This window comes from Suncus etruscus, chromosome 2 (assembly GCF_024139225.1).
Source record: "Suncus etruscus isolate mSunEtr1 chromosome 2, mSunEtr1.pri.cur, whole genome shotgun sequence".
In the NCBI taxonomy this organism is placed as follows: domain Eukaryota; kingdom Metazoa; phylum Chordata; class Mammalia; order Eulipotyphla; family Soricidae; genus Suncus; species Suncus etruscus.
In genome coordinates, this window is record NC_064849.1 from 1,122,869 (window position 1) to 1,191,318 (window position 68,450).

The following is a 68,450-nucleotide window of genomic DNA, read 5'->3' on the forward strand; positions in this document are numbered from 1 at the left end:
CACTGCATATCAAGAGGTCCTGGTTCATATCTGGGTGTCTTCTTCTATGTCCACAGGGTCGGAACCACAGCATAGCGGTATGGCATTGGCCTTGCACGCAGTCTATCCAAGACGAATAGTGGTTCAAATCCCAGCGTCCCATATGGTCCCCTGAGCCTGCCAGGAGCGATTTCTGAGGGGAGAGCCAGGAGTAACCCCTGAGCGCTGCCGGTTGTGGATCCCCCCCCAAAAAAAAACAAAAATTAGTTGATTTTGTTTTTTGGGGCTAGGCCAACAGTACTCAGGGCTGACTCCTGGCTCAGAACTCAGGGATTTCTCCTGGCCATGCTCGAGGAGACCATCTGGGGTGCCTGCAGCTACAGAATGCTCAGCAGCCATGTGCAAATCAAATACTCTACCCCCGAACTATTTCCCTAGCCCCCCAAAGTCAGCTCATCTTAAGTGTAAAGATTTATTTCTAGAACCGTAATATGATTTTATTGGTTTATATTATATCCTACTGTAGCACCATATAATCTGGTGAATTTGACTGAATTGAAGCTGTACAAGTTGATCAAATAAGGGAAGGCTCAGTGTTAGAACTTCCCTGCCTTGCCAAAACACTCTTTTAATTTTTTGTTTGTTTGTTTTTAGGGCACACCTGGTGGCACTCAGGGGTTACTTCTGGCTCTGTGCTCAGAAATCACTCCTGGCAGGCTCGGAGGGCCATATGGGCTGCTTGGGGTCTAACTCGGGTTCGTCTTGGATTGGCAACGTACAAGGCAAATGCTCTACCACTGTGCTATCATTCAGGCCTCAATACTCTCAAATTTTCTGTGTGTGTGTGTGTGTGTGTGTGTGTGTGTGTGTGTGTGTGTGTGTGTGTGTGTGTAGACACTCTGCAGTGCTCAGGGCTTATTCCTGACTCTGAGCTCCTGGATGACTCTTGGAGGTGCTCAGGAGTTGCTCGGGATCCAAGCAGAACTGGCCCAGCATAAAACAAGCGCCTTAACTGGCTCTCCAGCCCCAGGAATATTTTGCTTCTGGGTCAAGTGGTCTTAAAATCTGGCCAGTCACCTGCTGATTCAACCTGACGTTTAGGAAGAAGGGGAAAAAGGGCAGAGAGAAAATGAGGGCAAAAATTAAAAGGATGGGTGGGGTGAGAGAGAGGCTCTGAAACCGACCGACTGTCCATCCGTGTTTGGCTCCTAATCAGCTTACAAACAATTTCCCCCTTTCCTGCACGGACAAGGAATGAGATGTTCTGGGTAATCCTGGGATTTGCGTGGGTCCCGCATTTTCAGAGAATGAAAGCACAGTGAAATAGTCTCGCTACGAAAACCACAGGGACTGTAATTTAATCTGTAATTTGGTTGTTGTCATTCTGGAAGCCTCTTCAGTCTGTTTTAGGGCAGTAATTCTTCAACAGGGGGCCATGGATATCGGATAGAGAGGGGCTTGCTGAAAAATGCAGGCCTCGGGCTGGAGCCACGGAACAAGTAGAGCACTTGCCTTGCATGCAGTTGACCCGGCTTTAATCCCCAGCACCCCCATTTGCTCCCCCAGCACCCCCTGGCCAACCCCCACTCCACTTATTCCTTCCCAGCATTGCCATTGGGTCTAAAAATCTAAATAACTAAAATAATTGTTTTTGGGTTTTGGGGCCACATCTGGAGGTGCTCAGGGTTTACTCCTGGCTCTCAGTTTAGAAATGACTCCTGGAAAAAAAATAAAAATAAAGAAATGATTCCTGGCAGGCTCAGGAGTAATGCCAGGGGTCGAACCTGGGTCAGCCACAGGCAAGGCAAATGCCCCCTCTGTTGTGCTGTCACTCCAGCTTCCTAAAATCACTGATTTCAATGTCCTCACTCACCTTGCATAAACTAAACAAATCATAAGGAGATTTTGCTAAAGTCCACTCACATTAGAAAACCACTGTTTTTGGGCCCGGAGAGATAGCACAGTGGTGTTTGCCTTGCAAGCAGCCGATCCAGGACCTAAGGTGGTTGGTTCGAATCCCGGTGTCCCATAGGGTCCCCCGTGCCTGCCAGGAGCTATTTCTGAGCAGACAGCCAGGAGTAATCCCTGAGCACCGTCGGGTGTGGCCCAAAAACCAAAAAAACCCACTGTTTTGGGGCCGAGTGATAGGGCGTTTGCCTTGCACTCGGCAGATCCAGGGCAGACCCGGGTTTGATCCCTAACATCCCATATGGTCCCTTGAGCCTGCCAGATGCGATTTCTAAGTGCAGACTGGAGTAACCCCTGAGCGCCGCCAAGTATGGCCCAAAAACAAAATGAACAACAAAAACAAAAAAAAAACCACTGTTTTATAGAGCAGTAAAAATTAACTTTGCTATCAGTTACCGTTGTGCTCCAGAGAGGCCCCCATTTCTGCTTCAAAGAGAGTTCTAGAAAATGCAGATGAATACGCCTCACTTCTTGTAAATCTTTAGGAAGGCATCCGCTTGCCTCTGAAAACTTTCCTGATTTAAAATTGCGTATTGCTGACTTCCCCGTGCCTCTTGCTTTCCTATTGCCCTTCCTCTGCTACTGTACTTACCATTAGATGTACCAACATCTAATTATTATTTATCTTCTACCCATCCAATCGTTTATTTTGGTTTTTGGGGTCACACCGGCGGTGCTCAGGGCTTATTCCTGCCTCGGTGTTTAGAAATCACTCCTGGCAGTGCTTGGAGAACTCTAGGTGGTGCTGGGTTCGATCCAACCCATGTCAGCCGCCTGCAAGGCAAGCCTTGTCCCTAATGTCCTATCGTTCCAGCCCTGTGACCATGTATTCATTGTCCAACCCTTATAGGCACCTTCAAAAGGTAAGTGTAGGAAGACAGTCCCCAAGACAGGGTCTCACGGGTGGGCGTCACTCAGTCAATATTTTTTTTTTTTGGTTTTTTGGGCCACATCCATTTGATGCTCAGGGGTTACTCTTGGCTAAGCGCTCAGAAATCGCCCCTGGCTTGGGGGGGACCATATGGGACACTGGGGAATCGAACCATGGTCCTCCCTTGGCTAGCACTTGCAAGGCAGACACCTCACCTCTAGCGCCACCTCACCGGCCCATCACTGGGTCAATATTTGAGGAAGAAAAGGATGCAACCGAGTGAGTGAACGTCGGCGACCCTCTGCCTTTCTCCCAGGGTTGTTTTACTTTTTTCTCTTTTTCAAGCTAAAAAGCAAATTATTCTTTAATTCTCTGAGAGGTGCTCAGGGTGTATAGCACCAGAGAGAGAAAGGCCTGGAACCGCATCCTCTTAATCTCCTAATTCTGGAGTCTGGGCCGGTTGCTCTAAAGATAATTTTTCCTTAATACCGCCGAGATCCTCAATTTACTAGGAGGATCATGCATTTACCGCTGCCGTGTCCTGCACAGGCCACCCCAATGATTGGGCGCCCCGACGGTGAACAAAGTGGACGGAAGTGAAGAGGATGAGATGGACCTCCTGTGGGATGGGAGTTGTGTTCAGCACCCCCAATACACAAACACAAACACTCCTTGTGTGTTTCTCCTCCAATCCATCTGCCCAGCAGCACAAGCACTGATGGAGATTTGGGGTTCCTCCTCTTTGCTCCCTCTGAGCCTCCTTCCCCTAAGCTGGGAGTCCCTGGGTGCTGGTCCTCCAGGCCCTGAGGTTCCTGGGTGCTCCTCCTCCCCCGTGTGTGAAACAATTGCCCAGGGTGAGGTGCTGCTGACAAGATGGTGGTGGAGGAGGAGGGTGATAAAAGCAGGGGGAGAACTGGAGGGTTTCTAATGTTTTGCACCGAGGGTGGCAGGAAATTCCTGTTCCCAGAAGTTCCCCAAGGAAACTGGGAGTCGCTGGAGACTTTTCTCTGTCTGTGTGTGTGTAGGTGGGTGGGTGAGGAAAGGTGTAGTGGGGGTGTAGTGGTCCAGGGGGGTCAGGCTATGGTGCCTAGAAGCTGCTGCTCCAATTCACCGCTGGGTGGAGGTCAAGGGGAGCTGCCCCGGGGACTCCTCAGGGCCCGGCACAGGCAGACTTGGGCAGGGAGGGAAGGGTGGAGAGATCTCTTCCGTGGCCTGACCCTCCGCGAGAATGGGTGCCGCTGGGAGCCTGTCTGAGGGTCCTGCTTGGACTGGGGGCATATGGGCAGGCATAGGCTCTGGGAGTGAAGACGGCTGTGGAGGGGGTCAGAGCTACCTGGGCCACGAGGGACCTTCTTGGAGGCGTCAGGGAGGGATGTGCCCGTGGTGGTGTTGATAGTGATGGCGGGGCGTGTGCAGGGCCTGTCTGGAGCCTGGTGAAAGACAGTACTGGGGGGACCTCACAGACCCAGAGGGTAGGCTGTGTGGAGAGAAGAAGGACCTCCATCCGTGGAGGTCAGCCCCCCCTCAACGCAGCGGGCAGGCAGCGTGGGTTTCCCACGCGGATGGGGGGAGTGACCCGAAGAAGTTTGTGCAAGAAGGGGGTCAGTCCACGACTCGACTCGGGAAGCGCTGGGTCCGGGGGAGACTCAGCCGTGGTGGTGGAGGGGAGAGGAAAGAGGTGAAGGTCTGCAAGCGGGGGTTCCTGAGTGGGAGAGCTGGAGGGTGGGTGGGTGTGAGAGGACCCCGGGTGGGGTGAGGGTGGACCAGGCTGGCTCCTCTGCACTGACCCGAGACCTGCCCTGTGGAAAGCAAGAACTGCGGGGTGGCAAAGAGGGAGTGGGGGGACTTGAGCCCAGAGCTGAAAGGAGAGGCTGAAGGGGGTGTCTCCAGGGGTGCTGATGGGAGCCCCCCTCTCCGGCCCGCTGGGCACTGCCAGGGCTTCCCCAAGCAGCCCTGGGGCCGGGGGCCACCTCGAGGTCCGGAGGCGACCCAGAGGTGCGGAGGGGGCCCCTGGGTCCGGCCGGCCGGGTGGGGGGAGAGCGGGGCGCGCGCCCCGGGGCCGTGTCGTGCCGCGCCGCGCCGTGTCCCCGGCGCCCCTCGCCTTCGGGATCGCCCTGGGTGGGGAGGGGTGGGCGGGGGTCCCCGGCCCGGGGCCCGGCGGGCTCCATCCCGGGCGCGCGGGGCGCGGGGCCGGGCCGGGCCGGGCGCGCGGGCTTTATGCGCGCGGGGCGGCGGGGGAGGAGCCGGCAGGTCGGTCCCCGGCGGGCCCTCCCCTCCCCGGCCGTCCCCGCCCGAGCGGGGTCGGGGGAGGGGGCAGCATGGCCTGTCCGTCCGGCCCCCTTCGCCGCGCTCCATCTGCCCCGCCGCCGCCGACGCCAGCGCCGCCGCCGCCCGCTGCCCGCCCGCCCGCGGCCCGATGGACACCGACGCGCCCCAGCCCGGCCTCGCGCCCCCCGACTCGCCGCACGACCCCTGGTACGCCCGCGCCCCGCGATCGCCGCCGGCCCGGCGCGGCCCGGCCCGGCCCCCGCGGCGTGGCCGCCGGGGAAGGGCCGCGCCGCGCCGGGCGGGCAGGACCGGGCAGGGCCGCGGAGGACGGGCAGGGCCGGGCCGGGCCTCCCCTCCCGGGCGCGGGCTCCATCGGTGCCCGCCGCGCCCCGCGCTCACGCGGCCCCTTTGTGTCTGTCCCTGCCCTCCCGCAGCAAGATGTTCGTCGGGGGACTCAGCTGGCAGACCACGCAGGGTAGGCGAGCCCCGCAGCCCGGTCCGCGCGCCCCGAGCGCGCCCCAGAGCGCCCGGAGGAGCGAGCGCGCACGGCCCGGGGAGGCCGGGGCCGGAGGCGGGGGGCGCGCGGGGCAGCCCCGGGGAGCGGCCCGCGGCGGGACCCCGGACCCCCGGACCCCGCCGGCCGCCGCCGCGCCAACTCCGCTCGCACCTGCGGCTCAAACTTTTGCGGGGCGCCCGCCACCCGGGGAGCGGCGGGGCGCGCGGGAAGCGGGCCGGGGCGCCCCCGCTCCGTGCCACCCGCCCCAGGGACCCCCCCTCCTGGGCCGCCGGGCCCGCCGACTCCCGGGGAGCCCCCCGGGGCCTTTGGAGAGGCTGCGCCCCGGCCCCGGGGAGCGCGCGAGGCGGCGGGGTGCGTGGCGAGGGTGGGCGCGGGGAAGGGAAGAGCGCGCGGGCACCCTGGCTCCGGGGTGCGGGGAGGCGCCTGGGCCGCGCTGGGGGTCGCCCCGGGGCCGAGGGGCACGGATCTGGGTGCGGGGCAGGGCGCAGGGCGCAGGGCCCGGGCCGGTCCGAAGGCGGGTGCGTGTGGTTGCAGAAGGGCTGCGCGAGTACTTCGGCCAGTTCGGGGAGGTGAAGGAGTGTCTGGTGATGCGGGACCCCCCTGACCAAGAGATCCAGGTGAGCCCCCTCCCCAAACGCACCCCCGCGCGCCCCACGCCACCGCCGCCTCTCAACCCAACCATCTCCCTGCCTCTCTCTCCTTCCCTCCCCACGCACGGCACAACACGGCACGGCGCGCAGGGGGTTCGGCTTCGTCACTTTCCTGGACCAGGCGGGAGTGGACAAAGTGCTGGCCCAGTCGCGGCACGAGCTGGACTCCAAAACCGTGAGTGGCCCCCGAAGGGCCCGGGGGTGCCGGGGCTGGCGCGAGAGGGGAGGCTGCGCCGGGAGAGAGGGTCAGGCCTCTTCTTTCCTCGGCGGCCTGGCATGAAGGCAAGGACCAGTCTCCTGGAGCCACACTGGAAAACTTTGTCAGGAGAGTTGAGGGGACAGAGGGGGCAGAAATGTGCCTGCCTGCTTGCTTGCTTGCTTGCACAGGGATGCAGCACCCCCGTAACACTCAGCCCTTCAGGATGGGCGCCTTGTCCACACACACACACACACACACACACACACTCTCCCTAAGTACTACTCTGGAAGTCTCCAGAGGAGCTTGGGGTGGGGCTGGGTCCTTCCTCGAGCCCCAAGGGGGTGAGTCAGGGCCTCGGGGTACCCATCCGGTGACTTCTGGTAAATACCAACTAGCAGGCTACGAGATTTTGCAGATCCTGCTCTTACACCCCAAAGCAGCCCCGAATCCCACCCAGCCGCCTCCCTCTGACTTCCCACCCAGGTCCAGACGCTTCTCGCTTTGTGTCTAAGGCGCAAACCTGATTTATGAGAAGGGAACTAAGTCGCTGGCCTTTCTGAGGGTGAAGGATTTGGGGAAGTGGGGACAGCAAGGCTGCAGGCTTGACAACCCAAACTCCTGGAAAGAACCTTTTGGGCTTTTCCTTCCCCCCTGTTCCCCCCCCCCCCGTGTCCAGATCCCTGCAGGGGGCGCTGGCCACGACCCAGCCCTGGCCCCATCCCTGGCCCCAGCCCCAAGGAAGAGAGAGAAGGAGAGAGAAAAAGTCAGAGCGAGGGGTTCCCGAGATGCCCGTGGGGCGACCCGCTTTCAGGGCGCTGAGGACACTGAAATCTCTCTCCACACCCCCCACGCTCCCCCTAGCCCTGCCCTGGGCCTCCCTGCTCGGGCCAGTCCCGGGCTCTTGTTTACCTGCAACAATAGTTGGTTGTGGCCCAGAATTTGTCAAATTACCGCCTGTCCTGGGTTCCTGTTATCTCTGCCCGCCCGGTGGCTCCTACTTCGGGCTTTGCGGTAATGAGCGCATAAGGCCGGGCCTCAACTTTGCCCAGTTCTGACAGAGTGACCCAGCCTGGGAAGGAACAGACAGTGGCCTATTGTTTGGGGTGATTATCTGCCATCAGGCTGCCTTTTCTCCTACCATCCCCTGTCCTCAGAGTGCACTGCACTGCTGGCTTCTGTGGAGCACAGGAAGCTGGATCCAGGGGGACAGGGTAGGGGAGAGCCGGGGTGGGGGGCACCGCAGACGGATAAGAGCAATTGAGAGGCAGACGAGAGGCCCGACTGGCAGTTGGGCATCCTTCTGAGGTTCTGGAATGCCCGAAGGGCAAGGGCTTGCTTTGTATTTTGGTCTTCCCCGGGCTGAGGAAGTGTGGGGTGTGGGGGTGGGAGGGAGGTTTATTGTGGGGAGTCTATTTTGGGTCCTGAGTTTCACCTTTTATTTACTTGTTGGGTTTTATTTATGTTGCCAGCTATGAGTCAGCGTGGAGGTGGGGTGTGGCAGGGATGGGGCAAGCGTGGGTCTGTGAGGCCACGGTTTGGGTACCATCTGCCTTTCGGGGTACGGGTGGGGGGGGCTGTGGTGAGGTGTGGTCTGGTGGCCGCCGAGCGATCGCTTCTGGGAATCTGGCAAGGAAGAGTGTCTGGGAGAGAGAAGAAGTCGCACCAGAGCAAGCAAGCTGCTCTAATTTTTAGTTTTTCAAACCTCCCCCCCCCCACAGTTCCCAGGGGGACCTGGGGAGAGAGTAAACATGTCACCCCAGTGTGGCCTGGGGAGGGAGGTGGTCTGTGGGCAGGTTCTGCCGGAGGACGGAGGGGAGGTTGGTTCTTGCCACTCTGGCAGAGAAAGCCAGAGCAAATTGCCTAGAACGAGGCTGAGTTTTACACAGAAGGAACTTTGGGAAAAGCCAGTTCTTCCCTGTGATTGGTTGGGGAACTTGCTGGCGATGGCCAGAAACTGGGATCTGACGGGGGGCCTGATTCTCGCCGAGACACAGAGCACAGGGACTCCAATGCTTTGCTGCCTGTGTCAGCCTGGGGACATCGCCCTGGAGTCGGTCCCACGGGCCCTCTCTCACTCCTTCCTTTCTGGGTGTTCGCAGCCAAGGGCAAAGGTGACACTCTGGTCCTTGCACCTGTGTTTGTGCAATACTGGGCCTTTCAGAAAGGGCCGGTTTTTTACACCCGTGTGGCCTCATTTGATTTCCCACAACTACCCCTGGGAAAAGTGGGTGTGGCTGTCCCCACTTCTCGGATGAGGGAATTGAAGCTAGGAGAAGGTCACACAAAGGACTGAAGCAATAGCACGCGGCAGGAAGGCACTTGTTTGCCTTGTACAGGCTGCCTCGGGTTCAACCCCTGGTACCCCCATATGGTCGCCTGAACCCCAGCAGGGATGATCCTGGAGTAGCAGCAGGTGTGGCCTAAAAAACAACAACGAAAAAGAGGGCCAAGCAAGTTATTGAAGCCATGGGGGCCCAAAGTTCCTGAGCCTCAGCCCCCATCCCGCCCTCCCTCCGCACTTAGGCCTGTCCTGGTGCATCCCCAAAGCCTGTGTCCGGCCTTCCTCCCAGCCCGGCTGCTTGGCCTGAGATCTGGTTGCTCGTGGCGCTTGGTTTGCTCTTTCTGTTTCTCAAAGGAGTTCTGTTTTCCAAGCTTCTAGTTCTGAGAGTCAGCCTCCCTGACTGGCCCAGCTAGTGACCTCCCTGGGAGGTCACCCAGTGGGGAAACCCCCCCCACACACACACCTGATGCACGAAGCCCTAAGACTTGGCTTCCCACTTTCTGGCTCTTGCTGGCAGCAAGACACCATACCAAATGCTTTTGAAGTTGGGGCCTCAAAGAATCCACAGACAGACCCCATGATGGAGAGTTTTATGGGCTGGTTTTGAGGAGACCCTGAGGTTCAGGGAGCCCGAGATGCTTGGCCCAGGTCTCGGGCACAGCCCAGGAAGGCCCAGAAGGAGGATTTTGGACCCAGCAACCATTTCTCAGGAGCCCAAATACTTCAGCAGGACACTTTGCTGTTGGAGGCCAGAGAGAGTGTCTGTCACCTCCATGTCACCTCTAGGGCCAGAGAGAGTCTACGGTGCTTCACCCCACCCTGGGGTGCTCAGTGGCCTCACCAGGCCTCTTCTCCCCTCCCTTCTCTTGCAGATCGACCCCAAGGTGGCCTTTCCCCGGCGAGCACAACCTAAGGTAGGTGCCTGCGGCTGGAAGTAGTTGTTTCCTTACTGTGAGCACTGATTTTCCCAGCATGCCCTTCTGCGGAAGATGCTTCCTCTGGATCTTCTGGGGTGTGTGTGTGTGTGTGTGTGTGGTGTGTGTGTGTGTGTGTGTGTGTGTGTGTGTGTGTACGATGTGTTTCTTGATGTCCTTGTGGAGAAGACACCATGGGCTCTGCTCTAGGGAGGAGGAGGGTTGCCATTATTGGCAGAAGGGAGCACTCCTCAGCCTTCATCCTTGGTCCTGTCCCTGAAGCCAGAATGATTCGACCCTGAGTCTTAATCTCAATCTCGGGCATTCCCATCTCTGTGTTCAGGGCCTCTGGGGTCAACTCCAGGACTGGATGTGACTATTCCCTCCACCAGTGAAGAACCCCAAGTGTTCCCTCCACTGAGGTTTCCAGAAGGGGGTGGGGCTGTGAAGTTTGTTGTTACGTGTTGTCTTTTTTGGCTTGTGTGACTTGTTGCCCTTCCCAAGACTTTCTTCCCCCATGCTCCCTCGAGCAAATGTGTAAGAGTGGGGTGTGTGTGTGTGTGTTTGTGTTTCTGGACAGTTAAGCACTAATGCCCACAAAATTTTGGGTGCCAGCCAGGGGATTCTATCAAAGATCCTATTTGGGCCCAAGACAACTAGCCATATCTTCACGTAGAACTGCCACAAGTTCAGGGGGACAGTATAGGGAGCCGGCCCACCCCCACCCCTAGCTGGCTCCCCTCTCCTGTGTCCCACGACTTGTCTCTTCTGGGTCTGTTTCCTCCTCGGCAGAGGGCTTGGTGGGCGCTACCACGGAGGGCCCCTCACATGCCCAGCTCCGGCCGCAGCAAGGGAAGAAGGGGGTGCGTTTCAGGAGACAGGAAGGGGCGTCCCGGGCAGGGTCCAGCAGAGGGCCTGAAAGCAATTACGGTGCAGGTATTGGGAGGAAGCCGCACCAGGGAGCACATGGTCGGAATTGGGTTAATTCCATTAAGCGGTTTGGTGACAGAAGGTGCTTTAGTGTTAGGATGGGGCTGGGAATTGCCCTGGATTAGCCATGCGCTCCTGGGGTAATTAGGACCATGTGTTCTTCCTAAAACGGGGCTGCCGAGGTGGCGTTTGGGGAGGTTTATGAAGAAAACGTCACTGGCGATGTTGAGTTCCGGGCCGCTGCAGCGGGGCGGGGTGGGGCGGGGTGGGATGGGGTGGGATGGGGACCCCTGGAACGGGCCTTGGGAGGCCTGGTGGAGTCTTCAAGGCAGGCTGCAGGCCTGGGCTCAATCTCCCGGGCACCTTTCTGAAGGAGGATCCTTTAGAAAAGTCTTTCCTGGACCCACCCCCTCAGGGTCCAGGAGGGAGGCCGGAGGGAGCGGAGCCAGCCAGGATGTGGGGGTACACAGCTGCCTCCCCATGTGACAGGGCACACGAGGCAGGGGTGCAAGGTGGAGCGGGGCGGGGGGGCTTTCTGAGTGGCTGGGACCATAGAGAGCTTGTCAGCTGGTGCCCTGGCAGGAGGGGCTGGGGCCCTGCGGTGGTCTGTGGGGGGGCGGGCGGGCCACGTGCCTCAGATGCCCACCTTTCCCGCTCCCTGCCCGAACAGATGGTGACTCGAACGAAGAAAATCTTCGTGGGGGGCTTGTCCGTGAACACCACAGTGGACGATGTGAAGCAATACTTTGAGCAGTTCGGAAAGGTGGGTGAATGCGGGGCGCCGGCAGAGGCCTAGCTGAGGCCAGCCGGGACAGAAGCAGCAGCGGGGTGGGGGAGAGGGAGGGTGCCCGGCTGTCAGGTCACTCATTCTTTCAGTTCCTGCAGAAGGTGAAAAAGGGAGCCGGGCCCCCAGAGAATAAATAAAGCTCTGTCCGGGGCTCCTCGGTCCGCTCTGTGGGCCTCAGACTGACCACGTCCCTCCAGGGACAGCGGACACACTCTGCTCTCAGTGGCTGTCCCTGTTGTCATCTGGCCCTGCTGTTTTTCTCCTGCTTATCTTCCCTCTCCCAAGGGAGGCCTGGCTCCCACAGCCAGTTCAACCCTGTCCCCCGGGGCCTCTTAGAGTTTGCACCTGTCCAGGCCACGGGGCGTTGTGCCTTCCCCCCTCCTTGCTTGCGAGGACGATAAGGAGCAATAAATATGACTCCCGAATGCACTCAGCACCCCGCTTGCATGGGTAGACGCAGGGTGTGTGTGTGTGTGGGGGGGAACGGGTGTGCAGTGGCTGCTGACCGCCTCACGGAAGGGCTAAAGGGAGGTAGCCTGCTCCCCAAAATCCTCCTCATGGGGTTTACAGAGATGCTCGCCATTGAAATAATTGTGAGGGTCCATCCAGGGACACCATGGCGGGGTCCCCAGAGAGGTGAGCGCCGGCCAGAGAGGGGCCCACAGTCTAGGCCGGTGGGTGAGCATGGAGGTGGGTTGGCACCCTGGGCCCAGCTCTCTGGGGTGCCCAGGTGGGCCGGCCTGGAGCGACGGGCACCTAGGTGCCCTGCAGGCTGGATGGGTTTCCAGCAGCCCCCAGGTGCCTTCCAAGGAAGGGGCTGTGGGTGGAGAGGGCCCCCCCAGGAGGGTCTCCTGGCAGGGGTGTGTGTGTGTGGGTGACTGGGCGGGCGGGGAAGGGGCCGCCCGGAGGCCTGGCCTCCCAGGGGGGGCCCCGGGGTGCGGGATGCGGCCGGTCGGGCCGGCCCCCGGGGAAGGGCGCCCCTGGGAAGCAGCCGGCCGCTCGGGCTCCGGCGGGGTGTCTTTGTGTCTGAGCGCCGAGCCTCGAGCTGCTCTAATCTGATCCAGCAGCTGTGATTGGAGGGCCGCTGCCCCCGGGGCCGGCGTTGCCAGGGCGACCGGGCCCCAGGAGAAGCCGGCAGGGCCCGTCTTTTGTTCGGGCCTAAATCGGCGTTGGCATGTGAAACCGGCCGGGAGGCCAGGGGGAGGCAGAATGGGGCTGCCAGGCCAGGGGACAGCCGGAATGCCAGGGGCCGGGGGTGGGACCCCCGAGCCAGAGGGGCCGAGGGGCCGAGGGGGACCGAGGGGGACAATGGTCAGCCGACGTGGCTGCCACTCAGGCTTAGGCCAAACGTGGCGGTGGCGGCTCCCACTGGTCAGCGGCCGGCCGCCTCCTGTCCCCTCCTCTCCTCTGCTCCCTCTCCCCTCCCCAGCCCCCTGCACCGGGTTCCCATGGAGACCAAAGCCTATTAAGGACACTGGGCCGCAGGCTTCCCTCTCCTCAGCTGGCCCCAGGGGGAGGGACACTGGGGTGGGGGGTCCCCGCCAAGCCCCTGGGCCTCCATCCTGGCCCAGACCTGCTAGGGGCCCAGGTGGGAAGAGCTGGGGCGCTCCTTCCTGATTGTACGGTGTGCTGGTGCCAGGCACGGTGGCCTCTCGAGGTCGGGGTTGGGGTGCAGGCCCAGAGAAGGGCTCTGGGGTTTGGGCTGACTGGTTTGCGGGTCAGGTAGGGATTTGCGGTCCTTCCTTCAGGAAGGCCTCAGCTATGAATGTATTCCTTCCTTCCTTCCTTCCTTCAGGAAGGCCTCAGATTCATTCATTCAGAAAGGCCTCAGAGAGGAAAGAATTGGTCCAGAAAGGCCTCAGGCATACGGATTCATTCATTCCTTCAGGAAGGCCTCAGAGGGAGGGATTCATTCATTCATTCATTCATTCATTCATTCAAAAAGGCCTCAGAAGTAGGGACTCATTCAGTTCTTCAGAAAGGCCGCAGAGGGAGGGATTCATTCATTCTTTCCTTCAGAAAGGCCTCAGAAAGAGCAGGCCAGGCACTTCATGCATGGGCTTGGTCCTAGTGGGTGTGGGCGAGGCCACTGGTTTTACAGAATCTTCTGGGGCTCCCAGAGTGGCCACTGCGTCCCCTGTGACTGGAACAGCACTTCATGGGGAAAACAAGTAGCAAATACTGTGTGTGTGTTGTGTCTGAGTGCGCACGTGCGTGAGGTTCTGGGCACTGACAGTTGGAGTCGCCGCCTCTTGGCCTCACGGTATCCAGATGCTGGTTCTGTGAAGTAAGTAGACGCCAGTTTTACAGCCAGACCCAAGTCTGAGAGAAAAGTCTCTGGCCTGGTGATCCGGTCAGCAGGGTTGGAATTCCAGAGCGGTCTGTCCTGCCCTGAGGTGGCGTTTGGCTCTCGGGCCTCCTTTCTGGTTCTGTCCTCCTTGCCTCTTTCTTTTTCTTTCACTCTCATTCTCTCTGTGTCTATGTCTCTCTCCACCCCCTCCACGGTGATGCTCAGAGGTTACTTACTCTTGATCTCTGTGCTCAGAAATGACTCTGGCAGGCTCAGGGGACCCTATGGGATGCCAGGGATTGAACCCAGGTCTGCTACATGCAAGGCAGACACCCTCCCCACTTGCTCTTGCTCTGGCCCCCAGTTCTGTCTCCTAAGTATAGACGGGGGTCAGTCGTGCTGAGGCTGAGACCCAGGTTCACTAGTTTGGGAAAATGTGTCCCTCAGGCCGGGCATGAGGCTGGCACTGTGCTCTAGGAAGAGGGACTTGGGAGGAGGAATGATGTCGTTTGATTTGCCCCCCAAGAGTCTCCAGAGACCCAGCTGCCTCCTGCCTCCCTGGAGCCCCGGTGTCCCCAGGGGTACATCAGACACCCCATGTGCAGCTTGGCACTCTCACACCCCTGGTTGGGGCTCTTTCTGTCTGCACCTGGCAGGTGAGGGGCCTACAAGGAAGAGGGAGAGTGGGGAACAACAGGCTAGCCCATCCCGTGCCCCCAACTCTGGAAGTTTTCTTTTTTATTTAAATTTTATTTACTTATTGATTGATTTATTGGTTGGTTTTTGGGCCACACCCAGTGGCTCTAAGGGGTTACTCCTGGCTCTACACTCAGACATCGCTCCTGGCAGGCATGGGGGACCATATGAGATTCCAGGATTTGAACCACCGCTCGTCCTGAATCGGCTGCGTGGAAGGCAAATGACCTACCACTGTGCTATTGCTCCGGCCCCACTCTGGAAGTTTTCTTTAGACATTTGGGTCTTTGGGGCAGGAGTGATAGCACAGCAGAAGAGCATTTGCCTTTCACATGGCCGACTCTGGACAGACCTGGGTTCAATCCCCAGCATCCCAGATGGTTCCCTGAGCCTGCCAGAAGCGATTTCTGAGTGCACTGTCAGGAGTAACCCCTGAGTGCCACTGGGTGTAGCCCAAAAACCAAAAAAAAAAAAAAAAAGTGATTATCTGACTATTTGAGGAAGGGACTCAGCAGCCTGGGGGGGTGGAAGGGAGCAGGTATCAGTGGCTGCCCAGGGCCACCATCCAAGGTGCCCCAAGATCAGCTCACCCCCCCCCATGAGACAGCTGCCAGAGCCCCAGAACCCGGAGGACAAGCAGGCAGCAGATGGAGGCCTAGGGAAGGGGCACAGAGGGGAGCCGGTGGCCTCTGGCTGCCCCCAGGGGTGGGGGGGACACCTTGGGGATAAGCAGGAAGAGAAGGCTGGGCCTGAGTGAGCTGGCAGGGTGGGTAGGCAGAACCTTCCTCTTCCTGTGCCCCCTTCTTTCCCCTCCCCAGTCAGTGGGGGTCAAACAGCGCAGGCCCTGGACTGGACTTACTTTAATTACTATCTCTATGCAGAGGAAACCTCAATTAGAAGAGAAGGAGAGAGGGGTTGGGGGGCTGTCCTCCCCGGCCTACTCCAGCTGCTTCTATCTTTCCTCCACTGGCACCTTCCCTGCACCCCCTCTCGGGTTGGGTCTGGTCTCCCATTTTGGTGTGTGTCTGAGCCCAAGGCCCTTACCCAGAACTTTTATTTATTTATTTATTTGGTTTTGGGCCACATCCCTCGATGCTCAGGGGTTATTCCTGGCTCTGCACTCAGAAATCGCTCCTGACAGGCCTGGGGACCCTATGGGATGCCGGGGATCGAACCTGGGTCCATCCTGGGTTGGCCGTGTGCAAGGCAAACGTCCTACTGCTGTGCTATCATTCTGGCCCTTACCCAGGACTTTTAGTGGGTGATGGGCACTCGGTCTTTGCAAGGTGGGCCCATTTGAGGATTCGGGGCTGGTGCTGGACAGCGGTTCCCCTGCACGGCCCAAGGAGATGGGGTGCTGGGCCCCGGTTCCTGGACTGGGCTGGAGCGCTTGGCCCCGGTGGGTCTCCCACGGCAGCCTCTGTTTCAGGTGGACGACGCCATGCTGATGTTTGACAAGACCACCAACCGGCACCGAGGTGAGCGGGCGCCCCCTCCCCCCACCGCGCTCCTCCCCTCCATCCTGGGCTGTGGGGGGCTACGGTCAGCCAGGAGGCCTGCAGGTCACAGCTGCCCTTTCATCTCGCCTCCTGACATCCCAGCCTGGGGTTCTGCATCCCCTCCCGGGCCTGGCCTTACAGAAGGCTTTTGTCCCTCCGTTTCCTGTGCTAGAAACTTGCCGACTCGCAGTTCAGAGAAGCCTGGCTGAGCCCGCCACCCCTGCCATGGCCCGGCCTGCCCAGCACTAGGTGTCTGAGGGGTTACTGCACCCCACTAAACCAGGGCCTGAGCCGGGTGCCCTGTGGCGGGGGCACTGCATAGGTCCGGGCAGTCCGGGAACACTCCCGCCTTTTGACTGTAAACCCTGTGGCATCTGGGCCTGTGGTGCCTTGTGAGATCCCCTTCCAGCTCTGGGAGCACCCTAGGCTAGGGGAGGGAGCACCCCAGGAGAGGGTGGGAGTGTCCAATCCAGGGAAGGGAGCACCCCCGGTGCTTTAGGGCTCTGGGGAATGGAGTATGTGTGTGTGCGTGTGAAGGCGTCTAGGTCACTGTGTGAGCAGAGGCCTTTGTGGGGTAATATATGAGTATACAAATATTTAGGGAGGATGTGTATGTAGCACATCTGTGCCCTGCCTGTTGTGTACCCGTGTGTCTGTTTGGGTGTGTACACCTTGGAGTTAGACTGCATACGTGTCTGTCCTTTTTCTTTGAAAAGCACCCTAGGAAGAGGAAAGGCAAGGGAGGGGTTTGCTTCACCCTTTTATTTTTATTGGTTTGTTTTATTTCTTGTTTTGGGGACATCCCTGGCTCCGCTCAGGGCTTACTCCTGGCTCTGCACTCAGGGATCGCTCCTGGTGGGCTTTGGGGACCGGGTGGGATGTGACCTGGGGATCGAGCCTCTCCTGAGCTCCCAGACATGCCTGAAGTGGGCAGTGCTTTCACATGGGTGGCACGCAGAGCTGGACTCGGTTCTGACCGGGTCCTGACTGTGCTGTTGCCCTCTGGCCGCCCTCCATCCAGGGTTCGGGTTTGTCACGTTCGAGAGCGAGGACATCGTGGAGAAGGTGTGTGAGATCCACTTCCATGAAATCAACAACAAAATGGTGAGCTGGGGGGGGGGCCACGGAGACGGCAGAGGGACCCATGGTCGGGGTGGGGTGGGCAGGAGGGCACCAAGCCAGAAGTAACGCCTGAGCATCACCAAGTGTGACCCCCCAAAACAAGACAGAACAAAACCCAAACCGGCCACATCGTGTCAGAACGAGTGACACCCCTAGTCCTGAGGCAAATGGGGTATATCGGTGTCGCCCCGCCACCCCACTCTAGTTTTCCCATCTTTTACCTGCGGGACAGACAGGGTTGGACCAAGCATTCAATGAACAACTCATGCATGGCAATTGCATATTTTCACGTTTTGGGTGCTGTATGGGAGGGAACCCCAAGCTGGCACGGGATGGCATAGAGGGGTGTCCAGTAGCACTGTCCTCCGAAGGACTGACCTCTGACCCCCTTCCCCCTTGCAGGTGGAATGTAAAAAAGCTCAGCCAAAGGAGGTAATGTCGCCGACCGGCTCAGCCCGGGGAAGGTCACGCGTCATGCCTTACGGAATGGACGCCTTCATGCTAGGCATCGGCATGCTGGGTATGTACGTGCCTGGCCCTCACGGGTTTGAGACCCCTCTCCTGGCTGCCGTGCCCTGTCTGCTTGCTTGAGTCCTGGGTGGGGGACCTGGGGTGAAGGTCTGGCTAGGCTGGCTACTACCGTCCTCCCTTGCCAAGGTGAGGGTAGCCCAAGGCTTCGGGGGTGCTGCCCTCTGGTGGTGGACAGGAGCACTGTCCTCCCCACCACTGAGTCCAGCCCGTGTCCTTTGTGTGTCCGTCACACCGTCTCCCTGCCTGCCTGCCTGTCTAGGACTCAGTTTTTGAGCGACTGTAAAAGTTCATCACCAGGGCTAAAGTTGGACAGTGGGATGTGTCTTTCTTTCTTTATTTTTTGTTTCTGTTTTTCTGGGTCACATCCAGCAGCACTTAGGGGTTCTTCCTGGCTCTGCATTCAGAAATTGCTCCTGGCAGGCTCTGGGGACCATGTGGGGATGCTGGGATTTGAACCACCATCCACCCTGGGTCAGCCACGAGCAAGGCAAAAGCTGTGCTATTACTCTGTTGTCCCACCCCCTCTTCTTTTTTCTTTTCTTTCTTTTTTTTTTTTTTTTTTTTTGGTTTTTTGGGCCACACCCGGCAGTGCTCAGGGGTTATTCCTGGCTCCAGGCTCAGAAATTGCTCCTGGCAGGCACGGGGGACCATATGGGACGCCGGGATTCACCGATGACCTCCTGCATGAAAGGCAAACGCCTTACCTTCATGCTATCTCTCCGCCCCCTCCCCCTTTCTTTGTCTTTTTGGGCCACACACCCGGTGGTGCTCAGGGGTTCCTCCTGGCTCTGCACTCAGAAATTGCTCCTGGCAGGCTCGGGGGCCATATAGGATGCTGAGGATGGAATCCAGCATTCTGGGTTGGACATGTGCAAGGCAAATGCAATACTGTTATACTAACACTCTGTCCCCAGTATAACATTTTCATCTAATTTACATGTAATTGTGTGTGTTTGTGTATGTGTGTGTGTGTGTCTGTGTGTTGCCACGGACTGAATCCAGGCACTCACATGTAAATCTGGTGCTCTACTGCTGAGTCATATCCCCAGTTCCATTTCAATAATCTTCTGTGTAGCATATTTTTGCCTCCTAGACATGATCAAGGTGAGAATTAGACATTGCAGTTAGTTGTCCTATCTCACTTTGTCTGGAACATTGAAAACATTTTTTATTTTTAGCTGATTCATTTTAAAAAACAAACACAGGGCCGGAGAGATAGCATGGAGGTAAGGCGTTTGCCTTTCATGCAGGAGGTCATCGGTTCGAATCCCGGCATCCCATATGGTCCCCCATGCCTGCCAGGAGCGATTTCTGAGCCTGGAGCCAGGAATAACCCCTGAGCACTGCTCGGTGTGACCCAAAACACACACACACACACACACACACACACACACACACACACACACACACACACACACACACAGAGGCAGGAGCCAGAGAGGTAGTTCACTAGGCTTGGTACAAACTAGGTTTGATCCCAACCCCACATGGTCTCCTGAGCACCACCGGGTGTCACCCAAGAAGCGATAAATGATTAAATGAACGTGAAAAATGAAAGGGCCAGAGATGAGGCTCAGTGATACAGGTTCTGTCTTGCAGAAATAATCATAATAATACTAGGGGCCAGAGAGATAGCACAGCAGTAGGGCATTTGCCTCGCATGCAGCCTATTTAGGACAGACAGTGGCTCGAATCCCGGCATCCCAAGTGGTCCCTGAACCTGCCAGGAGCAACTTCTGAGTGCAGAGCCAGGAGTGACCCCTGAGCACCACCGGTGTGACCTCCCCCAAAGAAAAAACAAAATGAAAGAAGAAAAATGAATTACTAGCAATTATGCATTCTCATTAGTTAATAGTAATACTATCTCAATCATAATAATAATCCTGGTGTTATTCCTGGCACTCCCTAAACATGGGCCCAGGGAGATGATTCACAGGACTGGGACACTTTCCCTTTTGCATCCAGGAGCCTTGAGTTCCATCCCTGGCATCACAGAGTACCTACCTCCGGGAGTTGCTTCTGAGCACCTCTAGGATTGGCCTCCAAAAGCAATGAAATTAGATGAAAAGTAAAGATCAAGGGCGGAATGCCTGGATCACGCTTGGCCCCAGAGTATAGGGAGAAGAAGATAGAGATGGAAAGAGTTCTGGGGTGGTGAGGAGAGGAGATAGATGGGAAGCGAAGGGGTCTAGGAGAGGGGCTGGAGCAATCGTGCAGGGGTAAGACCTGTGCATTGACGTAGCAGGCTCAGTTCAATCCCTGGCAATCCCATATGGTCCCCTGAGCCCTGCCAGGACTGATCCCTGAGTGCAGAGCCAGAAGTAATCCTGAGCACTGTACTGGAGGGGAGAAGACACTGGTGCTGGAACATGGTACGCTGAAGATTAGGAAAAATGCACTTTGTGGGCCAGAACGATGGTACAGCAGTAGAGCGTTTGCCTTGCATCAGCCAACCCCAGACAGACTCTGTTTGATTCCCGGCATTCCATATCACATGGTCCCCCCACCCCCGAGCCTGCCAGGAGCGATTTCTGAGTGCAGAACCAAGAGAAACCCCTAAGTACTGCTGAGTGTTGTCCTCAAAAATTATTGAAAATTGAGAGTCAAAATAAGACCTGGGGTGATAATGGCAGCACAGAGGTTGGGACCCAGTAAGTGCTGAGTTTCATCACCGGGATTGGCCCACCTGGAGTGCCGAGCACCAAATTTACGGCTCCAGTCCCAAAAGACTGACTCGGGGCCGGTGAGGTGGCGCTAGAGGTAAGGTGTCTGCCTTGCAAGCGCTAGTCAAGGAAGGACCAAGGTTCAATCCCCCGGCGTCCCATAGGGTCCCTAACCCTAACCCATAGGGTCCCCCCAAGCCAGGGGCAATTTCTGAGCGCTTAGCCAGGAGTAACCCCTGAGCATCAAATGGGGGTGGCCCAAAAAACAAAAAAAAAATAATATACCAAAAGACTGACGTGGAAACTTCCTCTGTGGGCTAGAGCAAGTAGCATAGGACAAAGCCAAGTGTGAGTCCTGAGCACCACTGGATAGAAATCCCAAAATCAAACAGATGGGCCGGAATGATAGCCACAGCAATAGGGTATTTGCCTTGCACACTGCGACTGGGACGGACCCGGGTTTGACCCCCAGCATACCACATGGTCCCATAGCCTGCCCAGGAGCGATTTCTGAGCACAGAGCCAGCAGTAGCCCCTGAGAACCACTGGGTGTGGCCCCAAAAACAAAACAAACAGACAAACAAGCATGCGGGCTGACTTGGTGCAGGACCTGGTCTCTGAGAATATTGAGGTGACTGTTCTTAGTGATCTAGATCCTTCCACTGAGCAGAGGTGAGTTGGAGATGTGACCGCTGACCCTCACCCCCTCTCGCCTCAGGTTACCCCGGTTTTCAAGCCACAACCTACGCCAGCCGGAGTTATACAGGCCTCGCTCCCGGCTACACCTACCAGTTTCCCGGTGAGTGGCCCCTTCACGGTCTGCTTCCTGGGGTGGGGTCTGGGTGCATGGCTCGGGGGACCCTGCTGCTGGAGGCTCGGAAGGAAGGGCCTGTCTGAGAAAAAGCGCCCTCCAGATCCAGCCTCTCCCCACCCCGGGCCCCGGGCCCCGGACCCCACGTCTGGTGGCTCCCTCGTGACCCTGCATGTTCCCCCTGCTCCTAGGCCCGTCTGTCCGTCTTTCTGCCTGTCTCCCCATCGCTTCCTTTCTCCCCACTCCCCTCTAGAGTTGCCACTTTCACCAAAGAGGGCATCAGGCTTTCGGGGTGGCCTTCCAGCGACCCATACTGGGTTTTGGTGGGCATCCCGAGACTACGGGCCGGGTTGAACCAGGCACTGAGAGCAAACCCGGGTTACACAGCTTTTGCCACCTTTCTTTGTAATTTGAAGTAAAAAATTAACACGGGGCCTGAATGGCAAAAAGCCCAGAACTGTTCAGAACTTTCTCCTTTATTTTTTGTTTTGTTTTGTTTTGGGGCCACACCCAGTGGTGCTCAGGGGTTCCTCCTGGCTCTGTCCTCAGAAATCACTCCTGGCAGGCTTGGAGGACCATATGGGAAACCAGGAATCGAACCTGGATTTGTCTCAGGTTAGCTGCGTGCAAGGCAAAGGCCCCACCACTATGCTATAACTCTGCCTCTGTTTTTTTAATTATTTATTAATTAATTTTTGGGTTTGGGACCACACCTGGCAGTCAGGGGTTACACCTGGCTCTGCACTCAGAAATCTCTTCTGGCAGTCTCAGGGGACTCCAACCTGGGCAGTCTTGAACCTGGGCCGTCCTAGGTCAACAGCATGCAAGGCAAACGCCTGACCGCTGTGCCATCACTCCGGCCTCTTGGAACTTTCTCATGGAGACTGTTCAGCGTCAATTTCCTTGACGAATCAAAGATCTTATTTTTCCTAGTTTTTGTTTCCTCCCCTCTTGTCCTGAGCATCGTCAGCATTGCCTCTTGGGCAGGACTAGCCTCGAGCCGATTCTGTACGTGATATTGTCTGATCCTCGCAGTGTTAGCTCCATTTGTTGAGGAAAGCCGGGGTTAAACATGTCAGGACTCGGGCCGGGCGGTGGCGCTAAAGGTAAGGTGCCTGCCTTGCCTGCGCTAGCCTTGGACGGACCGCGGTTCGATCCCCCGGTGTCCCATATGGTCCCCCAAGCCAGGAGCAACTTCTGAGTGCATAGCCAGGAGTAACCCCTGAGCGTTACTGGGTGTGGCCCAAAAACCAAAAAAAAAAAAAAAAACATGTCAGGACTCCACTTCAGAGCGGTGGATTTTAGACCCTAACCTTGGTCTGGTCATTGCTTTGCACCCTGACACCTCCCCGCCTCGGTCCCAGAGAGAGACAGAGGCCGAAGATTCTGAGACATGGTTTGGCTCAGCCTCAAAGCCTTGAATATCTACTGGGGGACTGGGGGCAGGGGGGATAAGTTAAGCCCATTTTCTCTTCCTCTTCCTCTCCTTCCCCATCCTCCCTTTTGCCTGCTGGAAACTCTTCTCCCCGCCCCCAGTTCTTGAGTCCCTTGCATGGCCCGTCCCTCCAGCGTGCCCCCGCATGGTCCTAAGCTGTGTTACGTTTCATTTTAGACTTCCGTGTAGAGCGGACCCCTCTCCCGAGCGCCCCTGTCCTCCCCGAGCTCACAGGTCAGTCGCTCGGGTCTCGTGCTCCGTGTAGGCCTCCTGGGGAGAGAGAGAGAGGGGGCCCAGGGGAAGCTAGTGGGACCCCTCCTCCTGCCCACCAGCCCTCAGCCACAGCGAGGCAGCGGCCCCAGGCCCTCGTGGTGCCAGCCAGCCCACGCCTGGGTCCTTACGGTCCTTTAGGCAGTGGCAGTGAGGCTATTAACTCAAATCCTGAGGCTGGGACTTGACCCAGTTGCCTCCGGGGCCCTGGCGCCATGTGCAGGCTGAGTTCTCCCACGCAGAGCAGAGGGGGCCACTGTGGGGACCGAGGGGAGCGGGTGTAGGTCCCCTTGCCCGTGCCAGCATAAGATGGCAGACCAGACCCACTGCTGTTGAGACCTCCTCTTCCCACGGCCAGCCTGGGTTCTATCAGTCCCCAGCATCACACCCCAGAATAAGCCCTGAGCGCCGCCGGGTGTGGCCCCCCCAAAACAGCAAAACAAAACAAAACCCCTCTTTGTCCAAGAATTTATTATTATTTATTATTATTATTATTATTATTATTATTATTATGTTTCTTTTTGGTCACCACCCAGCTGCACTCAGGAGTTACTCCTGGCTCAGAAAAATGTTCCTGGCTCGGGGGACCATTTGGGATGCTGGGGATCGAACCCACATCCGTCCTGGGTTGGCCTTGTGCAAGGCATGTGCCCTACCGCTGTGCTATCTCTCCAGCCCCATTTTTCAAGGATTTCCACTTACTGGCAATAAAGCCTGGGTTTGTCAGACGTGTATCCCCCTTGCTGCCCCCCTCCCCGGCACCTCCTGGGCCCTGGCTGGGGCGCAGTGGGCTCAGCCAGAAAATGGGGGTGTTGATGAACCCCTGGGAGGGGTGTCTGCTCATGCAGGCGGAGGTCTCCCTGGATCTCCCCATTCAACCTGCTTCTCTCCCACCTCATCCCAGACCTCCCCTGACCTGGCCGTGTGTGGAGGACACGAGCTTGGTGCTGCTTTAGACGAGCTCTTCCTTCCAGGGGGGCGCTGAGGGTCCCCCCCAAACAGGGTAGAGTGACAGAGACAGGGCGGGTTGACGGAGGAAAGGGAGGCGAGGGTCCTGGAGGTGAGTGAAAGGGCTTTCCCCCCGAGTAGGTGGGTGTTGAAGGGGGCAGAGGTTGTTTTCTCCTCCCAGATTCCGTGCTGGCTTGGGGGATCTCAAGGCCTGGGGCACCAGCTTGGGATGCGAGAGGCTGGAGTTCGCTCCCTGACCACTGGCTCAGCCAACACTGACATCGCCTTCAAACCAGAACCTCTTGGCCTAGTCTGGGATGTGAACCAGCTCTGGGACGTGGGGTCCGGGAGCAGCCCCACAAGGCTAAGGCTGGACGGGTTCTAGGGAATGATAAGGGGTTCCCTGAGGAAGGGGAGATGGGTCTTCTCCGAGGATGTGGCACCTGTGTCAGAGTCAGCTGTGAACTTGGTGGGGGGTCTGTCCCTCCACTTGAATTTTAGGCTTTTAAACTTATTTTTTTGGTATTTTTGGGCCACACCCTGTGACGCTCAGGGGTAACTCCTGGTTTGGGGGACCATATTGGACTCCGGGGATCGAACCACAGTCTGTCCTAGGCTAGTGTGCACAAGGCAGATACTTTACTGCTTGTGCCATCGCTCCAACCTCCTTAAACATATTTTTTATTGTTCTGGCAGTGCTCAAGGGTTGCTCCTCATTATTATTATTATTATTATTTTTGTCTGTTTGGGGGCCATACCTGGCAATTCTCAGGGGTTACTCCTGCTTCTGCACTCAAATCATCTCCTGGCGGGTTCAGGGGATCCCATGAGACATTGGGGTTCAAACCTGGGTCAGTCCTCAAGCAGGCAAGCATCGCCTCCCTATTGTGCTATCGCTCCAGACACCCTCAGGGATTGCTTCTGACTCCCCTGCTCAGGGATCACTCCTGACAGGCTCAAGGGACTATCTGGGATACTGAGGGTCCAACCTGGGTTGACCACATGCAAGGCAAATGCCTCTTGGTTGTTTTTTTTTTTTTAAACTTTATTGTTTGACTGATCATTGATTGATTGGTTTCTGGGCCAAACCCAGCAGAGGCTCAGAGGTCCACTCCTGGATCTATACTCAGAAAACGCCCCTGGCAGGCTGGGGGACCATCACTGGATGCTGGGACTCAAACAGCAGTGTTCAGAGGTTATTTCTGCGCTCAGAAATCACCCCCTGGGGGCCCGGAGAGATAGCACAGCGGCATTTGCCTTGCAAGCAGCCGATCCAGGGACCAAAGGTGGTTGGTTCGAATCCCGGTGTCCCATATGGTCCCCCTGTGCCTGCCAGGAGCTATTTCTGAGCAGACAGCCAGGAGTACCCTGAGCACCGCCAGGTGTGGCCCCAAAAACAAAAAAAACAAAAACAAACCACAACAACAAAAAAAGAAATCGCCCCTGGGGGGCCGGAAAGGTGGGTGCTAGAGGTAAGGTGTCTACCTTGCAGAGCTAGTCAAGGAAAGATCGCGACCGCAGTTCGATCCCCCCGGCGTCCCATATGGTCCCTCCAAGCCAGGGGTGATTTCTGAGCGCTTAGCCAGGAGTAGCCCCCTGTAGCCCCTGAGCATCAAACAGGTGTGGCCCACAAAAAAACAAAACAAACAAAAAATCGCCCCTGGCAGACTCCAGGAGTCACATTGAATGCTGGGATCGAACCTGGGTCCTTCCTGGGTCAGCTGCATGCAAGGCAAACGCCCCACAGCTGTGCCCAGGCAAAATGCATCTTGGCGGTAGTACCTCTCGGGCCCTCTCTCTCTGGACTTCACTGCCTCTGTCTTAGGAGGGATTTTCAGGGGTCCTCTTTGGGGCGCTCGTTTCTGATCAAGCACCCTGCAGGGCAATGCTTGGGCCCTGGCACACTCGTTCCCTAGAGCCAGTGTCAACTCTGAAGGCGGCCCTAGCTGTAGTGTAGGCTGGGCAGTCAGGGGCTTGCAGGGGCTGAGCCCCAACAATCGGGGGCACTCACCACCCTGAGGCCTTCTTCCATGGAGGTCACTTAGCATCTCAGATTTTTTTGGGGTGTGTGTCTGTTGTGGACCTTTTGCTGTGTTCAAGGCCAGGGGCAGGTGCCATGAAGCTCAGAGGCCTTGCAGACAAGAGTGGGTGGTGCTCAGAGGGGCTGGTCCTTGGGGGCCCATGTTTTGGGTGGCCTGCTCTTAGAAGAAGTAAAGAGAGGGGAGGGGGCTGACTTGCCAGGGGCCCAAAGGTGAGCCCTGTCCAGGACACCCTGAGATAGGCCAGCCTTGCACACATGCCCTAGTCCCTGCTGCCATAGAAATTTAGGGGGAAAAAAAATTTAAAAAATTTAAAAAAAAAAAAGAAAGAAAGAAATTTAGGGGGGGCCTGGGGAAGAGAACCCCCCATGCCTCTGGGCTCCATGGGCTGTTTGGTTGTGGTCTGTTTGTATCTTAGCCTCTGCTTATGGGTTTTGGGGTTAGGGTGACCTCCCCTGTATCGAGGGGAGAAACTGAGGCAGGTCCATCGCCAGGATGGATGCCATCCTCCATCCGCCCCTTTCTCCATCCCGTCTCAGGGCCTGAAGAATCCAGGGTCTTTTTGGCAGATGTGGGGTTGCTGGTGGGGGAGGCCTGGCCTGGCCCAGGCCCCCGCCTCAGCTCTGAGGCACCAACCTTCCCTTGCAGCCATTCCTCTCACTGCTTATGGACCCATGGCGGCGGCCTAGCGGCGAGGCAGCAGCTGTGGTTCGGGGGACAGGTGAGACCCTTGGGGTCATGGGTGCGTGGGCAGAGAAGCCTGGAGGAAGGGGAAGGCAGCCAGGAACTTCATTTAGGATTGATTTGGATTTGAGGTCTTACTCTGGGCTCTCGACTGGATCACTCTTAGTGGGCTTGGAGGGACCCATGTCTGCTTTGTGTAAGGCCTTCCACTCACTTCTTCCGTGGGCTCCTCTTCTTTGTTGTTTGTTCGTTTGTTTGGGGGCTATACCCGGTGATGCTCAGGGATTCCTAATGGCTCTGCACTTAGAAATCGTCCCTGGCAGGCTGGGGAAACATATAGGAAACTGGGGATCAAACCTGGGTCCTTTCCAAGTTGGCCACATGCAAGGTAAACACTCTACCACTGTGCTCTCTGGCCCCCCCTTTTCAAGAATTTTAACCTAACACCTGCCCCATGCCAGACCCTGAACCCGCTCTTGCCAGTGCCAGCCCAGGCTGACATGGCCACTGGGCCACAGAGCACAGTCTGCCGGCACAAACCCAGTTCTCTAAAAATGTAAAACCAGTCCTGGGGGCCGGAGGAGATAGCATGGAGGTAAGGCGTTCGCCTTTCATGCAGGAGGTCATCGGTTCAAATCCCGGTGTCCCATATGGTCCCCTGTCCCTGCCAAGAGCAATTTTCTGAGCCTGGAGCCAGGAATAACCCCTGAGCACTGCCAGGTGTGACCCAAAAACCACACCACACACACACACACACACACACACAAACCCAGTCCTGAAACCTTGGGGCCTGTGGGGGGTGCAGGACCAGGCACCAGAGTCCCTTCGGCAAGCTTTAGGGAGACGAGCATCTTGGCTAAGGAGAGAAGAAAGTGGAAACAGCAAATGCATGGATGATGGTGCTTGGTTTGGGGATGCAGCAGGAGAGGAAGAAGCCGGAGGACCAGAGCTGGGAAGGTGTTGATGATTTAAAAAAAACAGTAGGGTGTGGGGCCTGAGCAATAGCACAGCAGTAGGGTGTTTGTCTTGCGCAGGGCCAACACAGGATGAACCCTAGGTCGATTCCTGGCATCCCCATATGGTCCCCTGAGTCAGTAGCAATTTCTGAGTGCAGAGCCAGGGTGAACCCCTGAGCGCTGCTGGGTGGTGTTTTAAAAACTAAAATAAATAAACAAATAATGGCCATAAATAAATAAATAAATAAATAAAACAAAGGATGGGGCCACAGGCGAAACCTCGTCCAGCAACTCAAGGGAGGTCAGGGCTGAGGGGCGCTAAAGGGGACGGGGGGGACGGGGTTGTGCCGGGCTGGGGTTGGTGTGGGCACCGGGACCCTCACATCTTCTTTCTGGGTTGCCAGGTTCTCACCCCTGGACGATGGCCCCCCCTCCAGGTTCCACTCCCAGCCGCACGGGGGGGTTCCTGGGTACCACCAGCCCCGGCCCCATGGCTGAGCTCTATGGGGCCGCCAACCAGGACTCGGGGGTCTAGCAGTTACATCAGTGCTGCCAGCCCCGCCCCCCAGCACTGGCTTCGGCCACAGCCTTGGGGTAAGTGGTGGTGGTGATGGGGAGGTCGGACCTCGGGAGAGTGCAACCCCTCCGCCGTGGGGTGGGGTAGTTGTTCATGATGAGAGCCCGAGTGGCCAAGGGTCCTGCCTGCACTGCACCCACCGACTCCTCTTGACCCTGTGTGGAGGCAGGCTCTGGGGTCCCTGAGTTTCACCAGGCTCTCCGCCAATCTCCAGGCCCTCCTCTGGAGGGCAGCTTGAAAGAGGGGGGGACCAGCGTGGGTCCATCTAGAGACGGGTTGCTCTGCGCCCCTGGATCTGCCTGTGCACCCTCTCAGTAAATCCCAGAGTCAATCATGTGATTTCCTTCTCAGGGTCCTTGATCGCTTACAGCTTTCACCAACGGGTACCACTGAAGGCGGACACTGTGGCAGGAGGTTGAGAAGGTGGGGACGACGGACTGGGGATGGGGGACACCGGGAGGCTGGTTTTGGCCACCCCGTCTGAACACATCCGTGCCCTGCCTCTGTGTACCTCGGGTCCCCAGAGGCCGGAAGACTGCAGACGTTTCCTGCTGGCAGGGGACCATGCACCTCTGCTGGGCCACACCACACCTGTCACCCGTGTCCTGCTGCTGCCGAGGACAAAACCCCTGGCTTCAGACTTCCAGAGCACAAAACCACAGTGTGTTTTTTTTTTTTTTTGGTTTTTTGGGCCACACCTGTGATACTCAGGGGTTACTCCTGCTCTCGTGCTCAGAAATCGCTCCTGCTTTGGGGGACCATATGGGACGCCGGGGGAATCAAAACCCAAGGTCCATCATCCTGGGTCAGCTGCATGCAAGGCAAACACCCTACAGCTGTGCCATCACTCTGGCCCCCACAGTTTTTATTCCAGATGACATATACTGTGCCCAGGATATAGAGTCTTTATTATAATTATTATTATTATTATTATTATTATTATTATATTATTATTATATATAGTTTTTTGGTTTTTTGGGTCATGCCCAGCAGCACTCAGGGGTTCCTCCTGGCTCTTGCGTCAGAAATCACTCCTGGCAGGCAAGGGGTGGGGGACTGGGGACCATGTTAGGATGCGGGATTCAAACTACCTTCGATCCTGGGTCCTCTGTGTGCTGTCTCTGGTCACTGGACATTTATTTTAAAAAAACAAAAAACAAAAACAAAAAAAACTGCTGAATAAAGGGGGGCTGGCACCAAATAGCACAGCAGGGATGGCACCTGGTCGACCCCAAGTTCGAACCCCGGCATGCTGCATGGTATCCCCTGAGCCTCCTGCCAGGAATTAATTTCTGAGTGCTGAGCCAGGAGTAACCTCTGAGTGCTGCTGAGTGTAGCCAAAAGAAGATAAAAGAAAGGCCAAAAGGAAGAAAAGGGGAAACATGCAGAAGGGAGGGGGAGAGAGAGGGCAGGGATCATGCCTGTCGCTCCGGGGACCCCAGAGACTTGAGGAGCCAGAGAGCCAGAGACAGCCGTACCTCACCCTGTGTTCCAGCTCCGGCCCGCAGCTAACCGAGGACCACCGGGAGCCAGGAGGGGCGGGTCACCTCAGCCGCAGCCGCTGCCGACACTACTGCCTCCCCCCACTTCCCGGGCCCTGCCGCCCGCCCGGACACCCCCTGGCCCCCAACTAACCTTCCTCTCGTCGCCTCCCCAGGCCCGCCTGGCTCCCCGCCATCCTGCCCACTTTTATTTATTTTGGAGTAGCCAGTCCCCCTCCCTGTCGCGTCCCCCTCCAGCGTGTCCCCAAAAGCTTTTGTCTCCGTGCCTAGCTAGAGGGAGGACAGAGGGGGCTGCTACAGGCCGAGACCCCAAGCCCCATTTGGATTCTGCTTCTACCCCTCCTTTCTCTCTTTCCTTATATTATTTTTTTTAAAGAAACTGTGGTTTTTCGTTGTTTCGTTTTGAACTATTTCTAGGTTTGTGAATGTGAAGCCCCAGGCCTCAGGAGCGGAAGGGGCCACCCAGGGCCCCCCCCAGCTGAGAACAGAACTTGGGGGGTGGGCTGGGCCTGGCCCCCTACCTCTGGACCTGGAGAGGAGGACAGGGCTCGTAGGCCGGACCAAGAAGGCCTGCAACTGTCCCGTCCTGTATCATATGTAAATACTGTGAGGTGAAGCCCCCAGCCTCTTGAAGACCTCTCGGGGATGAGGCATTGCCTGGCCCCTCCCCGGCAAAGGTCCCCCCCAAACCCTCAAGCTCCCGTCCCCCACCCCCTTCAGACACCGTTACTGTAAGCTTGCAGGCCTCGACCACGGCCGGAGCAGGCCCCATTCTCAGGCCCTAGGGGTCAAGGCCTTGGGCCTATTCACCCCCCAGAACCCCAAAAGCATCCTCTCCCCCTGACCAGTGCTGGAAAGGAACAGACTGTCTGAAGGCCGTCCCCGCTCACTGGGGTCGGGCCTGAGCACTCCACCCCTCCCCGGGAGTGGGGACTTTGGGGGGCGCTTTGGAAAGGGGTGGACCCCAGGGGAAAGCAAAAGGGCTTCTCAGGGAACCCCCATATTCTCTCACTGAAGTTTCTCAGCAAGATTGGCCCAAGGCAGCCCCCCAGAGCCCCTGGAAAGGAAAAGGGGCTCAGGCCCGTCTCCTCAAGCCCCTTGGGAGAGTTTTAACTCGTCAGTGTGAGGTGCTTAACCGCGTAGCCCTGAGATCACAAAGCAATAATCTTTGTTACTGAGATGTGCGGCTCTTCTGGAACTTTCTTTTGTTCAGTTTTTGGTTTTGGTTTTGTTCTGTTTTGGTGTTTTGTTTTCTCTTTTATTATTCTTTTTTTTTTTCTTTCAAAAGTTTCCTAATAAAAGAAAAGCTGCATTTTATTGTTTTTTATTTTTTCTTCATTTTTCTTTTTCTACACGTTTGAGCTGAGTCCCAGAGACTGAGCTTCCCTTTTCTCTCCTTCCCTCGAGCCCCCCCTCCTACCCTCACTGGGCCCACCCATGGGCTCAGGGTCCTAGAATTCCGTTTTCTGATTTGTTTGGGGAATTTTGTAAAAAAAAAAAAGAAAAAAAAAAGAAAAAGAAAAAAAAGAAAAAAAAAGATGTTACACGGTGTTTGGAAGCCAGCAAACTACCACTCTCCGGTGTCTCCTCTCGACATCTGTAACTTCTTTTCCAGGTTTTATTTTCAGTTTTAAATTCCTAATAAATTATTTGAAAACGGTGCTGGGTTGGGGAGTGATTCGGGTCGGTGTGTTTGAGTCTGTGTGTCCCCTGAACCCCCTGGGTCCTGCCCTGGATTCACCTTGGCCCCCCAAACCCGTGGGTGCTGGTTGTTTGCCACCGGCTTCTTTCCCAGCTCAGCTCCTCAGCCGCGCTCAAGTGAGGAGAGGCCCCTTCGTACCCTGCACCCTGCAGAGGCTTATCTTGCTTGTCTCTGTCTCACTGTTTACTCCCACTCTGAAGAAACTTGTGTTTTCTCTTGAACAGTTTTCCTCTTTCTGTCACATTTTTCCTTTTATTGGGGGGGGGGAGGATCACACCCAAAGGTGCTTAGGGTTACTCCTGTCTCTGTGCTTGAAAGTTGCTCCTGGCAGGCTCGGGGACCATATGGGATGCCAGGAATCGAACCGGGGTCTGTCCTGTGTTGGCCATGTGCAAGGCAAATGCCTTACCACTGTGCTATCACTCCGGCCCCAACTGTCCCATCCTTCTAAGCAAGTTCCATGCGATAAGAATGCAAGAAAGGGGCCAGAGAGATAGTATGGAGGTAGGGCATTTACCTTTTTTTGTTTGTTTGTTTGTTTTGTTTTTGGGCCACACCCGGCAGTGCTCAGGGGTCACTTCTGGCTGTCTGCTCAGAAATAGCTCCTGGCAGGCACGGGGGACCCTATGGGACACTGGGATTCGAACCAACCACCTTTGGTCCTGGATTGGCTGCTTGCAAGGCAAACGCGGCTGTGCTATCTCTCCGGGCCCAGGGCATTTACCTTGTATGCAGAAGGATGGTAGTTTGAATCCCGGCATCCCATATGGTCCCCCAAGCCTGCCAGGAGCGATTTCTGAGTGTAGAGCCAGGAGTAGCCCCTGAGTGCTACTGGGTGTGACCCTAAGACCAATATATATATCTATATCTATATATCTATATATATATTTCATAAATATATGTATATATGAATGAATGCAAGAAAGGGAAAGAGAAGAAAGAAAATAAAAAGAAATAAAATTAGGTTAGATTCCAGATACCACAGAGAGTCCTCCAAGCCCTGCCAGGATGCTCCTGAGCAGAGAGTCAGGAGTAAACCCTGACCACCACTGGAATGAACCAAAATGAAAAAGAAAGAAGAAACAAAAATTATAAAATGTACAGTGGGGGGGGGGCTGGAGAGATAACACAGCAGTAGGGCTTTTTGCCTTGCACGCAGCCAGTGGGTCAATTCCCGGCGGATGGTCCCCCGAGCCTGCCAGGCGTGATTTCTGAGCACAGAGCCAGGAGTAACCCCTGAGTGCCTCTGGGTGTGGCCCAAAATTCAAATTTAAAATAAAAGTAAAAGGTACAGTGGGGTGGCCAGCCAGATGCTGACATGCAAGCGAGGTTCTCATACCAAGCTCCTCTCCTTCAGGTCTGAGGGATTCACCTAAGCCCCCCAACATTTTTTGAGCTTCCGTTTCTCATCTACAATAATCATGCCAGAGTCCAAGGTCGAGACCAGGCCAGAGCGATGGCACCGCAGGGAGGGCGCTCGCCTTGGACTCGGCTGACCCGGATTCGATCCCTGGCACCCCATCCGGTTCTCCGAGCCAAACCTGGAGTGATCCTTGAGCACAGAGCCCGGAGTTAACCCTGAGCGCAGGTGTGCACCGCTAAAAATAGAGTTCAAAGAGAATTCCAAGAGAATGAAGCGGTCACTTACGTGGGCCAGAAACAACAGCCAGTAAGTGCTTAATAAACAGCCGTGCTATTAATAGCCGCTGGAGGGGCTGGCGTGAGAGCACTGTGGGAGGGTGTTGCCTTGCACGCTCAGGTCCTTGAATGGGCTCCTCATCCATATATGGTATGTATCTATTGGTTTTTGGGTCACACCCAATGGCGCTTGGGTTCCTCCTGGCTCTGCGCTCAGAAATTGCTCCTGGCAGGCTGGGGGACCATATGGGATGCCAGGGATAGAATCGCCATCTGTCCTGGATTGCTTGCGTGCAAGGCAAATGCCCTACCACTGTGCTCTCTCCTGCCCCTCATCCATATTTTTTTTAAATTGTCTCCCACCACCCTCCCTTTTACGAGGTTCAGAAAGGTTCAATTTCTGGTTCCAGGTCACACAGATATCGAGGGGTGGAGACAGGATTTGAAGCTGTTGATTGGCATCCATTTCCCTCCATGGGGTGTGGCCCCAAAACAAACAAACACACAAACAAAAGTGAGAAGGTGGTTGTTAGACTGAAAGACCAGAGCAATGGATAAGACAGTGGGTAGCACACTTGCCTTGCATGTGACTGTCCGGGGTTCAATCCCTGGCACCCCATATGGTTTCTTGAGTCTGCCAGGAGTAAGCCCTGAACACCACTGGGTGTAGCCCCCAAACACCCCCCAAGAAAAAAATAAAGAAGAAAAACTGGGGACCGGGAAGGTGGCGATAGAGGTAAGGTGTCTGCCTTGCAAGCGCTAGCATAGGACGGACAGCGGTTTGATCCCCCGCGTCCCATGTGGTCCCCCCAAGCCAGGGGCGATTTCTGAGCGCATAGCCAGGAGTAATCCCTGAGTGTCAAACGGGTGTGACCCAAAAACCAAAAAAAAAAATAAAAAATAAAAAAATAAGAAAAACTGAAAGACAGGACCAGAGAGCACAGCAGTAAGGCTTTTGCCTTATTACACGGCTGACCCAGGACGGACCTGGGTTTGAAACCCCGGGGTTTGAACCCCGGTATGGTCCTCCGAACCAGGAGCGATTTCTGAGTGCAGAGCCAGGAGGAACCCCTGAGCGTCACTGGGAGTGGCCCCAAAACCAAAAACAAACAAAGAAAAAAACCCAAAAACCAACAAAAAGCTGAAAGACCAGCAGACCAGAACGGTGCTGAGCAGAACTTACCATCCCTGGGCGCTGGACGCTGCTTTTAAGCATTTCCCAGAAACAGGCAGTGTCCTTTGGGGGGCCTGGCCAGGTGACCTTGCCGGAGTGTGGGTACACTGTCACCTGACAAGGAAAGCTGCCCTGAGCTGTACTTTCCACTGTCGTGTTTTTCTAGGCTGGGACAGGCTGTGCTTCTCGCACCTGTGCAAGGAAGGGCCAAGGCGGCAGCTCAGGTCCGGAGTCTGCCTGGGCGACACTGCCTGGAGCCTGTACTCCCGGGGGACGAAGTCAGAGGAGCTACTTGGCCTCCCTGTTCCCCACCACCACCCCGGGTCCTTGGATGAGCCAGGGGTAATTGGCACATGGGGGGCCCGGGAGATAGCACAGCGGTAGGGCGTTTGCCTTGCTCGGGGGCCCACAAGGAATGGACCTGGGTTCGATTCCCAACATCCCACGGGTCCCTTGAGCCTGCTAGGACTGATTTCTGAGCGCACAGCCCGGAGGAATCCCTGAGCGCAGCCAAGTGTGGCCCCCCAAATAAAGAAAGTGAGGTCTGGAATCAGACCTGCCTCAGAGGTTGGAGTCTGCTTCTCTCAACTTCTGAGAGCGAAATCAAGCCAGAGTCTGCTGTTTTGTGGACAGAAGGCCCCGGGTTCCAGCCCCAGCACCCCATGGGCCCCCAAGCACTGAGCCAGGAGTAGCTCCCAGCACTGCCCGGTGTGGCCGAAAACCCCAAACCTAAGCAAACAAAGAACTAAATTAAGAAGCAGAAAGTGGCAGCTGGTCCTTCTCCCCCAGACGGCCCAGGGGAGCAGAGGCCTCCTGAGATCCCCAAAGAGAGACTTGACCTTTCCTGCTGCTTCTCCTTCTTGGCCAAGCACCGCCTTCCTTCATCGGGGGCTAAGGCCGCGTCCCTGTGAACTCTCTCCTCCTGTAGCTTTTTTTTTTTTATGGCTTTGTTTCTGTGGGGGGATTATTTGTTTTTTGTTTTGCTTTTGTCTTAGTTTTTGAGCCACATCCGGCAGTACTCAGGGGTTCCTCCTGGCTCTGTGCTCAGAAATCGCTCCTGGCAGGCTCGGGGGAACCATATAGGTTGCCAGGGATCGAACCCGGGTCGGTCCCAGGTTGTCTGCATGCAAGGCAAACGCCCTACCATTCCAGCTCTGGGATTATTATTTTAGTGGGAGAGTTGTTTGTTTGGGGGATTTCACCCAGCGGCTCAGGGGCTACTCCTGACTCTGTGCTCAGAAGTCATTCCTGGCAGGCTCAGGGGACCCTATGAGGTGCCGTGGAATCGAACCTGGATCAGCCATGTGCAAGACAAGCCCTACCCACTGTGCTATCTCTCCAGCCCCTGTACGTTTATTTGGGGGTCACACACAGCAGTTTGAAGAGATAATCCCTGGCTTGTATGTATATATTTATTTATTATTTTTGCAACACCTGGCATTGCTCAGGCCTTAATCCTCTCTCTGTACTCAGGGGTCCAGGGATCAGTCCACAGGCTCAGGGTACCAGATGGAGTTCCAGGAATAGAAACTGGGTCAGCTCTGTGACAAGCAACTGAGCTAACCACTGAATTACCTCTCGAGCTCTTTCTTCTGCTCTGTGTTGAGAGACCAACTATGCAGTGCTCGTGGCCCCTTTTCCAGTGTTGTGTCCGTGAAATCTCGGTCCCAACACTGAGAGTGACAGAGGCCTTGGGGTTTCAACTCCATTTATTTCTTTATGTAAAATCCCACTTGCAGGGGCCAGAGAGACAGCACAGCGGTAGGGCATTTGCCTTGCATTCGGCGGACCCAGGAGGGACCCAGTTCGATTTCCAGCATCCCCTATGGTCCCCCAACCTGCCAGAGGCGATTTCTGAGTGCAGAACCAGGAGGATCTCCTGGGCACGGTGGGGTGTGACCTAAAGACCAATCAACCAATAAATAAATAAATAAATAAACAAACAAATAAATAAATAAAGTTTAAAAAAAAGAACACGTGCTCGGTGGTGCTAAAGGTAAGGCATCTGCCTAGGACAGCCAGAGGTTTGATCCCGGCATTCCATATGGTCCCTCCAAGCCAGGGGTGATTTCTGGGCGCATAGCCATGAGTAACCCCTGAGCTTCAAATGGGTGCGGCCAAAAACCCAAACCAAACAAACAAACAAACAAAAAAAAAAACACTTGTACACACTTGCTATGGCTGACAAACCAATATTGTTCTGTCTTTCTTTTTTCTTTTTTACTTTTTTGGGCCACAACCAGTGACACTCGTGCAGAGGTTCCTCTGCACTCAGAAATCGCTCCTGGCAGGCTTGAGGGATCATATGAGATGCTGAGGGTCGAACCATCCTCCATCCTGGATTGGACTCTTGCAAGGCAAGCGCCCTACCGCTGTGCTATTGCTCCGGCCCCGTTATTGGCGTTTCTATCAGCACTAATGTGAGTGAGCTCAGGCCTGGACTGACTCATGGCTCCCCTGCTCCCCACCGAATGCTCCACCTTCGGGCCTGGGGGCCAAAGCACTGGTCGGGGCTTCCGGTCCAGCCTCCCCGGCTCCTCCTGGCTGTGGCCATCTCTATCTCTGTCATTAACCTTGGCCAAGGGCCACATGAGTTCAGGGGTGTCATGTCAGGGCGCCCTTGGTTTGGGATTGGCCCAAAGTTCTCCTCAGCTCTAGATGAGGCTGGTTGGGGACATGAGGGTTTGGGGACAGAAGAGCCCGGTGGAAACTGTTCTTGCCATCCCTGGCCAAGTCCTGTTGATCCGCCTCTGGGCCGCTTTCCAGATGAGAAGGAAAGGGGGCCGGAAAGGGCCACGCCAGGCTACCTCCAGCTTTGCCGTTCCCCCACAGCCCAGGTGCAGGGAGAGGACTGGGCTGTGATGATTCCTGGTGAGAGCCAGCCTGGCGTCACTGGACCAACTGACTGGAGGAGGAGCTGGGCCCTTTGTTTCCTTTGTGGGAAACTCTCCCCTGCTGTGTGGGACAAGCAGCGGAGAAGCAGTTCTGATCCATGTAACTTACCTTCACTCACTCTCTGGCCCAGGACAAAGGGCACCTGACCTGGGTCTGTCTGAGATTTAGGCCATTTCTTTCTGTTTCCTCTCCTCTCCTCCAATGTCACCACCTCCTTTTCCTACTTCCCAGTTAGGGTTTTGTCTTGTTTTGTTTTGGGGGTCACACCCTGTTCAAGGATTACTCCTGGCTCTATGCTCAGGCATTCCTCCTGGCACTGTAGGGGGACCATATGGGGTTCCAGGAATTGAACCTAGGTTGGCCACATGTAAGGTCAGTGCCCTGCCTCTGTGCTATAGCTACAGTCTCAGTGTGGGTGGGGAATGCTTGAGCTTGGCATTCCCAAAGGATTGGAACTGACTTGAAGCTTAAAAAAATGTTATGTGGGTCCAGAGAGGTGGTGCTAGAGGTAAGGTGTCTGCCTTGCAAGTGCTAACCAACGAAGGACTGCGGTTCGATACCCCGGTGTCCCATATGGTCCCCCCAAGCCAGGGGCAATTTCTGGGCTCTTAACCAGGAGTGACCCCTGAGCATCAGACGGGTGTGGCCGAAAAAAAATATGTTATATGGGGCCAGAGAGATAACACAGCGGTAGGGCATTTGCTCGCACACAGCCGACCCAGGACGAACGAAGGTTCAATTCCCAGCATCCCATATGGTCCCCTGAGCCTGCCAGGGATGATTTCTGAGTGCAGAGCCAGGAGTAAGCCCTGAGTGCCACCAGCTGTGACCCCCCCCCAAAAAAAAAAGACCTGTCCTGGGGCTCCTGGACTTGAGCTGAACTTGAGCCCCACAGCTCAGAGGGGGGCACCCTGTCACTTCCACTCAGTCCCTGCTGTTCCCATGGTGTGGTTCCTTCCTGCCCTTAAACTGGGGTCGAGTCCAAAGAGGAAGGAGCTCCTTCAAGTCTGAGACTGGCAGCCCTAATAATGGCTCCTCTTGTTAGAAAGTCCTAGTGATGTCACGATCCCAGTGACCCGTCGCTGGCAAGGGTTGTAGGCCTTCGAGTTCTTTCCAACATTGATAGGCGTGCAGGCCACTGTCAAGTTTATTTCAGCACAGAGTCAAGGCCAACTCGAGTCAGCTGGGAGCAAAACAAACACTCGAGCCTTATCTCGGGGTCTCGGGCAGCTATAAGGAGGCAGGATCGGGCTCCTTCGGTCCTTTCTCTGCCACCCACCCTGTCAAGATGAAGCTGCTCGTGCTGGCTGCCTTGCTCACAGGTAGGCGATTTCCCGGCCCCCCAAATCCAGTTGCTCAGTGCGAAGATCTCCCACACTGGAAGGGGGGGCCCTTGCTTCCACCGCTTCCAGGAGATGAACCTGAGGCTTAGACTGTTGAGGAGACAGTGCCAAGGGTCGGGGCACAGTCTTGGGCACGTGAGGCACCCAGTTTCATCATGGCACCCTCTGCCCTGATCCAGCCTTACCTGGCAGGGTTCAGGACTGCTGGGTTTGGGCTGCATCTCCAGGCTGCCCAGTATTTCTAGGGCTCCTGAGCACCTCGAGGGAGGGCCCACTAAAAATTAACGTCGGGAGAGAGAGTACAGTGGGGAAGGCACTGGCCCTAGCAAGTGGTCAACCTTGATTCCGGGCTCTGTATATGGTTCTCCAAGCTATGACAGGAACAAACGGAGCCTCCCTGGAAATGGTCCAAAAAGCAAAACCAAACAAAATGAAACAAAAAATAAATGAGGGCCAGAGAGATAATACAGTGGGTAGGGCTTGTCTACAGTTGGAAGTTGAAATTCAGCCCTGGCACTTCATATAGTCCCTTGAGCCCGTCAGGAATGATCCTTGAGTGCAGAGCCTGGATTAAGCTCTAAATCCTCCCCCTCCCCCCCAAAAAAAAATTCTTATAACTCTGGGCTGGAGTGATAGCATAGCAGGGAGGGCATTTGCCTTGCATACAGCCAACGCAGGTTCGATCCCCGCATCCGATATGACCCCCTGAGCCTGGCAGGACTGATTCTTGAGCCAGGAATAGCCTAGAGAACCACCAGATGTGGCCCCCCAAAAAAGTTTCTATAACTCATGTTGGGGTTCCCTAAGTTTCCCTCAGTCAGGCATATTTTCACCTGCAGATATGACACTGGGATAGAAAGGTGGGACCGGGCCCGGAGAGATAGCACAGCGGTGTTTGCCTTGCAAACAGCCAATCCAGGACCTAAGGTGGTTGGTTCGAATCCCGGTGTCCCATATGGTCCCCTGTGCCTGCCAGGAGCTATTTCTGAGCAGACAGCCAGGAGTGACCCCTGAGCACTGCCGGGTGTGGCCCAAAAACAAAAAAAAAAAAAAAAAAAGAAAGGTGGGACCACAGCTGAGAAGCTGAGAGTCCCCACACTCGACACCTGTTGGCCTTATGTCAGGGTCTCGTGTCATTTGCATCTTGCCACTTCCTATCCCTTTCCCTCCCACACTCCCCTCAGTGTCAAAGTTGGGGGACCTCCAGGACAGTGAGGAGAGAGCAGGTTGCTGAGCCGGGGTCATGCCCTGTTTAGGGAATGACTGATTCCACATAAATCAGAATCTGGTCCACCTCCTCCATGCATGCATTCCTTCATTCATTCATTCATTCATCACTGATTCACTCATCCTTCACTCAGCATGGGTGGCAACTGAGCCTCCGTGGTACCAGGCTAGGTCCACACTGGGGACTGAGATAAAGCAACTGAGAGGAAACAGGTGTCCGGAGCCCACGTGCCTAAGGGCACACACACACACACACACACACACACACACACACACATACGTATGCACGCATACTCGTGAAGTGGAGATCCGGGCAAGGGTGTCCCCTCCTAAGAGATCTGGGAGGGCCAGAAGGCAGTGGGGCCCCTCCAGCAGAAGCAGAAGCTATCCGGAGCAATGTCGCCTCTCCCTGTGTCCCAACAGGAGCCATCTCACCTCACCTCTCCCCATCTCCCCACAGTGGTCGCCGCAAAGCCCAGAGCGGACATGAAGGCTCTGTGGCAGTTCCACAGCATGATCAAGTGTGTCCTCCCGAACAGTAAGCCCTTGCTGGAGTTCAACAACTACGGCTGCTACTGTGGCCTGGGTGGATCCGGCACGCCCGTGGACGAGCTGGACCAGTGAGTCTGGAGACTGTATCTGCCTGCCGGGGGAGAGGCAGGTTCCGGGAGGGAGGCGGGACCCCAATGCCACTTCACGGGGAAGCGACAGAGTTGGAGTTTGGCAGAGTTTTCCTCTTCTTCTTGAGAAAGAGATTTCCACTCAATAATAGTATTGTATTTCTGGAGCCCCGGAGCGACAGACGGCGGGGAGGGCATTTGCCTTGCATGAAGCCAACCTGGGTTTCATCTCCAGCATCCCATAGGGTCCCCCGAACCTGCCAGGAGAGATTTCTGAGCACAGAACCAGGAGTACCCCGGTGAGCCGCCGAGTGTGACCATATATATATATAGTCAACTTCAATAATAGGAAATAGAAACTTGGAGGCCGGAGTGACAGTACAGAGGCAGGGCATTTATTTGTCATGCACTCAGCCAACAGAGGACGGACCCAAGTTTGATCCCCAGCATCCCATAGGGTCCCCCAAGCCTGCCAGAAGCAATTCCTCAGTGCAGAGCCAGGAGTAATCCCTGAGCACAGCTGGGTGTGGCCCCAACATGAAAACAAACAAACAAAAAGAAACTTTCTCTTGGGCTTTTAAAGCAGGGCGGAAGCACCCTGGGAGGGTCGCCACTGCCCCCTCCAGGTGGATGTTGCAAACACAGAAAGACAGCATCCATTCCTTTGGCATCTAGCCTCGGTGGAACCCTTGCCGCCCAGCAGCCTCTGTGACTCACAGGGCGTCCTGGGTGAAGGACATAAATGTCAGTGTCTTGCAACCACAGGACCAGTGTCATCCGGGTTGGCATCTGTCCCTCTTCCTCCCCAGGTGCTGCCAGACGCATGACAATTGCTACTCCCAAGCCCGGAAGATAGGAAACTGCTGGTTCATCCTCGACAACCCCTACACTGAGAGCTACTCCCACTCGTGTGCCAATCTGGAGATCACCTGTAGTAGTAAGTGTCCCCTCCTCTGGGTGCAGAGTGGGCATCTGCCATTCAGCTATGGTTGGCATGATTTTCTAGCTGCTTCTAAGCTTTAAAATGATCTTACAACATGGGGCTCAGATAGCACAGCGGCGTTTGCCTTGCAAGCAGCCGATCCAGGACCAAAGGTGGTTGGTTCGAATCCCGGTGTCCCATAGGGTCCCCCGTGCCTGCCAGGAGCTGTTTCTGAGCAGACAGCCAGGAGTGACCCCTGAGCAATGCTGGGTGTGGCCCAAAAACTAAAAAAAAAAGATTTTACAACGGATGGGTGACTAAAGAAGCTGTGGTACATCTACACAATGGAATACTAGGCAGCCATCAGGAAAAATGAAGTCATGAAGTCATGGATGGACATGGAATCCATTATGCTGACTGCAATAAGTCAGAGGGAGAGAGACAGACAGACAGACCGAAAAGTCTCCCTCATCTCTGAGATTTAAGAGAAATAAAAGACAGTACATTATAATACCCAGAGACAATAGAGATGAGGGCTGGAATGACCGGCCCATGATATGAAGCTTACCACAAAGTGTTGAGTGCAGTTAGAGAAATAACTACACTGAGAACTATCATGACAATATTAGTGAGTGGAGAAATAGAATGCCTATCTTGGATACAGGAAAGGGATGAGGGAGGAGGGAGATGGGGTCATTGGTAGTGGGAAGGTTACACTGGTGAATGGGGGGTGCTCTTTTTATGACCGAGACCCAATTACAAACATGTTTGTAATCATGGTGCTTAAATAAAGATATTCATTAAAAAATAAAATTACCTTAGGTGTAAGGGTCTGAGACGACACCCAAGTCAGCTCTGAGAATCAGATCACCTTCCACAATGCAAGATGCAAAAGGGAGTTTATTTAGCTAGCTGAGGTCTAAGACTCATTCAACCAGGGGAGTCTTGACAAGACCTCAATTCAAACATCAAAGCCTTTTTATATAGGATTTTACAAGCTTCAACAACTCAAGCATTTCATTGGTTAATGCAGTAATGCAAGTGTCTCACCCACTTAAATAGAAAAGCACACCAAAAATCCCTCATGCTTAGGGTGGCTGTCCCAATTTACTGCTGACTCAACTTTGTGTCGGGGATCCTTGTCTGGTGGAATATTCAGACCCACCTAGTTCCTCTATTTTGGCAGAACATGGGGGGGGGGGCTTGCCCTTTAGAGGGGACATATTGTGATCTTATCTTTGGGCTAACACCCTCTGCCTCTGGGGAAGTTTTAGAGTGGAAAAAATCTTATAGTGACATTACTGGGGGCTTGGGACCACCTTGGTCCTAGGGCTAGGGGGCTTTGGTTCTCACACAGGGACCAGGGCAATCGCACAATGGGGAGGGTGCTTGCCTTGTATGTGTGAGATCCAGGTTTGATCTCTGGCAATCCATAGGGTCCCCCGAGGCTTCCAGGAGTGATTCTAAAGCACATAGCTAGAAGGAACCCTGATATGGTCTCCCCCCAAAAAAAGGGGGGGAAATAACCTTACAGAAAGGCAGTGCTTCTAGCCCCATAGATGGGGGAGAAAATGGGACCTAGAAGGTTACAGGTGAGCCTAGTACCTCATCCCCTGAACTCTCTCTCCCGCCCTGCTGTAGTTGCTGTTTTGTTTTGTTTTGAGACCACCTGCAGCCATGCTCAGGGCTTCCTCCTGACTGTGCATCCAGAGGTCTGTCCTGGAAGGGCTCAGGGGATCTCATGGGGTGATGGATTGAAAATGGCATAAACACCAGGGGCCAGGGAGATGGTACACTGGAGAGGACACTTGCCTGGCAGACAATTGACCTGGGTTTAATCCCAGGTATCTCAAAACCCTGTGGGAGTGATCACTGAGCAGAGTCAGGAGTAAGGCCTTAAAAATAAAAAAGGAGTGGGCCCGGAGAGATAGCACAGCAACGTTTGCCTTGCAAGCAGCCGATCCAGGACCAAAGGTGGTTGGTTCAAATCCCGGCGTCCCATATGGTCCCCCGTGCCTGCCAGGAGCTATTTCTGAGCACACAGCCAGGAGTATACCCCTGAGCACTGCCCAAAAACCAAAAAAAAAATAAAAAATAAAAAATAAATAAATAAATAAATAAAAAAGGAGGAGGAGGAAAAGAGAGAAGAAAAAGAAGAAGAGAAGAAGGAAGAAGAAGGAAAAGGAGACGGAGGAGGAGGAAGAAAAGATGAAGAAGAACAGCTGGAGCCATAGCACAATGTTAAGGCGTTTGCCTTGCACACGGCCAACACAGGAAGGACGCCGGTTTGAATCCCAGCATCCCATATGGTCCCTCGAGCCTGCCAAGAGCGACTTCTGAGTGCTGAGCCAGGAGTAACCCCTGAGCACTACCGGGTGTGACCCCCCCCCCAAAAAAAAACCAAGAAGAAAAGGTGAAGGAAAAAGAAGACAAATAAAAGAATATGAAGAAAGAAGACAAAGAAAAAAGATGAAGAAAAAAATAAGACCAAGAAGAAAAGAAGATGATGAAGAAAAAGAAAGGAGAAGGGGTGGGCCGGAGAGATAGCATGGAGGTAAGGCGTTTGCCTTTCATGCAGGAGGTCATCGGTTCGAATCCCGGCGCCCCATATGGTCCCCTGTGCCTGCCAGGAGCAATTTCTGAGCCTGGAGCCAGGAATAACCCCTGAGCACTGCCAGGTGTGACCCAAAAACAAAAAAAAGAAAGAAAGAAAGAAAGAAAGAAAGAAAGAAAGAAAGAAAGAAAGAAAGAAAGAAAGAAAGAAAGAAAGAAAGAAAGAAAGAAAGAAAGAAAGAAAGACAGAAAGAAAGAAAGAAAGAAAGACAGAAAGGAAGGAGACGGGGGCAGAGAGATAGCACAGTGGTAGGGCATTTGCCTTGCACGCAGCCGCCGATCCAGGACAGGCGATGGTTCAAATCTCGGCATCCCATATGGTCCTTCCTGCTTGCCAGGAGTGAGCTCTGAGCATAGAGCCAGGAGTAACCCCTGAGTACCGCCGGGTATGACCCAAAAATCGAAAGGAAGGAAGGAAGGAAGGAAGGAAGGAAGGAAGGAAGGAAGGAAGGAAGGAAGGAAGGAAGGAAGGAAGGAAGGAAGGAAGGAAGGAAGGAAGGAAGGAAGGAAGGAAGGAAGGAAGGAAGGAAGGAAGGAAGGAAGGAGAGAAGGAAGGAAGGAAGGAGAGAAGGAGAGAAGGAAAGAAGGAAGGAGAGAAGGAAAGAAGAAAGGAAAGAAGGAAAGAAGAGAAGGAGGAAGGAGAAAGAAAGGAAGAAAGGAAGAGACAAGACAAAGAAGAAAGAAGAAAAGATGATGAAGAAGACAAAGAAGAAAGAAGGTGAAGGAGGAGGAGAAAGAAAGAGGAACAAAGAGAACGTACAATTCTATTATTGCCTTAAGCTTCCCTGTCAGTGTTTCCCCTTCACTCCGTAATTCTCTGCCTGTTCTTCATGATCTATAGCTACAAGGATTTTGGACATGAGTCCCTGTCAGTGCTAAGACAAGGACTGGGCAGCCTCAGCGGGGTCCCTGGGGTAGCACAGGCGGCCTCATCCAATTTGGGTTTCACGTAAGTCACACATTCGTAGTCACTTTCCCAGAGCTACTTCAATCATGTAACTTGGCTTCACTGGGTCCCTTAACCGTGAATCTTCACCAGAATTTGTTGTCCTTCCCCTGCCGTGTCCAAGGAGGTCCCCTTCCTGGGCTCAGCCCCCGGCTCAGTCATCTTCCTTCTGCTCTCTTCCAGGCAAAAACAATCCTTGTGAGGATTTCATCTGTAACTGTGACCGCACGGCCGCCATGTGCTTTGCCAAGGCCCCTTACAACGAGGAACACAAGAGTCTGGACAAAAGGAAGTACTGTAAAGACACGCTGTGAGGAATGACCACGGCCTCTGGAGGGAGGAGGTGGTGCCCTGGGGCTTCTCCCAGCTCCCCAATAAAGCATCTGTCGAAAGCCCTGTGTGTGGAGATGGTTTGTCTCCTGAACGTGACGAGGTCTCGGCCTTTCTCCTGAACTTGTGGCTGAATTTGAGGGGTGTTTCCTGCGACCCCAAGAAAGAGCCCAAGACCCTCCCCACCCACTGCTTCTTGCTCTGTGTCCCTCAGTCCCCCGCAGGACCTTCTGGAGTTTCGGTGTCGCAAACCACAAATTCCCTTTGATTCTTCTCTCCCTGAGCAGAGGCTCCCTTGCCCAAGGTCGTGGCCGAGGAAGTGGCGAAGGCTCTGACCAGGGCTGCCACTAGTCAAGGATGGAGCCGGTCCTTTGAGCCTCGTCCAGTCTATCTGCCTCCATTTCTTACTTCTCTCTCTCTCTCTCTCTCTCTCTCTCTCTCTCTCTCTCTCTCTCTCTCTCTCCCTCCCCTCCCCCCATCCACAAGTCAAAGGATGTAGCCTGGTCCTTTTATTCCCTGTCCAATCCATCTGCCTCCATTTTTTTAACTAAGTGTAAGTCTTTAAAACTTTCTTCTTTTGGAGGCTGGAGAGAGAGCATGAAGCTAAGGCGTTTGCCTTTCATGCAGAAGGTCGTTGGTTCGAATCCCAGCATCCCATATGATCCCTGAGCCTGCCAGGAGCGATTCCTGAGCATGGAGCCAGGAGGAACCCCTGAGCGATGCTCACGAGACCCTGTGTGATTCCAGGGATGGAACCAGAATCAAGCATGTGCCAGGCAAAAGAGCCTTTTCTGCTGGACTCTCTCTTTGGCCCTCTGGAAGACCTCAGAGCGTCCCTCAGCCTTTGGGCCAGCTCTTCCTGATCTGCTCACATGCCATAAAGCAGAGTGAGGAATGGGGTTGATCTCAATGTCACTGCCTCGTGTCACCCAAGGCAGCAGCCAATGAAGCCACACACACCGGAGCCATCACAGGTGTAACACAGAGCCAATGGGAGCCTAAGAAAGTGCTAAATATTGAGGGTTTAATTTTATGGGGGTGGATCACACCCAGCAGTGCTCCCGGTGCTATTACTTCCTGGCTCTGAGCTCAGAAGCACATCCTGGGCCCGGGAGAGAGATAGCACAGCGGGCGTTTGCCTTGGCAAGCAGCCGATCCAGGACCATAAGGTGTTCGGTTCGCAATCCCCGGTGTCCCACTAGGGTCCCCCCGTGCCTGCCAGGAGCTCTTTCAGAGCATGACAAGCCAGGAGGAACCCCTGAGCATCCGCCGGGTGTGACCCAAAAACCAAAAAAAAAAAAAAAAAAGAAGTCGCTCCTGGCAGGCTCGGACCATATGGGATGCCAGGATTCAAACCACCATCTGTCCTGGGTCAGCTGCAAGGCAAGGCAAACGCCTACTGCTGTGCTATCTCTCCAGCCCTGATTTTGAGTATTCTTAATGCTGAGGTAGTAGCTAATGGCAGCCACATTGAACCATGAGGGATAGAGGGGCTATGAGCATTCTGGGGACCTGTGGGGACTGGTCCAAGACAATTCACTGTCTGTCTCCCTACCTTTGCCCCAGTTTTCCAAGCTGATGAACTAGGGACTAGTCTGGAACTTGTCAGCTCCTTCCCCAGAAGAGCTTTCCAAGGGCTCCTGGGCTAGGACTGAACTGGAAAACATTCTTCCTCAAGGGCCCAGCTCCTCCTCCTCTGGTTGGTTGGCCCAGGGAGTAGCCATCCTGCCGGCCAAGTCAGAATAAACCCCAGTGATGGCAGGCTGGTCTCACCAGGAATCATCACCTGGGTGCAGGGAGAGGACTGGACTGTGGGGGAATGGGCAGGGGTGGAGGGAGCCTAGCATGGCCCTTTCCACACCACCTTCCTATCTCAGCTGGAAAGCGGCCCAGAGGCAGATCAACAGGACTTGACCAGGGATGGCAAGGACCGTCTGTCCCCAGACCCTGATGTCCCCAACCAGCCTCATCTAGAGTTGAGGAGAACTTTGGGCAGATCCCAAACCAAAAGCACCAGTGACACCAGATACCTCCCTGAGCTCATGAGAGCCCTTGGCCAAGGTTAATGACAAAGGACAGAGATAGCCACAGCCAGGAGGAGCCCAGGGAGCTGAAAAGGAAACCCTGATCAGTGACTTTGGCCCCCAGGCCGAGGGCAGAGCATTCGCTGGAAGCAGGGGAACATGAGTCAGCCCCAGGCCTCAGCTCACTCACAATTGGTACTGATAAAGAAATGTCAATAATGGGGCCGGAGCAAGATCCAGGACAGATGGTGGTTTGATCCCCAGCATCCCATGTAGTCCCCCGAGCCTACCAGGAGCGATTTCTGAGTGCAGAGCCAGGAGGAACCCCTGAGTGTCACTGGGTGTGCGGAAGGAAGAAAGGAAGGAAGGAAGGAAGGAAGGAAGGAAGGAAGGAAGGAAGGAAGGAAGGAAGGAAGGAAGGGAAGGATGGAAGAAGGAAGAGAGGGGAGGGAGGGTGGGAGGGAGGGAGGGAGAGAGGGAGGGAGGTGAGGGAGGGAGAGAGAGAGAGAGAGAGAAAGTAGAAAAGAAAGAGAAAGAAAGAAAGAAAGAAAGAAGAAAGAAAGAAAGAAAGAAAGAAAGAGAGAGAGAGAGAGAGGAGAAAGAAAAAGAAGAGAAAGAAAGAAAGAAGAAAGAAAGAAAGAAAGAAACAAAGAAAGAAGAAAGAAAGAAAGAAAGAAGGAGAAATAAGAAAGAAAGAGAGAGAGAGAGAGAAAGAAAAAGAAAGAAAGAAAGAGAGAAAGAAAGAAAGAAAGAAAAAGAAAGAATGAAAGAAATAAAGAAAGAAAAGAAGGAAAGAAGAGAGGGAGGAAAAGGAGAGAGGGAGGAAAGGAAGGAAGACTAATATTGGTTTCTCTAGCCATAGCAAGTGTAAGTGGGGTTTTACATGAAGAAATAAATGGCGTTAGGGCCAGAGTGATAGTGCAGCAGTAGGGCATTAGCCTTGGTTGCAGCTGGTCTAGGACGACCTGGATTCTATCTCTGGCATCCCATATGTTCCCCAGGACAGAAGTGATTTCTGAGCACAAAGCAAGAGTAACCCCTGAGTGTTACTGGGTGGGTGTGGCCCCAAACCAAAACCAAACAAAAAGAAAAAGGAAATAAATGGCATTGAAACCCCAAGGTTGGACTGGAGAGATAGCATAGGGTTGGAACCTTGCAAGTGGCCAACCCAAGACAGACCTGAGTTCGATCTCCCGGCATTTCCATATCGTCCCTGAGCCTGGCAGGAGCAATTTCTGAGCGCAGAAACCAGAGGAAAACCCCTGAGCACTGCTGGGTGTGACCGCCCCACAAACAAAAAAATAAAGAAACCCCAAGGCCTCCATCACTCTCAGAGTTGTGACAGAGATCTCATGGGCACTCAACACAAGAAATTGGTGTCACAGATAGGAACTAAGACTTTGCATGTAGGTGATGACAGTTTGATCCCAGAGCCCTAGAAGGTCCTAAGTCCCACACAGAGTTCAAGCCCTGAGTACCACAGGGTTTGTAGTGTTAAATAATAATGATAGTGCTGGATGGAGATGGATGGATGGAGAGACCTTTCTCTGCCATCCCAGGCCACGTGGCTCTGCAACCCCCCTTCACCGGCAGGTCTGGAGGTTCATAGACAGCGGCGGTAGAAATCTCACTCACAGTCAGGCTTCAGGAAGTATCCGCTTTCTTCATACCCTATCCACCACAGGTGTGGCCTATATTATAACCAAGTAAGCAGTCAGCCATTCTTAGCTAGCCCTGCGTCTTAACTCCTTTCAGCCATCTTCCCTTTAACCTCCAACCTGGCAAAAGATCAAAAGGACCTAATCCCCTGGGGTCAAAGGCCTTATATAACCTTCCAAGACTACTCCCCGGAATGGGAGGGGTCTTGCAGGTAAGGTTACCCCTAATATCCGGTTCCCAAGACCCCTCCCAGAAATGGGCGGGTCTCAGGTAGATACACCTAAATCCAGGGTGGCTTACAGGCTTGATCTCAGGTACCACAGGAGCAATGCCCAAGCACTGAGCCTGCATAGTTCAGTGGTCAGCACTGGGGGTTGCCCTAACACTGTTTCACCCCCAAATTTTGCAACCAAGATCTTTGATCTGATCATCCAAATACTTTGTTTTAAATTCTTCATGTTAGAACCCAGCCCGTGGGAAAGGCCAAGCCTGGGATTATCTCTCAAAGACAGTGGAAATGAGGGAAAGGCGGTGACATTGAAGTAGAGGAGAGGAAAGAAAAAGGGGAGCAGGAGAGATAGCACAGCAATAGGGCATTTGCCTTGCACGCGGCAAACCCAGAACGAACCCAGGTTCTATCCCCCCGGCATCCCATATGGTTCCCCCGAGCCTGCAGGAGCGATTTCTGAGCACAGAGCCAGGAGAAACCCCTGAGCGCTGTCAGGTGTGGCCCCCCCAAAAATAAAAAATAAATAAAAAAAAAAGAAAAGAAAAGAAAAAGAAATTATCCCAGTTTCAGACAGATCCAGGTCAGGTGTTCTTTGTCCTGAGCCAGAGAGTGAGTAAAAAGGCAAGTTACATTGGATCAGAACTGCTTCTCCCGCACAGCAGGGAAGAGACTCACAGCTCAGAGCCGGGCACCCTGTCACTTCCACTCGATCCCCTGCTCCCTGCTGTCCCCATGATGTGGCTCCTCCCTGCCCTCAAACTGGAAGATGGGGTCTAGTGCAGAGGAGAGGGGCCTTCCTGAGCCCAGGACCAGAAACCTCAGAAATATTTCCTTTGGTCAGAAAATTCCATTGCTTGAGCCTGAGCAATAGCACAGTAGGGAGGGCATTTGCCTTGCATGTGGGCTGACCCAGGTTTGATCCCCAACATCCCATATGGTTCCCAAGCTTGCAGGAATGATTCCTGAGTGCAGAGCCAGGAATAACCCCCGAGAACCACCTGGTGTGACCTAAAAACAAACAAACGAAAAAAGAGGGGCCAACCCAGAGACGGTGGTTTGATTTCCGGCATCTCATATGGTCCCTGGAGCCTGCCAGGGGCGATTTCTGAGAACAGAGCCAGGAATAACCCTTAAGTGCTACTGGGTGTGACTCAAACACTGAAGAAAAAAAAAAAAAAAAGAACAAAAAAAGAAAAAGAAAAGAATGTTCTGATGATGCCACGGTTTATGGCAACCCCAGTGACTCCTTGCTGGCAGGACTCACAGACCTTCATGTTCTTTCTGGCACCTGCAGGCCTGCGGGCCCCTTTCAGGCTCATTCCAGCCCCACCACTTTTAAGGCCAGCCTGAGTCAGCTGGAGCAAAACAAACACTCGAGCCTTATCTCGGGGTCCCGGCAAGCTATAAGGAGGCAGGACCAGGCTCCTTCGGTCCTTTCTCTGCCACCTGCCCTGTCAAGATGAAGCTGCTCGTGCTGGCTGCCTTGCTCACAGGTAGGCGATTTCCTGCCCCCCAAATCCAGTTGCTCAGTGCGAAGATCTCCCCACACTAGAAGGGGTGTGTGTCTGCTTACTGGAGATGGACCAGAGGCTTAGACTGTGGAGGAGACAGTGCTAAGGGTCAGAGTACAGTCTTGGGCACGTGAGGCACCAAGTTCCATCGTGGCACCCTCTGCCTTGATCCAGCCTTGCCTTGGCAGGGTTCAAGACTGCTGGGTCTGAGCTACAACAAATCTCCAGGCCAGAGCACCAGGCCAGGAGTAACTCTTGAGTCCCACTGCGTGTGGCCTCAAAACAAAAACAAAACCAAAATTGAGATTGGAGACAAAAAATAGTAGGCAGGGCACTTGCTGGGCACACAGCAAACTGAATTTGACCCCTGCCATGCTGGAGGTCCCTCAAGCCCCACCAGTAGGGACTCACAAATACAGAGCCTGAAAAAAGCCCTGAGTACCACCAGGTAAACAAACAAACAAAAAAAACCTACTGAATTGGAGTTCTCTGAAGTCCTCCTCAACAAGGAACATCTTAGGGCCAGAAAGAGCACAGTGGTAGGACATTTGCCTTGTACAGCAGTAGACCTGGGACGGACCCAAGTTCAATCCCCGGCATCCCATAGAGTCCCCCAAGTCTGCCAGGGGTGATTTCTGAGTGCAGAGCCAGGAGTAACCCCTGAGCATCACTGGGTGTGGCCCCAAAACCAAAAAACCAAGGCACATCTTCATCGGCAGATCTGACCCTCAGATAGAAAGGTGGGAGTCTCCTCACACTCTACAGCTTCAGGCCTTAAGTCAGGGTCTCGTGTCATTTGCATCTTGCTACTTCCTGTCCTTTTGCCCCCCCTTCGGTGCCAAAGTCAAGGGACCTCCAGGACATTGAAGAGAGAGCAGGTTGCTGAGCAGGGGTCATGCCCTGTTTAGGGGGTGAGTGATTCCACACACACCCGAAATCCAGTCCCCCCCTCCTCCATTCATTCATTCATTCATTCATCCTTCACTCAGCATTGGTGGCAGCTGAGCCTCTGCGGTATCAGGGTGGGCCCACACTGAGGACTGAGATGGGGCAGCTCCTAGTTCCTAGAGCCTGCCTGTGTGTGTTCTGGAGAGTTCTGTGCGGGGCGGCGGGTGGGGGGGGCTCTGCAAAGAACAGGGTTGGCTGCAGCTGGAAGGAAGGAAACAGGAAGCAGTGACAGGAGCTGGGGGTGACCGTGCCAAGATCACTCCTCCCCAGGCAGGCTCCAGTCCAGTCCTGGACCAGTCTCTGCCCCTCATTCGCTGAACCCCCAGGCTTGCTGCCTCTGCCCTGGAGAATCCCACCATGCTCAGAGCAGTTCGAGGAAAGAAGCCTTTAGGCAGGAGGCAAAGCTACACGTGGCCGGTTTTGAACCCCCAAACCCCACTGCCAGCTTCTTTTGAGGAGCTCACGGGCAGGGTGCCCCACCCCACCCTGACCTGGACTGGCCTGGGCTGGGCTGGGTTGGGGGAGTCACCTTCAGGTGGAAATGATCACATCACATTCACTCGGTCTCACATGACATTTTGGCACCAACTCTGTGCCAGGAACTTGTTCTAACTTGCCTACTGGTGATTTCATTCATTGAGCGCTTCCTAGGTGTCTGACCCTGGTGGCATTTTGGGTCTCAAAGTCCTGAGACCACCCCACTTCTTGAGTCGAATGGAGAAAGAGGAGGATCCAAATTCTTTGAGAAAAGCAGATGAAGAAACGCAAAAGCACCACGACCTCTTTTATTTTCATTTCTGGTTTTTGGGTCACACCCGGCGGCGCTCAGGGGTTTCTCCTGGCTCTGTGCTCAGAAATCACTCCTGGAAGGATCTGGGGACCATATGGGATGCCGGGGATCGAACCTGGATCCATCCAGGGTCAGCCGTATGCATAGCAAATGCCCTATCACTGTGCTATTAGTCCACCCCAACGACCTCTTTTCTTGAACAGTCAGAAAGGGTCTAAGTTTGCACTGAAGCATAGACTGGGGGAGGGGGGGTCACCTGCCTTTCATCAGCCACCTTGGGTTTAATCCCCAGCATCCTATATATCTGCTGAGGCACCAGGAGTGATCCCAGAGCACAGTGACAGGAATAAGCCCTAGGGAAAATAAAAAATCACAGTGGGTAAGGCTACCTGAGTTTGATCCTCAGTATTCCCCTTTTCGTATGGCCTCCTCCAAAAAAAAAAAAAAAAGCCAGGTGTGGCCAAAAATCAAAAAGAGAAATCCTACTCATCTTTCTTTTTTTTTTTTTTTTTTTTTTTTTTGGTTTTTTGGCCACACCCGTTTGATGCTCAGGGGTTACTCCTGGCTATGTGCTCAGAAATCGCCCCTGGCTTGGGGGGACCATGTGGGACGCCGGGGGATCGAACCGCGGTCCTGATCCTTGGCTAGCGCTTGCAAGGCAGACACCTTACCTCCAGCGCCACCTACCCGGCCCCTCATCTTTCACAAAATCTATTCTTCTCAGAAGATGGCTGATGGGGCTGGAGCGATAGCACAGTGGTAAGGCATTTGCCTTGCATGCAGCCGATTCAAGATGGATTCAAATTCGATCCCCAGCATCCTATATGGTTCCCCAAGCCTGCCAGGAGTCATTTTTGAGTGCAGAGCCAAGGAGGAACCCTTGAGTGCCACCAGGTGTGGCCAAAAAAAAAAAACAAAAAAAAAAACGGGGCCGGGTAGGTGGCGCTGGAGGTAAGGTGTCTGCCTTGCAAGCGCTAGCCAAGGAAGGACCGCGGTTCGATCCCCCGGCGTCCCATATGGTCCCCCCAAGCCAGGGGCGATTTCTGAGCACATAGCCAGGAGTAACCCTTGAGCGTCAAACGGGTGTGGCCCAAAAACAAAAAAACAAAACAAAAAATGTAGTTGGGAGTAGGGGGTGGAGTGATAGCACAGCTGGAAGGGCATTGGGCATTTGTTTTGCACACGCAGTTGACCTGAGTTTGATCCCTGGCATTCCATAGGGTCCCCTGAGCTGCCAGGTGTGGCCCAAAAACCCAAAATTGGTAGTGGGGTCCCTAAGACAGCAGCAGAATCAGCAGGAGGGACTTTCCCTTGACCTGTCTTTTTATTTTTTAAACTTTATATATTGATTGACTGACTGGTTCCTGGGCCATACCCAGTGACGCTCGGGGGTTCCTCCTGGCTCTGCACTGAGAAATCGCCCCTGGCAGGCTGGGGGACCATCTGGGATGCTGGAAACCGAACCGGCTCCCTCCTGGGTTGGCCGCGTGCAAGGCAAACGCCCCACTGCTGTGCCATCTCTCTGGCTCCATCTCCCTGTCTCCTTGGCAGTGGCTGCTGGGCACCGCGGTGCCAGTACAAGGAACCTCGTACAATTCGGCAACATGATCTCCTGCCTGATCCCCAACATCATCCCCGTGCTGCGGTTTAACGGCTATGGCTGCTACTGTCGCAGGGGCGGATCGGGCACCCCCGTGGATGAGCTGGACACGTGAGTGCGGGCCCTGCAGGGGGACAGGCAGGACCGTGGGGAGGAGGCCAGGCACACCGCACGGATCTCCCGGGAGATCAGAGACGGAGTCTCACGTTTGGCAAGTTAGCCCTTCTAGTCACTTCTTGTCATAAAAATAAATTAAAAACAAAACAAAACAAAAAACAACTCCAGGAGCAGGAGAGATAGAATAGCAACAGGGCATTTGCCTTGCATGCAGCCGACCAGGAACGGACCCAGTTCGATTTCTGGCATCCCAAATGGTTCCCTGAGCCTGCCAGGTGTGATTTCTGAGTGCAGAGCCAGGAGTAAGAAAGGAAAAAAAGGAAGAGGGAGTGAGGAAAGAAGGAAGGGAAGGAGGAAGGAGAAAGGGAGGAAGGGAAGAAAGAAAGGAAGAGAAGAAAAAAGAGAGAGAAAGAGAGAGAGAAGAGAAGAAAGAAAGAAAGAAAGAAAGAAAGAAAAGAAAGAAAGAAGAAAGAAAGAAAGAAAGAAAGAAAGAAAGAAAGAAAGAAAGAAAGAAAGAAAGAAAGAAAAGAAAGAAAGAAAAGAAAGGAGGAAGGAAGGAAGAAAGGAGGAAGGAAGGAAGGAAGGAAGGAGGAAGGAAGGAAGGAAGGAGGAAGGAAGGAAGGAAAGAAAGAAAGAAAAAGAAAGAAAGAAGGAAAGAAAGAAAGGAAAGAAAGGAAGAAGAGAAAGAAGAGAAAGGAAGGAGAGGAAGAAAGAAAAAGAAAAGAAGAAAGAAAGAATAAAAGGAAGAAAGGAAAGAGAGAAAGAAAGAAAAGAAAAAAGGAAAGGAATGAAGAAAGGAAGAAAGAAAAGAAAAAGGGGCCAGAGCGATAGTACAATGGTAGGACATTTGCCTTGCATGCAGTCCACCTAGGGCAGACCTGGGTTCGATCCTAGGCATCCCATAAGGTCCCCCTAGCCTGCTAGGAGTGATTTCTGAGTGCAGATCCGGAGTGAGGACGAGGAGGAGGAAGAGGAGAAGGAGGAGGAGGAGGAGGAGGAGGAGGAGGAGGAGGAGGAGGAGGAGGATCCAAGCTCTTCTAAGCAGTGGCCGCTGCCGCCCTCTAGAGGTGCTGAGTCTCAAAGACAGAGAGTCCCACGGCCACGGCCATCCCACGGCCACCTAACTGGCCAGGTCTACTCTTCGCTCACCCACAGCCTCTGGGACCCCAAGGGTGTCCTAGGTGAACGGGATAAAGCTTGTGCTTTCCAGCACCGCTCAGGGCCTCAACCCGTCTGAGGGGGGAGCAAAGGCTCACCGTGTCGTGTCCTGTCCTGTCCTGTCGCCTGTGTCCCTCCTCTGCTCTCAGGTGCTGCCAGATCCACGACGAGTGCTACGACCGGGCCAAGCAGCTGGGACTCTGCTCCTACTTTCTGAACGTCTTCGAACCCTACTACACGGCCTATTCCTACTCGTGTGTCGGCAGCAACATCACCTGCTTCAGTGAGTCTCTTCATTCTCCTCCTCTTCCTCCTCCTCCTCCTTCTTCTTTTGATTTTTCTGTTTGTTTCTGGGTGTTTTTTTTTTTTTTTGGTTTTTGGGTCACATCCGGCAGCGCTCAGGGGTTACTCCTGGATCCACGCTCAGAAATCACTCCTGGCAGGTTCAGGGGACCACATGGGATGACGTTCCTCTGCATGCAAGGCAAAACGGTTTACCTCCATGCTATCTCTCCAGCCTCTTGTTTGGTTTTTGGGTCACCCCAGCAGCGCTCAGGGGTTCCTCTTGGCTCTATGCTCAGAAACTGGAATCTTCTGTTTTCTGTTTTTTTTTTTTTTTGGGGTCACACCCGGCAGCGCTCAGGGGTTACTTCTGGCTCTATACTCAGAAATTGCCCCTGGCAGGCACAGGGGACCAGATGGGATGCCGGGATTCGAACCACCATCCTTGTGCATGAAAGGCAAACACCTTACCTCCATGCTATCTCTCTGGCCCCATCCCTCCTCTTCTTCTTTTTTTTTTTTTTTTTTTTTTTTTTTTGGGCCACACCCATTTGACGCTCAGGGGTTACTCCTGGCTATGAGCTCAGAAATCGATCCTGGCTTGGGGGACCATATGGGACACCGGGGGATCGAACCGTGGTCCGTCCTACGCTAGCGCTTGCAAGGCAGACACCTTACCTCTAGCACCACCTCGCTGGCCCCCCTCTTCTTCTTCTTTTTTTTTTTTTTGTTTTGTTTTGTTTTGTTTTTGTTTTTGGGCCACACCCAGCGGTGCTCAGGGTTACTCCTGGCTGTCTGCTCAGAAGTAGCTCCTGGCAGGCAAGGGGGACCATATGGGACACCGGGATTCAAACCAATCACCTTAGGTCCTGGATTGGCTGCTTGCAAGGCAAACACCATTGTGCTATCTCTCCGCCTCTTCTTCTTCTTAATCGTCATCATCATCTTCCTCTTCCACCTCTTCTTCTTTTTCTTTTTCCTCTTCTTCCTCTTCCCATGACTGCTGTAATGACTGGGATACTTGGAGTTACCGGGGGACAGGGACACAAGGATGTCACTTGGGCATGTCAAGAGGCACCAAGGATCCCAAGGGTGATTTCTGAGTACAGAGCCAGGAGTAATCCCTGGGCATGCTGAATGTGGCCCAGAAACCAATCAAATAAATAAAGTAAAACAAACAAACAACAACAAAAAAAAAAACCACTTCAACCTTCAAGGCAGGCATTCTGCTACTGAACCACTTTACATACACTGGGGAAGGTGTTTTATTTGAGAATGCATCCATCACTGCTTCTGGTTATGGGGCACTCTTTTCTGTTCTTTTTGTTTTTGGGTTACACCCGGCAGCGCTCAGGGGTCACTTCTGGCTCTATGCTCAGAAATCGCTCCTGGCAGGCTCAGGGGACCATATGGGATGCCAGGATTCGAACCACCGACCTTCTGTATGAAAGGCAAATGCCTTACCTCCATGCTATCTCTCCGGCCCAGGGACACCCTTTTCTTATAGTAATAAGAAAGGACCCCTGGTGACCCTTATGCGTGACCATATGTGGCTCAGGGGGTCAAACCAGGATCAGCAGCTGCAGGAGGACAAGCCCCTCAGCTCCTGGACAATCTCTCCCATCCTGCTGTTGGCTTTCTGCATTTTGCTTTGGGGCCGCTCTCGGCATTGCTTGGGGCTTATTCCTGGCTGTTCACTCAAGGATCACTCCTGACAGGGCTCAAAGAACCATATGTGGTGTTGGGAGTTGAATCTGGCACTAATACCAGGGATTAAAAAGATGGCACAGCAGGTAGGGCACTTGACATGTATGCGGTTGACCTGGTTTTAATCTTCAGCATCCCACATGGCTACATGAACCAGCCAGGAGGGTCCTAAGCTCAGAGCCAGGAGGAAGCCCTGAGAATGGCTGTGTATGGGAGGAGGAGGAAGAGGGAGAGAAGGTAGTGATGGAGGAAAAAGGAGGAGGAGGAGGAGGAGGAGGAGGAGGAGGAGAAAGAAGGAGATGAAAAAGGAGAATACAGTACTTTACTGCCTTAAGTATTCATTTTTTTGTTTTTGAGCCACACCCGGTGACACTCAGGAGTTACTCCTGAATCTGTGCTCAGAATCGCTCCTGGCAGGTTTAGGGGACCATATGAGATGCTGGGGATCAAACCAGGGTTCGTCCTGGGTAGCCATTTGCGAGGCAAACGCCCTACCGCTGTGCCATCTCTCTGGCCCCTCACTAAACCTCTTAACCCTGGATTTGTCCACAGTTTTAGGGTTAATAGAGTCTGGAAGTTGTGGTCATTTGATTCCAGGTCATTTCCTTGGCCTTTCTGGCTCTGTCCCTGGTCTCAGGCCCCTTCCTCTGCTCTTTTCCAGAAAAAAACAAGCCCTGTGCTGACTTCATCTGCGAGTGTGACCGCGCAGCTGCCATGTGCTTTGCCAAGGCCCCTTACAACAAGGAAAACATGAACCTGGACAAAGAGAAGCACTGTCAGGGCTGAGCACCGCCGGAGGAAGGAGGCAGCCACCCCTGGGGCTTCCCCGAGCTTCCCAATAAAGCATCTGTCGAAAGCCCTACGTATGGAGGTGGTTTGGCTGTTTGTCTCCTGAACATGAGTCTCGGCCTCCTTCCTCCCAGGCGTGTGGCTGAATTTGAGGGGTGTTTCCTGCGACCCCAAGGAGGAGCTCCCGACCCTCCCCACTGCTGCTTCTTCACTCTGTGTCCCTCAGTCCCCCACAGGACCTTCTGGTGTTCTGGTGTTGGGACCCTAGTTGCAAACTCCCTTTTCTTCTCTTCCTCTCTTCCTGAGCAAAGGCTCCCTTGCCCAAGGTTGTGACTGAGGAAGTGGCGAAGGCTCTGACCTGAGGCTGCCACTAGTCAAGGACGAAGCTGGTCCTCTGAGCCTTATTACTTGTCCATCCATCTGCCTCCATTTATTTTTTTCTGTATCTTTTTCCTTTTGGGCCATACCCAGCGGTGCTGAGATTATCCCTGGCTTTACGCTCAGAAATCGCTCCTGGAAAGCTCAGGGGAACATAGGGGGTTCTGGGGATTGAACTCATGTCCGTTCAGGGTTGGCAGCATGATAGGCAAACACCCTACACTGTGCTATCACTCTGACCCCATGCCTCCATTTTGTTTTGTTTTGTTTTGTTTTGTTTTTTGGGGGGGTCACACCCGGTGGCGCTCAGGGGTTCCTCCTGGCTCTATGCTCAGAAATCGCCCCTGGCAGGCTCAGGGGACCCATGGGATGCTGGGATTCGAACCACTGTCCTTCTGCATGCAAGGCAAATGCCCTACCTCCATGCTATCTCTCCGGCCCCTGTGCCTCCATTTTTTATTCTCTTTCTCTCTCTCTCCACAAGTCAAGGATGTAGCCCAGTCCTTTGAGCTTGTCCATCCATCCATTTTTATTCTCTCTCTGTATCTCTGTGTCTGTCTCTCTGTCTGTCTCTGTGTGTTTGACCCAGAACAGGGAGCTCTCAGGAGTTCTTCTTTGCTTGGTTCTCAGAAGTGACCCCTGGTTGCATTCGAGGAATGGAGTAGCTGTAAAGAATCCCGCCCGCCCCCAAGACCTTAGCTAATCCCCATGAACTGAAATTGCTGGCTCACTCGCAGGCCAGGACAAGCATGGAAACGCTCGCCCTGAAATAGGATGGGCATCTCCCATCTACTTCAGCATCTGAGAAGAGAGTGCAGGAGATTGAGCCTGGGACAATGATTCTTTCTCTCAAGAAGGAAGCTGGAGAGCCTGGCCGCTTCCTCCCAGAAACAAATCCATTTAAGAACCCACTTGGGAGCGCTCAGTCCCCTGCAGGCCGGGGTCAGAGCAGGTGTCTTTTTCTGGCAGCTGAAATGAAGAAAGCCTGAGAGAACCGTGTCACACAGTCACGACCCTCTCAACTGCAGCGAGAAACTGAACGACACAACCTGCATGCCCCAGATACTAGTGAGAAATCATCCTTTTATTCTTTGAATAATCAAAACAAAATCATCCAGAGGCCAGAACGATAGTACAGCAGAGGGGGTGTTGGCCTTGCATGCGGCTGACCCAAGTTGGATCTCCAGCATCTCGTAGGGTCCCCTGGGCCCCGCCAGGAGTGATTCCTGAGAGCAGAGTCAGGAGTGACCCCTGAACATTGCTGAGTATGGCCCAAACACCCTAAGGAAAACATCATCCGTACCAGCGTTTGCAAAATGAAAATATTCACGAGTGGTGAGACCACCCCAGGTACCATGTTTCTAACCCCTTAGGGTCTGATGAAGTAGGACACCAACGAAGAAATAATACGAAGCCAGTCAAAACATTCATTGGAGTCAGTCTGCTTTCTGCCTCATAGCCTCTCTCTGCCATGTGCTCCTTCTGTGCTCCCCAAAAGCCAGAACTTCTCTTTGTTATCCAGAACCAAATCCACCAAGGTGGGGGAAGGTCCTGTAACTCAGGTGGGCTTTTCACGTACCAAAGAAGAGGTTACCAGAAAGTGGAAGTTGGGGTAACACCTTTGTTTAGGGTTTTTTTTTTGTGTGTGTGTATGTGTGTGTGGTTTTTGGGTCACACCCGGCAGTGCACAGGGGTTATTTCTGGATCCAGGCTCAGAAATTGCTCCTGGCAGGCACGGGGGATCATATGGGATGCTGAGATTTGAACCGAGGACCTCCTGCATAAAAGGCAAATGCCTTACCTCCATGCTATCTGTCTGGCCCCCGTTTAGGGTTTTTAGTCTCACCTACAAATGTTCATCTTACAAAAGAAAATATTCAAGATGGGGCCGGGCGGTGGTGCTAGAGGTAAGGTGCCTGCCTTGCCTGTGCTAGCCTTGGATGGACCGCGGTTCGATCCCCTGGTGTCCCATATGGTCCCCCAAGCCAGGAGTGACTTCTGAGCACATAGCCAGGAGTAACCCCTGAGTGTCACCGGGTGTGGCCCAAAAACAAAAACAAAAACAAAAAAAAAATATTCAAGGGACTGGAAGGATGGCACAGTGCGTTTGCCTTGCATGCCACATCCAGTGGCACTCATGGGTTTCTCCCGGCTCTGCGCTCAGAAATCACTTTTGGCAGGCATGGGGGACCATATTGGATGCCGGGATTCAAATCAGGTCAGCCCCATGCAAGGCAGATACCCTACCGGTGTGCTACCTCTCTGGCCCCACAATCTAGGTTCTATCTCTGGCATCCCGTGGAGTCGCCCAGCCTGCTCCCCGAAGGAGTGAATTCTGAGCGCAGAGCCAGGAGTATTCCTTGAGCACCACCAGATGTGGTCCCCCAAATAAAAAAATTAAAAATTTTCAGTCAAAACTGAGCCATTATAACTCATTATAAATTGAGTGATTTCCTTCTCCCCTTCCTCCTTGCCTCCCACACATTAAAGAGATGTCGGGTTAGCACACCAAAGAACATTCTGGTGTGTCTTTCCTGGGCCTCTGCTTCTGCCTGGTGAGGTCAAAAAGGAAGAGAAAGCAGTTTTGCTCATCAAGAGAAGATGCTGCTTTGAAAATCCCTTTCTCGGGGAACAGATCTCAGAGACTTAAAGACTAATGTCTACCCAGTGCTGACACGGGCTGGATGAGATGGCGGTTTACGGCCCTGGAGGACTGTGCTCTGTGTGCTTCAGTGTGAGAACAGGAGTCCGTGAGGGTCTGCGAAGAGATGAAACAAGAAAGGAAACAGCAGCAGCCGTAAGTGGGGAGGGCAGAGACGAAGATGGAAACCACCACTCCCCAGACCCTCGGCATTTAGCAAAAGACGCCATACTGGCAGTGCTCAGGGACCGCTCCTGGCTCTGTGCTCAGGGACGTTGTAAGATGACACCCAGCTATGAACCCAAAACAAAGGCATTCCCCCCCCCCATCTTCTTCTGTCCCATAGATCTCTCCTTTGATATGTAAAAGCCCACCTGGATAGGTACTTCTCCCTTCTCTCTCTCTCTCTCTCTCTCTCTCTCTCTCTCTCTCTCTCTCTCTCTCTCTCTCTCTCTGCCTCTGTCTCTGTCTCTCTCTCAAAACACCACAGATGCTATGATCATCCTTTCCTGACTGGCTTGTTTTATGAGGTCCTTCACTGTTCTTCAGACCTGTCTGTGTGTGTGTGTGTGTGTGTGTGTGTGTGTGTGTGTGTGAGTGATCTCACAACACGTGGATCTTATTTTCACTCCTGGTTCTGTGCTCAGGGATCACTCCTCAAAGGGAGCATATGTTGTACCAGGTATTGAGTCCAGATGGCTACATGCAAGACAAGCACCCCACCCTCACCCCCTGAACTATCTCTGACCTCGATTTTTTTCTTGCATTCCCATTTAGTGCCTTCCCATCACCACGAAATGGCAACAGATAGAAAAGGAAATGGGGCCGGAGTGGGATGGCACATTGGGTAGGGCCCACCCGGGACCAACCTGGGTTCAAACCTTGGCATCCCTATGGTCCCCCGAGCCTGCCAGGGGCGATTTCTGAGTGCAGAGCCAGGAGGAACCCCTGAGCACTGCCGAGTATGGCCCCCAAACCAAAGAAACCCAAATTTGTTCCATGCTACCCCCCAAACACACACACTCCATGCAGCAGAAATTGGACTGTACTCTGCAGGGAAGGAGAAGGCAGGTGGGTACCTTCAGCAGCAGGATGGGGGTGGCCGCAATCCTTGGCTCGGGTGCTCGAGGCCAGGGTGGGTCATCGTACCAGAATGTGGGGCAACAACTCCCCGCAGCGAGAGTCCAGTTTCAGGCTGGCCAGCCCATCAGACCGCGTGGGCCCGATGTTGAGGATGGCGATGGGGAGCTGGTGGTCCCGAGCGGTGAGGATGAACCTGTACCCCGAGTACACCTGTGCAGGGAGGCCGGAGCCGGTCAGAGGCACTGGTGGGAGCACCCACCCACCACCACCACCAGCCCCGCCCGGGTACCTGCAGGGACGAGCCCACGACCAGCAGGGAGTCGGCCTCCTGGACGCGCCTGTGCACGAAATCCACCTTGTCCCGGGGCACCGTGTCCCCGAAGAACACCACGTCGGGCTTCAGGGGTCCCCCGCAGCGTGTGCAGGCAGCCACACGAAACCGTCGCACCTGCTCCTCGGTGAGGAAGACGTCGCCGTCGGGGGCCACGCCATGGGCCTCGGCACTCCACGTGGGGTTCAGGGCCTCCAAGCGCTGCTGCAGGACCGTGCGCTCCATCTGCTCCCCACAGTTCAGGCAGAGGACCCTGGAAGCCAAGCGGGGCCTCCTCAAGCCGCTGCACGAGGCCTAATAGACTCGCACCCTTTTCTGCACCCCAACTTTTCCAGCACCCACTCCCATTCCCAGGAACAGCCTTCCCTGCCTCTGGAGAAAACAGTCACTGGCTCCCTTTTCTTCTGTGCCTAGACTTCTAGAAGGACTATCCTATGTCTAATCCCAAACTAAACAACTTTTTTTGGGAAGAGGGTTTTGAGCCACACCCCACGGTGCTCAGGAATCATTCGCTCCTGGCAGGCTCTGGGGACCCTATGGGATGCCTGGGATCAAACCTGGGTCTGCCATGTTCAAGGCAAATAAATGCCCTACCTGCTGTGCTATATTCTGGCTCCAAATAACACTTTTTGTTTGTTTGTTCTGGGCCACACCCGGTGGCACTGAGGGGTTCTTCCTGGCTTTGTGCTCAGAAATCGCTCCTGGCAGGCTCGGGGGACCATATGCGATGCTGGGGATCGAACCTGGGTCCATTCTGGGTCGGCCGCCTGCAAGGCAAACGTCCTACCACTGTGCTATCACTCCAGCCCCTCACATTTTTTGTTAGTTTGTTTGTTTTGGGGTCACACTTGGCAGTGCTCAGGGGTTACTCCAGGCTCTATGCTCAGAAATTGCCTAGCAGGCTTGGGAAACCATATGGGATGCCGGGATTTGAACCACCATCCATCCTGGATCAGCTGCTTGCAAGGTGAACACCCTACTGCTGTGCTATCACTCCGGTTCCCAAATGACATATTTTTAAAAGGCAGAAAGAGAAAGGGAGAAAAGTGGGCCTGGGAAGATGGCTTCGAGGCTTGGCAAGCACGAATCCCACTATTAAGTCGGTTTGGTCCCCCAAACTATTAAAACCATAAAAATAATAAAGAAGAAAGTTGGCGCCAGAGAGATAGCATGGAGATAAGGCATTTGCCTTTCATGCAGAAGGATGGTGATTTGAATCCCGGCCTCCCATATGGTTCCACATGCCTGCCAGGAGCGATTTCTGAGCATAGAGACAGGAGTAACCCCTGAATACTCCCAGGTATGACCCAAAAACAAAACAAAACAAAAAGTAAGTCATGGTCAAGAGAGATATACAAGAGGTAGGGCACTTGCCTTGCACATGGCCAACCCAGGATTTTTTGTTATTGTTTGTTTGTTTGGTTGTTTTTGTTGTTGTTGTTTTTGGGCCACACCAGCTATGCTCAAGGAATTACTCCCAATGCTCAGGGGACCTATGCCTAGAACCCAGATGCCTGGGATCAAATATGTATTGGTGGGGGCCAGAGTGATAGCACAGTGGTAGGGCATTTGTCTTGCATGCAGCTGACCCAGGATGGACATGAGTTCAATCCCTGGCATCCCATATGGTTCCTTGAGCCTGTCAGGAGCGATTTCTGAACACAAAGCCAGGAGTAAACCCTGAGAGGTGCCAAGTGTGACCAAAACAGAACAAAACAAAAAACCAACTCAATTAAAAAAAAAATATATATATATATATATGGCCCAGAGCTACCATTCCCCTTCAATCCTGACACCCCTTTAATCTGCTGACCTCTGTGACTCATTCTCTCTCATGCTGTCTAGCTATTTTTATCATATATTTTCTTTTCTCAGAAACCACTAATGACTGTTTTCTTTTTCTTTTCTTTTCTTTTCTTTCTTTCTTTTTTTTTTTTTTTTTTTTTTTTGTGGTTTTTGGGTCACACCCGGCAGTGCTCAGGGGTTATTCCTGGCTCCAGGCTCAGAAATTGCTCCTGGCAGACACGGGAGACCATATGGGATGCCGGGATTCGAACCGATGACCTTCTGCATGAAAAGCAAACGCCTTACCTCCATGCTATCTCTCCGGCCCCTAATGACTGTTTTCTTCACAACAGCCTCAAAATGTACTACCTGGTTTTCCATTGCTCTGGGTCTGACCTTCCCCGTCTGCTTTCCTTCTAAGTCATGCCAGAGAAAGATCCTGGGTGCTGGGGGTCAAGCTAAGGAGTCCCAAATATGTCAAATATTTCCTGGGGCTTAGTGGTAGAGCTCATGCCTTGCTTCTGTGAGCCCTGGGTTTCATCGCTGCAGTACCCCCTGTCTCTCCACCCCACCCCCCAAAAAAACCCAAAAGGTGCTTGGGGGCTGGGCCAGAGCAATAGCACAACATGGGGAGTGTTTACTTTGCACATAGCTGACCCGGATTCAATTCCTGGCATCCTATATGGTCCCATGAGACTTCCAGGAGTAATTTCTGAGCACCCAAACAGTAGTCACAGTTGAGTGTCACCAGATGTGGCCCCACCTGAGCGATAGCACGCTGCTGGTCCAGGACAGACCCGGATTTGATCCCCGGCATCCCATCTGGTCCCCTCCCAAGCCTGCCAGGAGGAATTTCTGAGCACAGAGACAAGAGTAAACCAGGAGTAACCCCTGAGTGCCTCCAGATATGGTCCCCCAAAAAACAAAAATGAAAACAAAACTAGATGTGGCCTCCAAACTAAAAAGAGGTGGCTGGAGAGATAATACAGTAGGTAGGATGTTTGCCTTGCACACAGTGCTGACCTGGGTTTGATCCCTGACACCACATATGGCTCCCTGAGCCTCACCAGGAATAATCCCTGAGCACAGAACCAGCAATAAACTCTGAAATTGTTGGGTGTGGTAGAAAAATAAATAAACAGGGGCCAGAGCAATAGCACAGTGGTAGGGTGTTTGCCCCTCACACGCAGATGACCCAGGACAGACCTGGATTCAATCCCCAGCGTCCCAAATGGTCCCCCGAGCCAGAAGCGATTTCTGAGCGCAGAACTGGGAGTACTCCCTGAGTGTCACAGGGTGTGACCCCAAAACCAAAACCAAACAAACAAAAAAAGCACTTGCTTTAGTTCTGGTGAGATTTTTCATAAAGGGTTGACCTCAGTTTAACCCCCAGCAATAGGTGTGGCCCCCAAAGCACAGCCAGGGGTCACTCCTGAGCACAGGACCAGGATGGGTCCCATCGAGTATGGCCTGGCCCAAAAAGCATGTGTTCCGGTCCTTCAAGTTAATCTCTCTGCCGGGCCATGGCGCTAGAGGTAAGGTGCCTGCCTTGCCTGCGGTAGCCTTGGATGGACCGCTCGAGGTTCGATCCCCCGAGTCCCATATGGTCCCCCAAGCCAGGAGCGACTTCTGAGCGCATAGCCAGGAGTAACCCCTGAGCGTCACTGGGTGTGGGCCAAAACCCCCCCCCAAATTAATCTCCCTGACCTCCCCTATCCCCACCCCCCAGTTTGTCTTATAAGAAAGTTCTCAGCTTTCTCAAGGTACAAATTATTAGGGAGTGAATTTCCTCTCAGGAGAGTCCTTCTTCCAAGAAAGAGGAAGGGATGGGGGATCAGCACCTTAATGTACCTCACACTTAGGTGAGACAACCCCAAAGCAAGTTCGAGACTGCCCAGGGGCACTCAGAACTGAGTTTGAGGGCCTGAGAGGTAGCACAGTGCCTAGGGCAAGCTTTCTATGTGGTCAAGCTGGGGTTGATCCCCAGAATCCCATTTGGTCCCCTGAGTAACTTCTGAGTGTAGAGCCAGGAGTAACCCCTCAGTACTACCAGGTGTGGCCCCAAACAAACAAAAAAAGCAGAGGCCAGAGCGATTGCACAGTGGGGAGGTGTTTGCCTTGCACATGGCCAATTCGGGTTCGATCCCTGGCATCCCATAGGGTCCCCCGAGCACTGCCAGGAATGACCCAAGTGCAAAGCTAGGAGTAATCCCCTGGGCATGGCCAGGTGTGGCCCCAAAACAAAAAAAAAAACAAAAAAGAATTTCAGCTGCCCAAAGTAGTGACCCCCTTAGGAACATCGCCTTTCTGGGTACTCAGCCCAAACCCCTTTCCTTTCCCTACTCTCCATTTGGTCTTTTTGTTTGTTATTTGCTTTTTTAGGCCACACCTCCTGGCTCTGTGCTCAGAAATCACTCCTGGCAGGCACAGAGGACATATGGGATACTGGGAATCAAACTTGGGTCTGGGGGCCGGTGAGGTGGCGCTAGAGGTAAGGTGTCTGTCTTGCAAGCACTAGCCAAGGAACGGACCGCGGTTCGATCCCCCAGCATCCCATATGGTCCCCCTAAGCCAGGGGCAATTTTTTTTTTTTTATTTTGGTTTATGGGCCACACCCGGTAACGCTCAGGGGTTACTCCTGGCTATGCGCTCAGAAGTCGCTCCTGGCTTGGGGGACCATATGGGACACCGGGGGATCGAACCGTGGTCCGTCCAAGGCTAGCGCAGGCAAGGCAGGCACCTTACCTCTTGCGCCACCTCCCGGCGGGGCAATTTCTGAGCGCTTAGCCAGGAGTAACCCCTGAGCATCAAACGGGTGTGGCCTCAAAAACAAAAACAAACAAACTTGGGTCTGTCTTGGGTGGGCCGCCTCCAGGCTCCCTCCACTTGGTCTTAATGGATCCCACTCACAAGCTGGATCCAAAGATTCTTTTTCCAAGTCCAAAGAAGAGTGTGTGTGTGTGTGTGTGTGTGTGTGTGTGTGTGTGTGTGTGTGTGTGTGTGTGTGTGTGTGTGTGACAGACAGACAGACAGACCTGTGCATGCATCCGTGGAGCTCCGTCAGCCGCTGGCTCCCCGCTTTGGTGTGCAAGGCGTCCACGTTCTGGGTCACCAGCCAGTACAGCTTCCCGAGCCTCTCCCACTGGCTCAGGGCCCGGTGTGCGGGGTTGGGCTGGTGGGAGGAGAACTGAGGCCACCCCACGAAGTTCCTGGCCCAGTAGCGCTGGCGGATGGAAGCGCTCCGGACAAAATCCCGGTGCTGGATGGGCCTGCGGTCAGTGCGGGCATAGAGCCCCACTTTCTCGGACCTGTAGTCCGGGATGCCTGACTCGGTGGAGATGCCTGCCCCTGTCATCACCAGGAGTCTCTTGGAAAGGGTGATGAAGCGCTGCAACTCCTGGACTTTGGCAGGGTCCGGAGGAGCACTGGGAGGAACGAAGAGCTTCGGGGCCCCCTGTGAGCACTGTCGGCTGAGATGCGTGGCCCTCCAAGTTGGCACAAAATGCATCCTCATTCTAGGGGGAGAGAAGCCTCGTAAGTAGACGAAAGAGGAGCTCGGGTGAGAGGAGGGGAGGCACTGGCCTCGCGGGAGGCCTTTTCAGCCCAACTCAAAGCTAGGCACTGTGTAAGGTCCCCCAGCACAGTTCTGTGGGACAGTTTCTTCAGTAAGTGAATTGCAGTAGCCAGAGCGATAGCACAGCAGGTAGGACATTTATTTGCCTTTGCCTTTCCTGCAGCCGACCGAAGTTTGATCCCCAGCATCCCACCTGGGGAGCACACAGCCAGGAGTAACCCCTGAGTGCAGAAGTACCATGTGTGGCCCAAACACCAAAGAGGAAAAACAATAAAATGTTACTCAGACTTTTTAGATTCAGACATTTCAAAACTTACTCCATGTAGGAGTAAACTTAAACACTTTTAAAATTTTAAAATTTTAAATTTCCTTCATTTTTATTATTATTATTATTATTTCCTCCACATTATTTTTACTTTGCTTTCAATGACAAACCCCGACACCTGAACAGAGCAGAGAACTAAGCCCTGACAAGACATCATACTTCGTGTCAGCTTTTTTAGTTGTCAAAACAGGCTCTGATCTCCACTTGACAGAACTCAAAAATCTCTAGTGGCCCGCACCTCTGTCTCTGTCTCTGTGTCTCTGGTTCTGTTTGTCAGTCTGTCTGTCTGTCCGTCTGCCTCTCTCTTTCTCAGGTCTCACGAGATGGCAAAGAAGAGCTACGAGATCCCTTACAAGAAACCCGTAACTTCTAGAAACCTGCACCCAAGCCAGCACACTCTCACCTACCTTTCCCAGTTAAAGGGACACTTCTCGCCGACAGAGAAACTGACGAGGGCGCGTTGCATGCCGGGAGTTGTAGTTCAGGAAACGGACACGGGCGGGGGAACTACAAGTCCCACAATCCTCCGCGAGACTCAGTTGCGACCCAGGTTATCCTATGGTGCCCCCTTTCTTCCCAATTCCAAATCCTGCAATTTGGCAAAGCGCTCTCGCCTGAGCAAATAGATCCGTCTCTCCTTGAGAGAGAAGTGCTTGGATGCAGTGGTCCTCAAACTATGGCCCGCGGGCCACATATTGTATTTGTATCTGTTTTGTTTCTTC

The 68,450-nt window shown here is 54.1% G+C and overlaps 4 protein-coding genes across 4 annotated transcripts; 3 read left to right on the forward strand and 1 right to left on the reverse strand.

The window, feature by feature from the left end:
• The first annotated feature begins 5,190 nt into the window (after positions 1-5,190).
• On the forward strand, positions 5,191-31,047 carry MSI1 (musashi RNA binding protein 1). The gene is given in 18 exon segments (XM_049767848.1): positions 5,191-5,293; positions 5,521-5,561; positions 6,138-6,203; positions 6,328-6,428; positions 9,606-9,647; positions 11,248-11,340; positions 15,780-15,828; positions 16,871-16,953; positions 17,374-17,491; positions 20,884-20,964; positions 22,589-22,645; positions 26,317-26,354; positions 26,356-26,389; positions 27,713-27,840; positions 27,842-27,871; positions 27,873-27,902; positions 28,237-28,299; positions 29,381-31,047. Coding segments are annotated over 17 exon segments (1,092 nt in total). The 5' UTR covers positions 5,191-5,234; the 3' UTR covers positions 28,279-28,299; positions 29,381-31,047.
• Positions 31,048-38,084: 7,037 nt separating this feature from the next.
• On the forward strand, positions 38,085-44,781 carry PLA2G1B (phospholipase A2 group IB). The gene is made up of 4 exons (XM_049768191.1): positions 38,085-38,118; positions 39,827-39,986; positions 40,796-40,923; positions 44,651-44,781. The coding sequence occupies exons 1-4, from the start codon at positions 38,085-38,087 to the stop codon at positions 44,779-44,781; spliced, it is 453 nt and encodes a 150-aa protein (XP_049624148.1).
• Positions 44,782-50,168: 5,387 nt separating this feature from the next.
• Positions 50,169-57,879, forward strand: LOC126001022 (phospholipase A2-like). Its single transcript, XM_049768192.1, has 5 exons — positions 50,169-50,202; positions 53,510-53,669; positions 54,983-55,116; positions 57,484-57,597; positions 57,746-57,879. Exons 1-5 carry the CDS (start codon positions 50,169-50,171, stop codon positions 57,877-57,879), a joined length of 576 nt encoding a protein of 191 aa, XP_049624149.1.
• A 3,830-nt stretch (positions 57,880-61,709) lies between these two features.
• Positions 61,710-67,340, reverse strand: SIRT4 (sirtuin 4). The gene is made up of 3 exons (XM_049767865.1): positions 66,865-67,340; positions 62,003-62,297; positions 61,710-61,923 (listed from the first exon to the last, which is right to left on the reverse strand). The coding sequence occupies exons 1-3, from the start codon at positions 67,335-67,337 to the stop codon at positions 61,771-61,773; spliced, it is 921 nt and encodes a 306-aa protein (XP_049623822.1). The 5' UTR covers positions 67,338-67,340; the 3' UTR covers positions 61,710-61,770.
• Between the last annotated feature and the right edge of the window lie 1,110 nt (positions 67,341-68,450).

Excerpts from the sequence above, each read along its gene's own strand:
- SIRT4 (XM_049767865.1), bottom strand. The coding sequence starts at position 67,337 with ATGCATTTTGTGCCAACTTGGAGGGCCACGCATCTCAGCCGACAGTGC. Across the intron at positions 62,298-66,864 it reads CTCCACGGATGCATGCACAG|GGTCCTCTGCCTGAACTGTG; the intron begins GTCTGTCTGTCT and ends CTTGGCTTCCAG. Across the intron at positions 61,924-62,002 it reads TCGTGGGCTCGTCCCTGCAG|GTGTACTCGGGGTACAGGTT; the intron begins GTACCCGGGCGG and ends CTCCCTGCACAG.
- LOC126001022 (XM_049768192.1), top strand. The coding sequence starts at position 50,169 with ATGAAGCTGCTCGTGCTGGCTGCCTTGCTCACAG. Across the intron at positions 50,203-53,509 it reads GCTGGCTGCCTTGCTCACAG|TGGCTGCTGGGCACCGCGGT; the intron begins GTAGGCGATTTC and ends TCTCCTTGGCAG. Across the intron at positions 53,670-54,982 it reads CCCGTGGATGAGCTGGACAC|GTGCTGCCAGATCCACGACG; the intron begins GTGAGTGCGGGC and ends CTCTGCTCTCAG.
- PLA2G1B (XM_049768191.1), top strand. The coding sequence starts at position 38,085 with ATGAAGCTGCTCGTGCTGGCTGCCTTGCTCACAG. Across the intron at positions 38,119-39,826 it reads GCTGGCTGCCTTGCTCACAG|TGGTCGCCGCAAAGCCCAGA; the intron begins GTAGGCGATTTC and ends ATCTCCCCACAG. Across the intron at positions 40,924-44,650 it reads TCTGGAGATCACCTGTAGTA|GCAAAAACAATCCTTGTGAG; the intron begins GTAAGTGTCCCC and ends GCTCTCTTCCAG.